General features: G+C 34.8%; 5 protein-coding genes across 5 annotated transcripts; 4 read left to right on the top strand and 1 right to left on the bottom strand.

Moving 5' to 3' along the window:
• The first annotated feature begins 25,072 nt into the window (after positions 1-25,072).
• Positions 25,073-43,854, top strand: LOC143575287 (uncharacterized). Its single transcript, XM_077059698.1, has 3 exons — positions 25,073-25,308; positions 40,479-40,689; positions 41,172-43,854. The coding sequence occupies exons 1-3, from the start codon at positions 25,153-25,155 to the stop codon at positions 43,379-43,381; spliced, it is 2,577 nt and encodes an 858-aa protein (XP_076915813.1). The 5' UTR covers positions 25,073-25,152; the 3' UTR covers positions 43,382-43,854.
• LOC143575273 (uncharacterized) lies at positions 26,127-30,106 on the top strand. Its single transcript, XM_077059689.1, has 3 exons — positions 26,127-26,136; positions 26,386-26,586; positions 27,999-30,106. Exons 1-3 carry the CDS (start codon positions 26,127-26,129, stop codon positions 30,104-30,106), a joined length of 2,319 nt encoding a protein of 772 aa, XP_076915804.1.
• On the top strand, positions 43,568-45,808 carry LOC143575286 (uncharacterized). The gene is made up of 3 exons (XM_077059697.1): positions 43,568-43,821; positions 43,874-45,732; positions 45,804-45,808. The coding sequence occupies exons 1-3, from the start codon at positions 43,568-43,570 to the stop codon at positions 45,806-45,808; spliced, it is 2,118 nt and encodes a 705-aa protein (XP_076915812.1).
• An 8,726-nt stretch (positions 45,809-54,534) lies between these two features.
• On the bottom strand, positions 54,535-62,022 carry LOC143575275 (putative serine/threonine-protein kinase At1g54610). Its single transcript, XM_077059692.1, has 7 exons — positions 61,661-62,022; positions 59,826-60,110; positions 57,433-57,750; positions 56,442-56,669; positions 56,254-56,354; positions 56,052-56,175; positions 54,535-55,023 (listed from the first exon to the last, which is right to left on the bottom strand). Exons 1-7 carry the CDS (start codon positions 61,931-61,933, stop codon positions 54,682-54,684), a joined length of 1,671 nt encoding a protein of 556 aa, XP_076915807.1. The 5' UTR covers positions 61,934-62,022; the 3' UTR covers positions 54,535-54,681.
• Positions 62,023-69,851: 7,829 nt separating this feature from the next.
• On the top strand, positions 69,852-71,203 carry LOC143575285 (uncharacterized). The gene is made up of 2 exons (XM_077059696.1): positions 69,852-70,932; positions 71,000-71,203. Exons 1-2 carry the CDS (start codon positions 70,042-70,044, stop codon positions 71,201-71,203), a joined length of 1,095 nt encoding a protein of 364 aa, XP_076915811.1. The 5' UTR covers positions 69,852-70,041.
• The last annotated feature ends 886 nt before the right edge of the window (positions 71,204-72,089 follow it).

Here is a 72,089-nt window from a genome sequence, read left to right as displayed (position 1 = left end):
ACTTGCACCCTCCCATGAAAATTGAATTGGTTTCATGTTTGTTGTTTTTTTTTCATTATTGTTGTAACATAACAGAATTTGCATACATTGTGCCATTTTAATCTATTATATTACATAAAAGGTTAAACTATGTGAATTGGTTGACTATCAATGTGATCGATGTATATATCTTTTAGTATCACAGTGGCTTGAAGAATTGATGAGACATTGGTTTTTTGTGAACACACACTTGTCGGTTGCCACCATAGCTTTAGAAGCTAAAGACGAGATCAAAAGGTGCTCCGATGTTATAACATATATATTACCACAATTTATACATTCAGTGTTACAGAGGTAGAGTACCAAAAAGACCCAAATACCCTTAAGTACCACCCGCGGGTCATAGAGGAACCCCTCATATAACACTCGCGGGACATACGGATCACCCGCATAACACGGTAGAGGAAGAACGTCCTCGCACCGTACGCGGAAGCATCCAGGCACCCTCAGAAGTCATCCGCAAGATAGGACATTTGTCCGCAAAAATGACCGGAAGACAATGCCAACTGGACAGCTGTCATGAACTAACTACCCTCTAGAAGAGTATCCACGATTGTTACTTGAAGAATACGTGACTCGCCAGCCAATGAGCAAAGGACACCTGGCCAGGTTGTTATAACCGTGCACATGGCCAGGGTATGGTCCATCCTATCATAAGGCGACGCGTGTCCAGGTTGTTATACTCATGCACATGGGACGTATAGCTCAACCTATCACAAAGGAACACGCGTCCAGGCAGTTATCAAGATCTTCTAGAATAGGACAGCTGGCCCAATCACTTTCCTGCATCATTCGGCTATAAATATCTTGTCAACATGCATGAGGTATTCATTCACATTCACTCAGACTCACTTATACTCCGACTACACTTAGTCTATATACTTCAGTACTTTCTTCTTTACGAACGATACTGATTCTCACGCCGGAGTGTGGTTACAGGAAGACCCCCCCTCTTGTCCTTCCTGTAACGAGACTCACGGTGTCTGTTTTGCAGGTTCCGGTCATTGAACTTCGGGAAGTTGTGCTCATACTGTGTTAGTAGTTATCGTATTTTACCATGTGGACTCATTGGATCCAGAAACCATACCCGGAGATCGGATCCGTGTTTCTTCAAATATCATCTAGATACACAAAATGAAATGTTAACGCCACTTTGGACACTATATTCTATCCATCTCCGCTTGTCACCTGAAATAGTTGACTTTCAATGGGACCCAATTGTTCCAAGGAAACAACTAACCTCATTACCTCCCCAAGCTCCCTGTACTCCTGAACCGAGCTCGGGTGTTTCCTCCACTTCCAAGACCACGCCACCACCGAACCAGTGCTCTCTCGTAGCATTCCATCACCTTTGCTTATATATGTTTAACCAAAGGAAAAAAAAGGAGTTTTCTTTTGCATAATGGACCTTTTCTAGTCCAATTGTCATGCCAAAAGTGCACCTCACTAACCATTCCGATGGAGGTAACAATTTTTTATGTAGTTCCATTTCATAATTAGCTAACTCCTTATATAAGAGCATTCTTATATCTTCCTCTGTCAATAAACCTATAATTACAATAAAAATCATAACATTTTTTTTCTTTATTACAATTTGATAGTACATTTATCATTATCTTTTATCTCTCATTCATTCACAACCATTTTAGAAAATTATTAAAAGATTTATAGGGTGTTGCTACATGAACTTTTCAAATTTCTCTCTTCTTCAATTATAACACTCTAAACCACTCCATATATCATGAAAACCTCACTCACATATACATGAGCAAGCTCCATAAGATCTAGTTCACTTAACTTCATATTATTATTTAATAGTATATTATAAAATGCATATCCTTCCAAACCCATGGAAGTCTGGAATTCCACTTTAACCTGGATTGTTTTGACTTATGACACGAGCCGTGGATAACGGTTTAAGTTTAATTTGTAACTCGTCCAAACACAGACAAGGATATATTTAATGATAGTTGACATTTTGATTTGTGTTTGAACAACAAATTTCTTTTAATCGTGTCACTTATATGAACTGAACACAAGACTTCTGAACCCTGTTATTTTGAAAGGTTTTGCTTTTTCAATAGACCATTCGCTTCTTAGGTACTTTGGCATGGGTTAATTTACAGATCATTCGTGTAAATTATCCCTATTTTTGGTGTCAAAACTCAAAATGATGCTTAAATCAATATTCTTTTCGATTATTTAGTGGGAAAAGGATTTTAAGTTGCAAGGAAGGAAACATTTGTTATTGGTCTATAGCAAAGTGTTGTACGGAGGTTTACTTTTGTGTCCCCACGAAGACTTTTATTATTCGTGGATTCTTCTAAGGAAAAATATAGTATTTCTTGGGCCGCAAGTTTAACTACTGATAGGACATTGGTTCGTATGTTCATCTAAATTTATCAATACTAAACTTTGGGGATATTAGATAGTCACGTCCTCAAAGGAAAGCTCGTATTACAGTTCGTTTGTTAATCCTGACAGACCGCTCTTTTTCCAACTAACCTCTTGTTGTATGTAAAACTTGAGGCGAATATCTCTTATTTTTCATGAATAATGAAGTCTTTTGTTATCTCACCTTAGCCCGTTGAGCTTAGATCAATGGCAAGAAAAATATAGCTATTGCATGTTTATATATTATAATTTAGACTATGTATAGTTGAAGTGTTATGGGTAAAGCGATCGCCCATAACTATCCCCTGCATAGTCCATCTCAAAGTTGTGAGTAAAGTTATGTGTTTCAGGGGAGACGTTTTGTGAGAGAGGAAAACAGAGAGAGGTAATGATTACATGAGAGTTATAAGATTTTTAACACTACATCACTTTTTGTAAAACTCTTCAACACTTACTGAACCACCACGTGTTGCAAAATGTCTAGATGTGAAAAAATCTGACTGCGCATAATCTTATAAGTGTATATAGATATCTATAATAAAAAAAATTATTCTTGATGTAAGAAAAATGAAGGAAAACAAAAGTAAAATAATAATGATACGACTCTTTATACCAACGTGTATATATTCTTTATTCTTCTCCTTAATTAAGTAGTCATCAAACCACAACCTCAAGTAATTGCTAAATGAAAAGCCTTTAAAACATTAAAATGTTGAAATGTCTTGACTTCATGTATTCCTAATGACAGAAACTCGTCGTTCAAAATAATCTTGGTTTAAATCACACCGGTTTTCTCTTAAGTTTAAACCATCTTTTTTCTTTAAAATGCAAGTAACCATCTTGAATATAAAAAATGAGACGTATGTTTTACTTGCACCTTGTAGTTTGACTCCGCTACTTCAACTTGCTAAGTCTTGACATGATTCCATCGTAATATTGTGCATCGAATATGATAAGTTATTAAAATAATTATTCTTCAGATTATACAAGACATGACAAATATATTTCGATTCAATATAATCTGAGATAGATAATTAGTTAATATGAACCCGTGTTGCCGGTTTAGGTAAAAAATATGTCTTTTTAACGCGTAATTGCATATATTACCGTTAGAAAACTCAGAAAAATATTTTATAATACTTTTAAGTAACTTAGTGGAAAAATATCGTCTAGGAATAAAGGCTCAAAAATCGTATTTTCGACAATTAGTATATTATTTTACGGTATTAAACATACCGATATGTAAAATAACTGGTTTCACCACAGCCATCACCACTTTGGTGGGTGGCCATGGAGGTTTTCCCTAAGGATTTCCTCCACGATAAGGCTTAACGTAGTGGGCGGCAAATCCAGGCAACAAGGGGCGATTTGGGGGGGGGGGGACACCGCCCCCGGGCGATTTTAGGGCGATAAGGGCGGGGGGCGATGGGTTTTTCTCGTCATGCATGTCTGTGCGTTTTGTGTGTTTATATTATTATATACATGTGTGTGATATATATATATATATATATATATGTATATATTATTATTATATTACTATTTGTAGTTACTACACCATTACACCCCAAAAACAAAAACTCACCATTTGCTGACTGGACGCCACATGACGCAAAACGTTCCAATTTGTAGCCCCTTCGCTACACATAGCCTAAGGTCATGAGTTCGAATCTTGAAATGAGAAATTTTGTTAGTGCCCCTTACAAAATTAGGAATGTTAGCTGTAAAAGGAAATTGGTTTCACCACTTTTCCTTCAAAAAATTATTTTATATGATAAGTAATTTTGTAAAAACATAACTTTTGTAATTTTTAGAATTTTGGATTCAGTTTTATCTATTTTTGTGGTTTTTTTTCTTATTTTTAATGATTGTATCTACTAATCTACTACTCATTATTTTATCTGTTGATGTAACTTGAGATTCAGATTTGAGGTGGGAAAAGACAGACAATGTACGTACAGTCTAGTTGCTATTCAAATATATTTGGTTACGTTTAGACTAAGGAGTGTGGGGGCTCCAGTGGAGGCTCCAGCAGAGCCAAGAACCAATAATATTATGACGTGTGGTGGAGAGAGAAACTGGATAAGGGGGTGTTGGCCCCTGTTGTGGAGGGAATCCAGCGTAATTTTTTTTATTTTTTTTATAAATATATTCAAACAACATATTATTAAAAAAACACATAAATTATTAATAAAAAACACATTAATATCTAAAATTCAAATTACAAAAAAAAACACACTAAAAATTAAACAAACAATAATACTTAATAATAGCACTAATCTAATACAAAATCATCGAGTCGCCTCTCCCACAAATGTTCAACCAACTCATGTCGAAGATTCCCTTGTGTCTCACGGCTCTTGATATTTGCTATGTTATGAAGTCTTTGTTGATCACTGATTGTGGACGGTTGTGGCGGAATGTCACCTTGGTAGTTTTGGCAGATAGCTTTGCCCTCGTCTCCTAACGTCATGTTGTGTAGGATCAGACACGTGTAGACGACGTTCATTATCCTCTCCCGAGTCCAATAACGTATCGGGTTCGCCAGCACATGATATTGTTTTTTTCAGAACTCCAAAAGCTCTTTCAATATCTTTTCTAACAGACTCTTGCTTCTTCGTAAAATACTTCCGTTTATCGGCGATTGGATCTGTAAAAGCTTTCACTAACAAAGCCCATTCGTTGTAAATACCATCGACCAGATAGTACCCGTACTTGAAGAGTTCTCCATTTGCGACAAAATCTTGAGGTGGTTCAACCCCGTCGATAAGGTCGTTGATCAAATGTGACTGATCGATAACATTAAGGTCGTTATTTGACCCAGCAACACCAAAAAAGCATGCCAAAACCAAAGATCCTGTGACACCGCCGCCTCAAGTATAATGGTCAGCCCTTCATGATCACCACGGTGGAACTGACCTCGCCAGGCCGTTGGACACATAGCCCATCCAACATGCGTACAATCGAGGCTACCTAGCATTCTAGGAAAACCATGTTTTTTTTGTGCACCTCATATATGCGTTGGATATCATATATTGTAGGTTTACGCAGATATCTCCGAGAGTAAATCGATATGACTCCTACGTATATAAATACGATATAAGTATATATATATATATATATATATATATATCTATAGTTATAGGCATTAAAATAATCTATAAACATATAATATATATTCAAAAATGTAATAAATATTTAATAAAAACTAAAATTAATGTTTTTTACATTGGCAGAAAAAATGAAGGGATTCACTTGCAACCCTTTTCGACATCTGTAAATACTCATCCAAAGCGTCCGACGAAATGCCGTACGCTAACTGACGGATAGCAGCCGTGCATTTTTGAAGAGAGGTAAAACCGGGGAGACCCCTAGCATCCTCCCTTTGTTGAAAAAAGGGATATCGTGCCTCTAAATCACTTGCTATACGCATGAACAATTGTCTGCTCATTCGAAAACGAGTTCGAAAATCCGACTCCTCGTATACTGGTTGAGGGCTAAAATAATGCCTAATCAAAGTATCGTTAGCACCCGATCGATCACGATCACGAGGTGGTGCTCTAACTCTCGGGACTCGAGGTTGCTGGGCTTGATTTTGCAAAAGATCCACCACGGTTGCGGTCAAAACTCCCCCTACTTGAAGAAGCAAATCATCCTCTTCGGAAGAGTCGGAATCAGACGAGAACCACGACATTTTTTTTTTGTTAATTTTGAGAGGATTTTAGGAGGAAAGGTGTATAATTGTTGTGTGTTTTGATTGTTTATTTGTATAGGTATATATAGAAGTAAATTTTTTTTTTTAATTTAATAATGAGCCAACGGCTCTTTTTGCTAAAAACGAGGCATTTTTTATGTTGTAAATTAAAAACACAATTAATATATAAAAACAACATTAATAAAAAAATACATTAATAACTAAAAATTAAAAAACCAACAAAAAAAAATAAAATAAAAATTAAGTACTAAAAAGAAACATTCTTCTTATTCTTCGGCTTGGTCTTCTTCGATCAACCTCTTTCGGATACGTTCCTTTTGCTTTTCCATTAGCATTTGATCGACCGGATGGAGGTGACTGAAGTCTCTAGTAAGAAAGTCCAAATCTCTCATTCAATTTTTTTCCTTTTTGTCATAAGAGACCACCTCCATGGTTTTGTTGAATTTATTGAGGGATTCAACAAGATTGACGATGTTTACGGCTTCCCCCTCAGCCGGTTTTTTCCCCTTGGCATCCCTTCCCAATGGCCGCCTCCTCGGTGGTGAAGACGTTTCCTCCTCCGCAATGTTTAGGTCGAATCTAACGCGGCAATCCGACCCGGTTGAAGTGCTATACGCTCCAGACGAACTAGTTTTAGTCCGTTTCGGCCCTACTTCTGCATCAAAGTCCGGCGCCACCAGCTCAACCCACTTGGAACACTTTTTCAACCTGTCCCACAACTTTAAATCGTCCCACGTCTTCACCACCCCATACCTCCGCAAACACTCCTGCTTCCACTCTTCGACCGTGAAATTGTAAACCGCCAAATCATCACTGTCACTTGGTCTCATACGACCGCTGTTCCTGTTGAAAAGATTAGTAAACAAGCCGACAAATTTTCTGATTTCGGACCACCGACCCGAAATCATATCGGCGTTCCGCTCTGTACTCACAACGAGTATGTGGAACGTCTCCCTAACCTTTGTCCAAAAAATCTTTCTCTGTTGGTAGTCGGCTGCAAAATGAATAAATAAATTAGATTTCCACTTAACTTTTTTTATTAAAAATCTAAAATAAAAACGTTAAAACAATTACCGCAATGCCGATCCTCAGAAATGGCTATCCAAGCCCGACACAAGGCTTCCTTCTCATCCGATGACCACGGAGTGGTTTTTTGTTTCGTCGTCGGAGCCGGAGTCGGTTCCGACCCGTCCTTTGCAATTGGTTTTTTCCGGTGGACGCGTCTTTTTGGTTCCGGAGCTTCACCTTGTGATTCTTGTGTCTCCGGAACAACAAAGTTAGGAGACGGTTGTGTGTTGGATGGTTGAAAGCCGGATGATTCTTGCGGCTCCGAATAAAACATCGGTTGGTGCGGTGAGAAACCCATAAACGTGTTCAATGAATCGTCGTCACGATAATCTGAATCAAGGTTTGGGAACCAATTTCCAGCCATTTTTTTTAAAAAAAGTTAAGAAGATGAATTGATTTTGGGTGATGGTGTGAAGTTTTGGTATAAAAATGGGTGAAATGGAGTATAGTTTATATAGAAAATATTTTTTTTTGTTTTATTCGGCTGGTCAAACACCCCAACGGGTGAAAAACCCTCAAAAATTGTGCCCTCCTCTCTCTCTTCTCCCGCTACCATGCTCACGGCTATCCAAAGCGCCTCTCTAGCGCCCCTGTTGGTGTGGTATTAGCGCCTGGGGGCGCAAGCGGAGGGGCTCTAACGCCCCCTTTGAAGCCCCCACACCCCTCAGTCTTAACTAATTTGGATAAGTTTTGGTTGTGATTGTGTCATACAATTTAATTCAATATCTTGTTTTCGTATAATAACATACTAGGGAATAGCCCGCGTGACACGCTGGTGGAATAACATGTCGCTAAACATAATCAACTTAAACATCAATTTAAATAAACATATATTTCTTTAACTATTAAAACTTGATAGATTTACATTGTCACTAAATACATCACCATACCAACCAAAAATTAATAGATTTACATTGTCTTAATATTAAAACTTTCAAATTACAAGAAGTTAATTTGAGCATAACAACCATTACACATCAACAAAATAACTCATAATGTTCTTTGCTATTAAACCATCATCAATATCTTGAAAACTTCAACCAAAAGAAAATCATTTTTCCTAATACACCTGAAAATTGTTACAACACAATAGCAAATTATATAAAATATAAACCACACAAAACAACATGTATAATAATTAGTAACATATAAACATTACTAAAGTTGTTATATGGAACCAATAAATCTAACAACAATATCTAAATAATTTATATTGAAAATGTATATTTAGAATGGTTGACTATATTTAAGGTTAATCAAAATCAGTTAACAAAGACAATAATAAGTTGTTTAATTTAAAAATGAAATAATAATAAGAATAATATATAAATATTAAACTCTCTCCTTAATTATCGTTTTTATATTCAAACATTATAATATATTTGAATTTCAAATTAGTGAAAAATAAAAGATTAGTGTAAAATAAAATATTAACATTTTTAGAAACTTATAGAATATATTATATTTGAAAAAATAAAAGATTGATCATAAAACAAAGTATATTTAGAATCTATGATTATATACTATTATATAATTTTATGTAATATTATATAATTTCAGATCACGAATAAACACCTTAACAATCTTTTCTCATATAACAATATCTAGATAATTAGAGACTGTTAATAATATAATCGTAAGAAATTCATAATTAGTTTAATTGAGATAAATAATAAAATATGTTGATTTTGAAAACGAAAAGGTGGCCCGATACGTTTACCAGTTATGGGCAAACCGATCAGTTTTAAACAATTAGAAATCCAATGCTAGCTTTCTAGATTTACTAATGTCAGACTTTAAAAACTTTGAAATCAAAAGGCTTATGCATCATTCCAAGCAGTACCATTTAAGCCACACAAAGTTGCCCATATTTCTAAAATAATAAATATAAGAAAAACATGTAATAAAAAACCATGTGTCTAATTAGTACCTGCAGTTGACGTTGAATCGTTGCACATATTTTAAGTTTGAAGTTGCCCACTGCCTAGTAATAGAAAAATGTAAATGAGTTCAACCAAATTCTCAAAATTAATGATATCATCATATAACATATCCAAATATGTGAGCAAAGATTTTGGTCGATGGAAAAACTTTGCTTTATGAGACTTACTAAACAAATATAAGAATAAACCAAATAAAGTGTAAATAATATACTACAGATATATATAGACTTACTTGAAGATTATTTATAAAGAATTCAATTGCAGCATTTGTTTCATAAAGTCCATTCTGCACGAAAAAACCAAAAACAACATAAAGATAATAAATTTTTGAAATGCAATTAAGTTCCAAACAAAAAATATAAATCAAGATGGATCTGTTTTTATTATTATAATCGAATGATACAACACAACATGACTAATAGATATAGAGGGTTATGCGCACCAGAACCTTTGCTATGAACTAATGGAGATATTTGTGGCATCCCATCCAAATGGGTCATCTTCACCAACTCCGCATGCCTACTACATAAAAAAAAGAAAGTCATTTGGTTATTTACATTACATACATTGCAGAGGGTAGGTTATGGGGTCGATGATGGAAATGGTGTGAAGAATTGCCTACTCATCATGTATGTTATATATTGATTGAACAATAGTTTATTTTTGTTAAAGTTCGTAACATAGAAATTGTTATAAATGAAAGAGTAAAGTGCCAAAATCGTCCCTATGGTTTGATCATTTTTGCGACTTTAGTCCAAATAGTTTCTTTTTTGCAACTAAAACCTTGAGGTTTTCTAACTGCTGCCAATAACGTCCAAATCACTAACTCAGTTAACTTTTATTGTTAACACAGGGGTAATATGGACATTTCCTATATTTATTAATTTCTTATATAATAATAATAATAAGTAGTTATCCCCAATCCCAATCCCAATCCCAATCCCCACCCCCACCCATGGCCGCCTTCTTCCCCACGCCCTTGTCGGCCACACCCCGTACACCGACTCCACTTCTCTGGCAACCAAACCCCACCACCTGCAAGGCTTTGACCACCACCGGGGAAGCCTCAACACCCAACAACAACAATTTTCCAGTTGACATCCCCCTTCCATGCCCTAATTCCTGAAATCTCAAGGTTTACAATGAAAAACGGACGGAGTAGAGAGATCCAGAGTGGAGAGAAATTAGCGGATGAAGGCTAAACCCCATCACTGTCGTTGCTTGAAACCTCCACAGTCGACGCATATGAAACCACCAATACCTCAGTCGATTACTATGTGTGTTTAGGTGTGAAATTGTGTGAGTGAGAAATTCGCGGCTAAAGGTTTACGATGAAGAAGATGCGACAGTGGTATGCTGTTAATTTTGTGGTTTATTTTGTATGTTTAGCTTGGTGCAAGAAAGAGAAACATTGATGAGTTGCCGGATACGATGGTGGTTGTGGGCGATGGTGTGGAGGAAGCATTGTCTGGAGATGATGAGGGGTCGTATCGGTTCGGGATCTTGAATTAGTGGCGAAAGAAGAGATTGAGTTCTTTATCGTCGCAGCTGTCACCGGAGTTCATGAGGTTTAAAGTAAGAAATGGAAAGCCAGAAATGAATTTTTTTTTTGGAAAGGTTTTGGTGGTTTTGGACAATTTTTTGTTTTTGGTCTTTCTTTTTTATTATTATAAATTTGCTATTTATTAAAGAATTTAATAAAGAAAACAATAAAATGTCTAAAATACCCTTTCAGTTAATAGAAAAATTAACGGAGTTAGTGATTTGGACGTTATTGGCAGCAATCAGAAAACCTCAAGGTTGCAGTTGCAAAAAAGAAACTATTTGGACGAAAGTCGCAAAAATGACCAAACATCGGGGACGATTTTGGCACTTTACTCTAAATGAACTTTAATATTAGACGTAATAACATGCATAACTCAAGGCAATATATTTATAGATAATAACTGAATATAGATTAGAAATAACTTAGGTATGATTGTAAATTTGAAATGATATCAATTAGCATATAGTTGGGAACTGAATATTTGACTAAACAATAAATTTGAATATAATTAAAGCGGTTTATTGTAAATCTTTTTTTTCCTAAAATAAAGGATTGATTATATTTTAAATGTATATTTAGAATGTATTATTATATAATAAATTTAATATTTTAATATTTAAGGTTAATCAAAATCGTTTAATATTTAATAATAATACGTTGCTTAATTTAGGAATGAAATAATAATAACAATAATAAAAAACATAATAGTTTCATTAACTATCGTTATTATAGTCAAACCTTTAAATATATTTGAATTTCAAATTTTTGTAAAAATGTCAATAATAATAATAATAATAATAATAATAATAATAATTATTATTAAATTATAAAATTCTGGAATAATAACAGATTAATTTAATGTAGATTAATATTTTTAGAAACTTCTAGAATAGATTATATTTGGAAAATCAATAATATACGTTTTTGTTTAATTTTAAAAATAACTATTATGATTTAGTAAATTTACTAAATTTATAATTCAGTAAATATTAAAAAAATTTAGAAACTTTATGATTATATACGGTTATATAATTTTATTTAATATTATATAAAAATATAAATTATTTTCTTAACTATAGTTAATTTAGTCAAACCTTTAAATATAGTCAGTAATAATTTGAATTTGAATTTTAAATTATAGTCAAAATGTCAACTAATAATGGAATCAGTTATGTACATTAATATCTTTATTAAATTCTAGAATAAATTATATGTGGAAGGTGAATATTATAGTTTAATATGTATTTTAATTTTAAAAATCATTATTATATTTAGTTTAGTAAATTTAGTATATTTATAATTAGTAAATGTTAATAAAAAGTTAGTAATTTTATAATTAATATTTTAGGAATATTAAATTAAAGATTAAAGATCATAACCCAATAAAACATTAAAGAGTACTGAATCAAAATTGGCCGGAAAAATATTAAAATTGGACGGAAATTTTGTTTCTTAATATTTAGTAAAGAAAAAAATAAAAAATTGGATAGAGAAAAAACATAAAGTAGACAGAATTTTAGAACTGGACAAACAAAACAATAAAAAACTGGCTGGAAAATTTTAGAATTGGACTAACAAAACAATAAAAAATTGGCCGCAAAACAAATAAGAATTTGGACGGAAATTCAATTCTAAAAATTCACTAAAAAAATAACAAATTCACCGGAAAATCTTATTAAACATAAAAATATGCTTATAACAAAGTGGCCGGAATATATTCATCGGATATCATAACAAAACAAAGTGGCCGGAATATATTCATCGGATCTTACAATACTATTAAACCAATATGCGCAAAAATGGATTGTTAATTACCTTTAATATATTCATCGGATAATAGATCTGTTATAAGAATCATCAATTGAGGAAAAAAACCTTATAACATCTCCTCTAACAAACGGTGAATTGAACGGAATCCAAATGGTTGGAGACCTGTCCACCTATGAAAGTGAAGAATAACATGGTAGATTAAAAAATTGATGGTGAATAATGTAGAAGTCGGAATATGACCGCCGGAATTAAAGTTGAATACGAGCGGCGGAATTAGGGTTAGTATGTTCGTGAAGAGGTTAGAGAGAAAAATGACTAGTTGCATTGGTTGTGGGTTATGAAAAATGGAGCGGGTTATGTATTTTAGGTTTGTGGTTAATATGACACGTGACATCTTTAGAGACGCTTAGAATGGAAATATGGTGAGTTGGAGCCCTAGGTGAACAAGCTAGTAGAATGCCGTGTGAATGAATATATTGCTTTAATAGTATTTAAAGATACTACTAACATAATAAATTGTAGATAAATTATTTTAGATACGGTATGCTATTTGTTTTTATATATGTGTTTGAGGTTTTAAGTTAGCTGGTTATAGAAATTATCGGATTTTGTTTTTAATATTGTATAGGTCGAACTCAACATGGCGTTGAGTCGAATCTGTCAGGGTTAACTTATGTTTGTTACTCTAATTATTATATAATATAAATAACAAGTTTGGCGACGCTTTGTTATGATTGGTCCATTTGGTGGCTTGTGATTAGTTCAAGAGATTTATATATTTTTGTTTTAAATTTGATAATTAAAAGATTATTCGCAGCGACTGTTGCCGCACCGCTTAGAAATGACAAATGACAAAGCTCGAGTTTTACCAACTACCGGGTTTTGCTGATCTTTTTAATTAAGTTCGGGTACCGTAACGAACATAACCGAAAATAATCAAATTTGACTTAACTCAACATCGAAACGCCCGGAACCGACAACGATCAGGTCTTACCAAATGAATAAACGTCGTTTTAAATATTTTTAATTTTTTACATGTTAATTTGATGAATTTATTTTTTAGTTTTAATACTTAGGCTTTTACCAACGTTGTTTATACGATGCCATAACCAAAACTGACAAAAATCGCGTAGACTCAACGCCACAATGCCTGGGACCGACAACGATGGAGTTTTACCAACCAAATAAACGCCGTTTTAAATATTTCAAATTTTTATATATTAAGTCTTTTTAAATGTTAAATTGATGTATTTATTTTTTTGGGTTTAGTTATCATACGTTACGAGCGTAACCGACACCGACCGAATACACGTCAAATTGCCACTGCCACACTCAGGTTTTACCGACCTTTTTTTTAAATGGTAAACTGGCTATTTTCTAAACTCCTAAACACCTATATATACATAACACCGAACCTGGGCATCCACCAAAAGAGGGAATCCCTCCTACCACTAGGCCAAAGCTTAAGTGGCAGGTTTTACCGACATAATAAATATTGTTTTAAATATGTTAATTTATTTTAATACTACGTTACACAAGTGTGGCTACTTTTTTTACGGTTTTTAATTTTGATGATTTTAATTTGACGAATTTGTTTTCAGGTTTAGTTACGGTATCGTAACAGATGTGGCTAATGCCGACTGAATTCGCGTTGACTCGCTGTTGCACCACCCGGGTGTAATGACCAAATTCTCCGTGCAACGCATGTAGGAAAATTAGTGTCGTTGCCGTTACGCCATTTGTAACATGTTAACTTTTGTTGTTATAACTTATACGAGCGGCACTACTGTTTCTTGAGCTGACAAGTTGATTTTTTTAATTTAGTGTCAGTATCTTTACGGACATAACTCATACCAACCGAACACATCAGACTTTTTTCGTACCGTGGCGAATACATAAACAGATTTAAAACAGTTGCGCCGGCTAAAAACTAGTTATTTAACAACTCAAAAGTCAGGTTACGTGATTTTTTACGCATGTCATAATCGAGTTATTATTTGAGTATGGTAAATAATCATAATCGAGTTATTGTGCGTCTCCTAATCGACCCAATACGCCCCCGTATAGCCTTATACGGGACATATATAGATTTTTAATTTAGAAAAAAGACAGGTGTCCCTGAAAAACCCCTTCTAAAACCGATCCATTGGAGCTTGTTTCTATTAACTTGTTTTAATATTTATATCACCTGCTAAAATATTATTATCAGTAAGTAGCTTATTCTATGTTTATAACTTCATATACATATTAGTAGTAACAAATATAAGTAACTAAGAGTCGATTGTAACATTATTACAAAGTGCCTATATTAATTGATAAATAATAAAAATAAAAAAAAGGTAAATTTATCCTTTTTTTTAAAGAATCCATGAATTAAGATCATATAAAAATCCAGTAGTGGAGACAAAAGTAAACCTCCGTACGTGAAACTTTATATATATACAAATCACCAATCCTTCCTTCATTGCTAATCACTTTCCTTACTCTCCTTTTCCTATTCATTAAATCATTATATATATATATATATATTTTGGTGCTAAAACGGAATATTGATATAACCCGAGTTCTGAGGAGGAAGGTCGTGGATCAAGTTTACAAGTAACATGTATGTAAAAAAAATCATCATATATGGGATAACTTTATAGAATAGTAACCAAGTTTTAAGTTTGTTCTAATTAAGTCACCGATAGTTTATTTGGTCTCAATTAAGCCACTCAACTTTTTAATTTATTATTCGATTGAATACATGAGTTTAATTCATAGTTTTTTATACATGTTGAATAAGTTTTAACAAAGGGTTTGATTTTGTTGGATTAAAATAATTCGGAAACATAAAATGATCAAGGAAGGCTGATGTACGCTCGATTAGATGACAAAAATCGCAACCAATCGAGTGAATATGCGAGTTCATACGGTCGAAAGAATGGTCGGAGACAGGGCTACGGAGATAGTCGAGTTCGAGAGACCCGATAGAGCATATCTATGGAACAAGATAAGCTCTAGGAGATCAAGATCGAGATGAGGACCAAGATGGCTGTGAAAGCTGAGGATGGTTGAGATAGTGGATCAAATCAGACAATTTAAAAGATACAAGTTTAAAGACAAACTAGTAGAAGAGCCCGCGCGTTGCGGCGGGTACGTAACGGAGATTCGGTTCGTTAAGGGACCGGCATTTGCTATAGGAAAATTGATATTTGTTTACTTTATGATACGAAATGTAAGAAAATTATATAACATTAGCAAAAATTCACAAACTAAACACAATTAGGAATGTAGGTATATTTTTTATAAGTAAACACAAGTAATTTACATAAGTTCGTTGCATGAATCAACCTGACTATGACCCACATAAAAAGTTGCCAATTTTGACTCGTTGTCGAATATTGGCTCGGTTAGTCCTCCCTCCAACTACAACATTCCTTCCATCTTGTAAGCCTATATCTGTGAAAACAAAATGCAAAGTTTAACTTAAAGAGAAATAAAAAATAACATATGTTTTCTTTGACTTTCTAATTCATAGTGTGTGCGTAAGAGATACCTGATGCACCAAATCCAGCATACACAATGAGTACCACATAATCAGTCTCGGGTCAAAGCTATGCATGAAACGGGTCTAACTATCTAAATAAATTTAAGAGAGAAACAGATCGTTTATAAAACTATACATCCTCAAGAACAATCAGACCCTACCAAATTTGACCCAACATCCCGACCTGTTTGACCCGACATGGCATGTTTTCATACAAGTCATTACGGGAGGTCATGTTGATGTTGTGGAGCTATAGGGGATGGAGCTAGAGGTAATGACGGTGGGTGTGAGTGGTGTAAAAACTTTGTTGACATTAATATCTAATTACCAACCTGCAGGGTTGTACAATAGAAGAAGAGTTATGTAAATTGTGGATCAAAAGATGATGGTATTCCTAATGTATTTAATCATACCATGTGGAAATGCAGTTATCATAATATCCTCTCCATCAAAACAGACTAATAGTCCGAACTACAGACTCGTCTACTTCTATTCACGAACAGCATCAAATATAAAGAATGACAAAAGCAAATCTCATGTCAAGCATACTAAAAAAACATAAAAAGTTTCGATCCTGTTAAAAATAAATACAAATTTCTAGCATCCCGCAAGCCCACATGTTAATGAATCAAATATATAGAACATCATCAAATATGTAAATCCTGCAAAGATGTATAGCTATATCCACAAAATCAAACCCCTAAAATCCAAGACCCATAAACGTTTCTATGAGTTTTCATGTGCTTTAATATCAACAAAAGTAAGTTTATAAATATAAGCAAATTAGAGAAATTGTTCAAGGCGGGAGAATGAAGACCAAAATCTATACCTAGACACTATGTAGTTTTCCTTCATTTACGTGTTTAATATAATGCTTCTTACATATATTACTAAAATAAAAAACTTAAAGTTTGGGAAAAAAAACTAACATGGTGATATAGATCCAAATGGCCACGACAAAAGCGGAACATAAAAAAGAGCTCTCCCACCTCAATTATGAGCTTGGATATGCCAAGACGCCTGAACCTTTTTTTACCACCATTAGCTATAATTATCGGTAATAGTATTATCATTCATTAATTATCACAGAGCACCATAGAACTAAATGGAAAAGAACTTTAAGCACCAAAAGAAGTAATATATTATCCTTAAATGTTTATCTAATCTATTATTTTCAATAAAAAGACCATGTATATCAAGCTTTCAAGTTTGATCTCATAGTGGCAGCTAAAACTAACAACTGGACATCTGTCAAAAGCTATACGTATGTGAAAACATCAAAGGAAGTATTACGCCCAAATCAAAAAAATTCCATTTAAAACCAAGGGTTTGACATGTTAGTCCCAAGATGAGCAAAATTATTCAAAATAAGCATGATTAAAGTTATTCCTCCTAATAATTCAACTACAACATACATATGCAAGGAGCTAAACAAAGAAAAATTCACAAAACCCAAAAGTGAAAAGATACCGACATATTAGAATATGCAGTAACGGGCAGGTCGGGTTAGGCATGGTAATGTGTCAAGGTGGGTCATTTTTAAATGCACACTTAAAATAAACTAACAAAAGTTGGATGTTGCCTTTAGTGTAGATACAACCATCGTTATTTATTACCAAGAAAAACACCAAAAGAGCTTTAACATAGTTGTGGAGCTTGTGGACACATCACCATTATCTCAAGTATTTAAGTTGAGTTGAGTACAACTTAATTTGTTGTTTATCATCTTAAGCTGTTATGTTGAAGTAAGGGTTGAAAACTAAAAGTAACTTGATTTGGATATAACTCTTGGCATTATCTTAAAGAAATAAAACTTACAAAAATTAACAATAGATTAAATGAAAGCATCTACAAATTTTCCTATACTTGCTAAAAAAACTCCATATATAAATGACATAAAAATCAATACCCAGACATCAAATTACCTTGATGAAGAGATTAATTCTAGTAATTTTTTTAACCCTTATATTCAATGCATAAGAGACAAATGCATATATTGCAGTACCTTCCCTTCGAAGAGGAGACACTTTCTTTTCTTAAGCATACAGCCCCATAGTCAAGTAACGAATAGCAAAAAATGAAATAGATTAAAAGCATTCAAAGTGTACATTAGTGCATGATCATTTTAATAAAAAAAATTATTATAAAACTTTCTTAAACACACTTGGCACACTAATTATTTACATAAATAAATAAGTATAAATTTAGAACAAAAATAGGTTCTTAGCATCCTAACCCATTTAGGCGCGTACTGAAAGAATACATGTTCCCACCCATTTTACTAACTCTAACCAATGCTCGTTAAATACAAAAAACAAAGTATTACCTCATGACATGGAAAATCTGAATCAAGCATTAATCTCGCAACTTGACTCTTTTAGACCATTTTCTGAAATCCACTGGATCAACACATCTAAAAGCCATCGGAAGTGTGCGTTCTATAGCATGTGTGGAGCACTTCGGGTCAACAACTCCCTCTACTCTTCTATTTCCCACCATCATTTTCATCCACTCAACAAGATCGATGTCACACCCCGATCAAAGGTGGAACATGCCGGGGTGCAACGTGATTGGTCAAATACACAAGACACTATTTAAAGTGACAATAATTCAACTCATTTTATTTCAACAAATCAGTAATCAACACATCTCGTTCACACGATCAAATTGAATACAAGTAACAATTATATTATTCGTTTTACTAATACCCTAATAGTCTTGGTAACGTTTTCATCAAGTCCTCGAGTCAACAAAAGTCAAACCTGTAACATTTCATAAAATAAAGTTTGTCAACACAAAGGTTGGTGGGCAATTCATAAGTTTGAGCATATAAGTATATAGTAATAAAGAGCCACAAAAACTTGTATACAAAACAATAAATAAAAGCTATAAATTTGGATAAAATAGTTATCGCTAACAAGTTAGCGACACCCAACTATAAGGGGTTGCCAAATAGTATAGGATTTTATAGACAATTGCTAAACACATTAGCACCACCTAGCTACAAGGGGTTGCCAAGTAGTCTAGGATTTAATAGTTATCGTTAATTGCATTACGTTAACGACACCTTGCCATGAGGGGTTGCCAAATGGTCTAGGATTTATAGTTCCACCATCCAAAAGCGATAAACACATAGGCAAATAAGCATGTAAGCATAGAACACCAAATCAAGCAATTATTTAGGTAAAGTATACAATCACGTTTGTGGGTTTAATATTCATGTAAATAAAGCATTTTAGTTTGATAGGTATGAAATGTCACCCCAAAACGAAAGATGGAAAAAAGGTGTATGAAAGTACTCACCTCGATTGATGAATTGAGAACTAATTAATGATGGACATATAGAAAGCTTGTGAACAAAACGAACGAATCCGACTTGAAACGATAAACACCTTAGCTAAGAATAAATAATGTAATATATTAATGAACTTGAAACCATAATGAAACTATATTGGAAGCATTGAATGAGAAGGTTCGGTTGTTAATCGGGTTACCGGTTAGTTTGTTAATGATTAGAGACTCGTACTTAATTGACAATTAAAATAAAATAATATTATTTTATTGGGCTTTTAAGTAACTAAACCAATATTAAATAGAAACAAGGCATGTTTAATTTAAGAGTTCGGTTTTATGAAAATGAATTTATAATGAAGCTTATAATAACATTATTTATGATGACGATAATAATGATAATGATAATTTTAAAAAGAAATGTTTCATATATATATATATAGATATGTAAGATAATGACGATAAAATAATAACCATAATTATAATTAATAATACTAATAATAATAGTTAAAGAATAAAGATCTGAGTGTTAATTAAAATGTTGTTGATAAAATAATAATAATAAATAATATTGATAGTAAATAATGATACCATACTCGATGTCGGTTCGATTTCTAAATGAGTTCCCAAAATAAATATAACAATATTGTTACTAATAATTAATGATAAACAAGACATGATTTTAATAAATAATAATAATATGATCATTAATAATAACAACTTCAATATTTATAATAATAATAATAATATTAATAATAATAATAATAGTAAATAAATGTAATACTAAGTTAAACATAATAATACAAATAATAATTTCTACGTAGTGATATTAGTATTAATAGTAACAATAAATTTGTTAAGTATAAAAATAATACCAAAACCGGGCTAGGACGAGACCCGAACCCGAGACCTCTAGTTTAATAATTAACGTACAAACCAAAACGAACCATGATAAAATTTGTTAACTTAAACCCATAAGAAATTTATATCCATCATCCGGTTGTTTGTCTTTTACCCAAACCAAAAACAACTCCATATCCAACCCACTCGTTTCAAAGAATATAACCAATAATTAAAACTGATTACACTATCAATTTAAAACTTGTAATCGATATATAAAAACTAATAAATCCAAAGTCTAAATTATTTACCTTTTACATGTTCACGATTCGTCGGAGGAAGGCTATCGGAGACGTAGTGGGTCACCGGAGCCAATTCCGGCCGTCGGAGACGCGCCGGAAAACAAAACAGAGAGAGAGAGAGACAACGAGAAGAGAGAGGCCGTGTGAGAGAGAGTGTGGCACGGCGGGATAGAGGGAGCAGAGAGAGATGGTGAGGCACAGCGAGGGAGAGGGAGCCGAAGAGAGAGGGAGCACGGCGGAGATGGTGGTGTAGGGTGGCCGGAGGTAGACTGTCGCTGGAAGTGGTTCGCCGGAAAACCAAAAGAGGGGAGAGAACGGGGGGTTCGGTGGTGGCTTAGTTGGATATCGCGGAGGAGGTGTTTGGGGTCCAAGGTGGTGGTGCGTCGAGACTCGCCGGAGATGCGCCGGCCGCCGGAATTCGGCGCTGGAAAAACGGCAGGGAAAGAGGGAGGCGGGTGAGTGATGTTAGGTTAGGGTTAGTTTGGCTTATATATGTATGTATATTTTCACAAAAGACCCCTCAAGTTTGGTATTTTGTTTAGAATGATTTAGAACTTATATAACTTTAAAGAAATCCACTTTAATCCCTAACGTTTACTTAACAGAGCTTATAAATTATAGATAACTGTATTTGACAAACCCCACACACGCTAGATTTGTAACATCAATAATTCGATTATAAAACGAGACTCAAATTCGACGGATGTCACAGTATCCCCGACTTTTTAGAAATTTCGTCCCGAAATTAAAAGAAACTTAAATAAAAGTAATTATTAACGAATGTTGTCTTTAGTAAGATAATTGCATGAACAAATTTTAAGCAAACGAATAACGTCAGATCATTGCATGATTTGAAAAACGTTACAAATGAGAAACATAATAAAGGCACTTATATAAGTTGGTATCAGAGCCACTCTTGTGCCATTCGGGATGTTGGGACAAATTTGATCGAGGACGATGAGTCCAAAGGGGGTTGTCTGTAACACCCTTAGCAAACACAACATTGTCCCACTCTTAGGCTATCCCACATCGGCCGTGGACAAGAGAGATCACTGGTTCGTAAGTAATGTCCTGCCTCTCCAATCACCAACGCTTTTTGGGCAACCAAAAACAAATCCGTGAGCTCTTCGTGGGCAGAGCGGACAATATTGGTGGTGCGAGGGGCCGGATGTTACAATCGACCTTCCAGAATTTTTAAAAGAACTAAAAATTGTACCACTCTTTTACATGGAAATAGCAATTTTGACCCATTTACCAACACATGAGTCACTTTATGATTTGTTTTATCTATAGCGGGTTAAACCAACATATAACATAATGCTTATAAAAAGTATATTCTTATAGAAATAATATACCTTTGGTAATAAAATGATGCTAGTTATTGTACCTAATTAGCAGATTGACTGAAATCCACCGGATCCCTTCCAGATACTGCTTCTAGAAAGAGCATACCGAAACTATAAATATCACGTTTTTCGTGTCACATGCTAGTATTTGCATATTTTGAGTCATATAACTATTACAACATAAAGAAATTTATACAGTATTTAACCAACTATCTTTTTAACTCATTACAAAGAATGGTAAATATGTTTTAACAAGAAGTTGAAACCTTACCCAGATGTCCTGGTAACTCTTATATTTGTGTGACTTTCTCATAATCTAAAATCTTGGTCATACCAAAGATATACAGCTTGTTACTGAAATCGTGTGCGAATAAAATATTTCTAGAGTTTATGTCTCTATGCACAACCTTTGGTTCTATAGCTTCATTCAAGTAAGCAAGCCTGCATTCAGATTCTCAAAATAAAAGTCATATATTCAATTATGGACAAAAGGTTCATGTTGCACACATTTTAGTTTGTTAAGTTGATTGAATTAAATAAAAAATATTCAATAAAAAAGAATCGGTTATGCTTTTTGCCATTAAATCATTTTTCTAACTTAAATACTCCAAGCAGCAATCGACTGATCAAAAGCACAAAAAACCCTAAAATACTTACAGGAACGATGAATTTGTACTGAAGAGGGGGCAAAAGCTTGTAAGAATCAAACAAAACGGTTCCCTCCCTGTGCAACTGCATATTCATACAATAATCTAAATGATAATCTACGCTAACTCAATCTTCAATCTATAGAATCACAAATTTTGAAGATTTAACCGATAGAAATATGAAGCTGTAATAATAAAATTAGGTCAAATTGAAACTTAATCGTATATTACATGCATCAAAATAATAAAGGATATGTTTTCGTGATGCGAAGGGTGAACAGGGGTGGAGAGCATGGAGATTGGCAGTTGAAACCTAAAAGGTTAATGTGTAGAACACGATGTCTGTGATTTAATCGAACATAGGAGATGGGAGGTCGTCAATTGAAAGGATGAAATTGATGGAGCAATTAACGTGATTGTTGATGTCGATAACGGATGATGGCTTGAATGCGGCAGAGGTAGTCATATACGCCGGAAAGTTGTCGGAGAAGTAACGAGACAATAAATTTTACGGCGTCTCATGAGAAAGAAATACGGAAGATGAAGGGTTGCCCATATGTATTATAATGTAATATAGATATCCACCTATTTTGAGTAGGAAATTAGGAAGTGGTTGTTGGACATGATTTCGAGTTATGTAAATTTGGTTAGTGAATAAAATCAATTATTGATAAATTAAATGAGCTGTATTTAAGTTCGAGTCCATATCTAAGAGCATTCACTACAGATTCTCAATATTTGTGTGAGTGAGTTCTTCAAATTATATGGAATGACTATGAGTGGAGAAAGACGTTCATACTCATATTTTTTTAATATAAATTTTAAAAGTGATTGTGAACAAAGTAGATAGAAGATAATGATAAATGTATAAAAAATAACTTATATATTTGAAAATGAGATATAAAAAATAGTGACTTTTATTGCAATTATAGCGGTGAAAATGAGGAGACTACTTTGAATGCTCTAATTGTATCGAGTCTCTAAAAGATTCTATTAAGAGACTACTTTTGAACCGAGTCTCTTAATGACACATGAAGCCTTTTAATGGTTAAAGTTTAGAAGACATCTTGAATGTTTCAGAGATTATCCCTTAATCACCTATGACTCTTTCTGAGTTAACACAAGATTACTAAACAATCCTTTAGTTTGTTATATCAACTATCACTCTCTAAAAAATTATCTGTAGCTTAGTGATATAAAGATGCAGTAGTAAGTTTGTTTCTTCAAAGCAAGTGTTCTACTCACATCAATACATCATGAATATTAATGCAACATTGGTTCTACTTTTTATGATTGACAAGTATGAAAAATTACTTCAACAGTTTTTTATAATTTAGTATTGATGTAAAAAAATAAAGGATGGATAGGATGCAGTAGTTTTTTCAAAAGTTTTAATTAAAAGTTTTGAAGATAAAGGAGTAGATTGAATTATGTTTGATGGTGGTCGAGTGGTAAGAGAGAAACATGGTGTTTTAAGAGACCATGTTTGATTTCTGCCTCTATTATTTAATTTCGGCGGTATCTGGTGATGATAAGAGACTAGGCGAATAGCTGAGTGCAGGGGCGTAGACACCTTTTAGGGAACGGATTCGACAGAACATTTACAAATGTTTTTTAGTGTTATATATACGTGCATTTTGCGATCGCGTCCAGAGAAATTTCAACATCGAACCCGTAGAAAAACCAAACTCATATGATATACAATCGACCGTTTGTCCCTCAAAACTTTCCGAACCCGTAGCAAAAAATTTCTGGCTACGCCACTGGCTGAGCGGTTGCACTATCGTACCTTCGGGCGAGCGTTCATGAATGTTGACATTAGGTGAGGATTTTCCATGGTTCTAAGGCGAGGGTACCCGGTAGCCCATTTACATGATTCATTGGCAGTTAAAAGGAAAGAATTGAATTATGTTTGTAGAAAACTGGTTTTTATCTCCCGTATTACAGGAGTTGTTTTACATTATTCGTTTACAGTATTTATGTAATTTTTTGGATTTTAATTTTATTTATTGTAAGGAAGTTAATATAATAATATATTTAGGATTTCATGATAAAAGGGTTTCACAAATAAATGAGATTTTATAACCAGGTTTGAAAGCTATCTTGGTTTGGTGAGATCCGATATCCGCTTATTTTTATTATGAAATTGTTTCTTAATTATAAATAACATTTGTTTTTTTTTTTAAATCATATATTAATTTTAATATATCTCTATTTTATAAGATTTTCACATCAAATATTTGGTGATATTAATTTTTAATTTAATAAGATTTTATAACATGTTTAAGTGCCACATGAGTTTGGTGAGAACACTTTATTTACAAACAAAACAATCTGTTGACTTGAGAAGAAACGCGAATCAACCAGAAAATTTTTAAAAGTTTAGTTTATTTATATTTAACTTAGATATTGATATAAAATGTAACATTCGAATGCAACTTACAAGAAAACTTGGGGAATAAGAAAAAATAAATAAAGGCGTGGAATAAGAATTGACGAAGACGAGAAGTCTATTATTATTAACGTACCTTTTCCACACTTGTCTTTTCCCATTACTATTAATAAATACTAATAATAATAATAATGTTATTATTATTATTATTATTTATATATATAAGTCTATTATAAGTAACTAGTTCATTATCACTCAAGAGTATTAGTAACCGTTTCTTTAACACGTACAAACTCTGCATAATAGATTTTGTGTGTTTGTTCATCTGCAACAATGGCGGCCAAGGATCACGTGGAGGAGATACGGCGGACGAAGTTTTCAATCGGCGGAGAAGCGAATCCGTTGACGGAGGATCTTCATCAAGCCGTGAAGAATCTGTCAGCTGAGCTTTACGCTAAAGATGTTCACTTCCTTATGGAGCTTATTCAGGTCATTTATTTATTTTATTATTATTATTATTATTATTAACCTAATGTTGTTTATACATTTTGTTTCTGCTACGAGTTTAGTGTTTCAGGAGTAATTTTGTTGCCTGTTACTCAAATACTCTTCATAATGCTTAATCGGATAGTTAATAAACGTCAGCTCGTTGAACTTACACATAGCTCGAGCTCGGCTGTTTCGAGCTCTATTTTCAAAGCTCGAGCTCAGCTTAACTTACAAAGAGATCGAGCTTGAATCGTTTTGAGCTCGCCAGCTTGGCTTTTTTCCTATTTATTAATTATTTCTTTTTAAAATTATAATTATTTATTAATATTTTTTTATTATAGTTTTATGTATAAAATAATATTATATTATTTAGTTCTTTTTTTTAATTGTTTCATGACATTATATATATTACTTAAAGATTATGAAGTATTTATTTAAAACATTTGTATAGATTACATGCTTGTTTAGACTCGCGAGCCAGCTTGAGCTCGGGCTCGTTTATTAAACGAGCTTATTTTTAGACTCGAGCTTGAGCCCAGGCTCGATTAAGCTCGGCTTGATTGAGCTTTTTAACGAGCCGATCTTCAGGTAGCTTGCGAGCAGCTCGGCTTGTTCACGCTTTTATGTGGTGTGAAATTAGTACATAGAAGTCAAAATGAGAGAACCTAAAAATACACAAGGCTTGTGAAGGCTTGTTCACGAGCCTAAACAAGCTTTCGGTAAAAGGCACAAGCTCGATATTAATTGAGCTTTATTTGAGGCCCGGGATCGATTTGTTTCGAGTTTTGTATAGATCCGAGATCGAGTAGCTCGTGAACATGTCGGCTCGTTTGCACCCCAGCCCAAATACAATCGGTGCAAGCATTACTGTATTAGATTTTTATAACATCGTTTCCATGTATTTTTTGATATTTTTTACGGAACCTGCACTGACATCAGAGTGGTCTTCAGTTTATACTTTCACTCATTTTCAGTGTTGATATATTTTTTACGGTACCTAGTTCCATTGTGAAACTTTTTGTCCTGTAAATTTGATGATGATTAACTTTTGATTGAATGATTTTGCAGAATGCTGAGGCAATGAGTATCCGGAAGGAGTGGATCCGTCACTGGAGTTTGTTATAACGTCAAAAGATATAACAAAAACCGGAGCTCAAGCGACTTTGTTAGTTTTTAACAACGAGAAAGGGTTTTCACGTAAAAACGTTGAATCAATTTGTAGCGTGGGACGGTCTACGAAGAAAGGGCTTCGTAAGCGTGGTTATATTGGCGAGAAAGGTATCTTTATATTTCATTGTTTACGCAATAATATTTTTGTCAATCTTATTGTAGTGTTGAACAAGTTTAGTTTCTCTTTTGACTATAATATGATTCTGTTTTAGTTAGAATTTCATATTATCTGTTTATGCATTTAGGCCTTATATTCTGTTGGGCTGGGTTGTGTTTGTTTTGGGTTAGTCGGGTGAAGTGGCGGATTCAAAAACTTATTGTATGGGGCAAAATTTGGGTCGCTCGAAATGGGCCTGGTAAAATGCAATATTTAGATAAAACAACATAGGTGTATTTTTTTATAGATTTTATAATAATAATATGAACAAAAACAAAAAATAAAAATAGAAAAACAATCTAACGAAAACAAACAATTTAATTTGAATAAAGTTGTTAAAGTGAGTTTCAAAGGAACTAATATAATTTTAAATTAAAAACTGAAGTTTTTGACACCCAGTGATTAATTAATTCATTTGTAACATAACCTTTAGTGTGGACCTATCTGCTTTTGAAACTGCATAAGTATAGCAATATACTGTCTAAAATCTTGCTTTTGTAGTTTGGCCACACATCCTTCTTAAGCACTAAATCCGCCACTGAACTTGGGTGTTCAAAGCCCACTTGATAACCAAACTGATTATTGGTTCGCATTAATCGTGTTTGTGTTAGTTTTGTTGGGTTTTTGGGGTATGGCTAACCTGAATTAGTCAAATTGAAGTTTTTTTTTATCAGTATCTGTTAATTAAGGTGCTGTAGATCAGAAGTATTCTGTTGTTATTAAACAGTCAAATAATAAACAGTGTTCAAAGTGTCTTGAGTTTGTTTAAGAAACAGTTTGAAAAGCGAAAGGCACTCGAGTTTAAAGCAAAAGTCCAAAACAGGTTTTAATTAATGAGTTTATAAATTATAATATACTGTAGTTGATGTCAAAAGTAAAGAATTCAAGACATTGTACATTATTTGATGATGTACAAACCTACCTTGACCAAACCGATAACTGAACATTTGAACTGGCACTACTGATGTTTTAACACTTAACACAAATTTTAATCTGAAACCTGTTTAACCGAGAAAAGTTCAGTCTAAGGTTAGAAATGAATTGATGGTTTGTTTTTTGGTTTTAGCAATCTTAAAGTCAGTATGAAAGTAAGTTTCTTTAAAATGATAGTATATTTGCTATCAATGGATTAATGATTATTCATATAGAAAATAATCGTTAAAATGGTGAGGATTTTGGATTAAGCAGCTTCTTGTAAAATTATTTATGATATGATCTTAACCTTACATAATTTTGTACCATGTGTTTATAGATATACAATCACTTCTCCAATAGAGGAACATAATTTTGTACCATACATATTTTTATAGATATGCATTTTATTTAGTATTTCTTCTAATAACGTTATCTACTTTTTCATCAGGTATTGGGTTCAAGAGTATTTTTCTGATAACATCTCAGCCTTACATCTTCAGTAACGGCTATAAGATACGCTTTAGTGAGAAACCATGCCAACACTGTAATCTTGGTTACATTGTTCCTGAATGGGTCGAGGAGGATCCAACATTGTCTGCCATTCAAAGTGTATATGGTTCGTCTACTGCTCTACCCACCACCACTCTGGTCTTACCCTTGAAGGCAGAGAAGGTCAAACCGGTGAAGGATCAGCTTTCAAGCATCCACCCTGAAGTCCTTCTTTTTCTTACAAAGATCAAGCGACTTTCAATCAGGGAAGACAATGAGGATCCTAAACGAAACACCGTGAGTGCAATATCAATCTCAAGTGAGAAAAACTTTGTTACTTTGAAGAGCATGGATGCTGAGTCATACACACTTCATCTCACTGCGGATTTATCTGGCACTCAAGATGACACAGAATGTGGCTACTACATGTGGAAGCAAAGGTTTCCGGTTAAGCAAGAAAACAAAGTCGATGTTCGATCTGAAGTTGAGGAGTGGGTTATAACCTTAGCTTTTCCAAATGGGAAAAGGCTAAACAGAGGTGCAAGCATGCCCGGTATCTATTCCTTTTTACCAACCGAGACGGTAACAAATTTCCCATTCATAATCCAAGCAGATTTTCTCTTGGCATCGTCAAGAGAAAATATCCTCTGGGACAACAAATGGAATCAGGGGATTCTTGATTGTGTGCCTGTTGCTTTCTTAAACGCGTTTACATCATTGCTTAAGTCCTCTACATCTGCTCCGGTTTCAAGTCTTCCTAATCAGTTTAGATTCTTACCTGTCAAGGAATCTTCACATTCCAAACTGAATGTTGTTCGTGATGCAATTAAAGCAAAGCTTGTGAACGAGACTATTGTTCCGTGTGAGTCATACACGGGGCAGAAGTTGTTTCGTAAACCTAACGAAGTTGGTAGGCTGAAGCCTGCATTTTGGAGCATATTAAACAGTGCAAGGAATCAAGGCGTTAGCTTTTCAAACATATCGTCCCATGGAGCTTATATTCTTACTTGTTCTTTTGATCAAGAAGAGTATGATTCTATTTTGGATTTCTTGGAAATCAAAGCTGTAGATAATGAATGGTATGCCAAATGCATTGCTGGCTCTAATATTGTAAGGGGCATCTCAGAGGAACTCTACATGCAGCTTTTGGTATTCATAGCAGAGAATTGGTCTTCCTCATTTTACTGTACCAGCATGAAGAATATACCAATCTTAAAGTATGTCGGGATGGATGGCCAGGTGAACTTGTTCACTATTAATTTCTCTGCAAACAAACTGCTTGCTGCTGATTCTTATCCCGTCACCCGGTTGATCAACTGGAACACAGAATTCCACTGTTGTAATGGTCAGTTCTTTTTACCTTCAGCCACCCAAGAAGCTATTGGATCGTGTTTGATGAAGCACACTTTAAAAAAGTGGTTTAAGGACGAGGCGAAGGTTAAATTTGTCAGTGTTAATGAATATGCTGATAATCTTATTCCTTCACTCAAAACCGACTGTAAGCTCACTGTTGCTTATGCCCATTTTCTTTACCACTCCTTAAAAAAGAGTTACTTGGAGGTTAGTCAAGTTAGAATACTGTGCAGTAAGATGCCAATCGTTGACAGGTATGGGCAAGTAACCGTAAGAAGAGAAGGTGTTCTTGTACCTTCTTATGGAAGTCGATGGGTAGAGCTGATTGGTACGAATCCCTGGACTCAACATAATTATGTTGAACTAGGAGAAGATTACACCCGGCCTTTGAGCTATTTTGGTAATTATGCTTCTGGTCATGATCTTGTTACGTTTATGGGATCTTATGTTGGAGCTTCTGATGTTCCTTACCTCTCTCCTCCGAATGCTGCTATTCCTACTCTGTCTTCACCTTTGACCAAACCAAATGCACTGTTACTACTACAATGGCTTTATAATTTGAGGTTAAGAGGAGTTAGTCTACCGAATATGTTTTTGTCATCCATCAAAAATGGCCCTTGGCTAAAAATCTCATTAAGTGGTTCTCCGGGCTACAGGGCACCTTCAGAGTCGTTCATGCTTGACTCATCAAGCGGGAGTATAAAGATGAGTTGAAGAAAGTTGGTGTGCGGTGTGATAATAAAGAAGCGTGTGAATTCATTGGTGAGCGTCTCATGTCACTTGCAGCTTCTGGAAAGCTTACTCGTGACAATGTTCTTTCAATCTTGAAATTTATTCAGTATCTGGGAGCACATTATATCTCAAGTACTGCACTAGTTAACCGAATCAAACAAGGAAGATGGGTTAGAACGTGTAAAGGTGATATGATCCCAGACAACTCTGTTTTGTACAGTTCTGAATGGGAGGCTGCTTCACAGTTAAGTGACATTCCATTCGTTGACGGAGATTATTATGGTGAAGAAGCACTTTCTTTCAAGAAAGGGTTAAAATTGCTGGGCGTTGTGGTTACTTTTGATGAGAGTTACCAGCTTGTTTTGGACAACCTCAAGTCTTCTTACTCATTGACTTCATTGTCGTCTGAAGCTATGTTACTGATGTTAAAATGCATGCAGAAGTTAAACTCAACAAATAAGTTCGTGCAAGCAGTGAAAAACACAAAGTGTAAAGACAAACGTGGGCTACAGATGTCCATCTGAATGTTTTTTTGTAACTTCAGAAACTGGGTGGGGCGGTCTTCTCCAGGTCTTTGGGTCGTTCCCGATTGTTGATATAAACTTCTATGGAAGCACCATCCTTACAATGCAGAGAGAGTTAAAAACAATTGGTGTCATGGTTGATTTAGAAGATGCAGCCAAAGAATTTACCCGCGTGTTTAAGCAACAAGCTTCGTCATCTTCCATCAGAAAAGAAAATGTTCTTACGTTTCTGGAGTGTTTCAGAAAGTTGAAGATGTCGAAGGTCAAGCTTCCAGAAGATTTCAAAAAGTGCATACGCCAAGAAAAGTGGCTAAAAACTAAACTTGGTGATTACAGGTCACCAAATCAGTGCATTCTTTTCAGTGCAGAATGGGAACCAATTTCACAAATATCTATCCTTCCCTTCATTGATGACAGTAACTTCTATGGCAGTAGGATTCATGATTATCAAGTGGAGCTGAAACTGTTGGGTGTAACCACCACGTTCAAAGATGGTGCTGAGTTTGTTGCTGCTGGACTCTTCTTCCCCGAGAGTTCAAGTAGCATTACTCCTGCAAGCGTTTATGCTTTGCTTGATTCTCTGAAGAGACTAAGAGAAACTGCATCGGAGATTCCCGCTAAGTTTGTTGAGAAACTGTCCCAGAAAAGTTGGTTAAAAACCCATTTTGGGTACAAACGTCCGAATGAGTGTTTGCTCTTCTACAAAGACTGGGATAGTTTCTTGGAACGTGATGATGGTCCGTTCATTGATGAAAAGTTTTATGGAGCTCATATTGTATCCTTTAAACAGGATCTCAGTTTTTTAAAAGTGGTAACTGTTATTAACGACGGATGTAAGCTGGTTGCTAGTTACCTTTACTCTCAAACCAGTTTTGAAAAAATAAATCGATTCTACATTTACTTGTCTGAGTTTAAATGGGTGCCTGAAGAAGATGACAAGAAGATATGGATACCAAGAGGAACCGATAACGGAGAGTGGGTAACACCCCAAGATTGTGTTCTTCATGACAGAAACAATCTATTTGGTGATCAGCTTTATGTTTTGGATAAGTTCAAGTATGAGACGAAAATTCTTGGATTTTTTGCTGATGTTTTTGGTGTGAAAGTTCATCCGTCTGTTGAAGACTACTGCAGTCTATGGAAGAAATGGGAAGACTCAGATCGGTTAATTACTCACACCGAGTGCTGTGCTTTTTGGGAGTTGGTGGTTAGAAACTGGAACTCAAAAACAGAGGAAACTTTTAATAAAAGCTTAAACAAACTTCCTGTATCATCATCTTCTAATTCTGATGGTATTATTCTATCAGATAAACATGACGTTTTCATCGGTGATGATCTTTTCTTAACGGATCTCTTTCAAAGCTGTTCTCGTCCCATATTTGTTTGGTATCCTCAACCAAGTTCCAAAACTCTAACCCGAACTAAGCTTGTGGAAGTCTACAACAAGCTCGGTGTTCGTACCATATCAGAATCTGCTCAAAAGAACTTATCTGAAGTTGACCAAGTGAAGTCGGTACCCGTTAATTCGAAAGAAAAGATTATGAAAAGGGGTTTGTTGAAACTGATTCTGGGGTTTCTATCTGACCCAAGTCTTAATCTTGACGCTGAAAAAAGACATGAAGCTGTTAACCGTATGCTGAAACTTGAAGCTTTTGAGACGGTTGATCCAATGACCGTGAAGTATACCCTCAGCTATCACTTCAGCAAAATGAGACGCGTGTTCTAGCACATTCTTCAAGCCACCGCCTTCTTCTCTCTTCTGCATATACAGTTTGGAATTCTGTTTATCCCAACGGATCATTCTTTTAGCTTCGACGTTCATAACATCTCCAGAAGACAAAGATAAACAGAATGAGGAGGTTGTGCCACAGCTTTCAGAATTGATAAGGTTGGGTTATTTGGTCGAGTTTGATGACGAAGCGGCTGAGTTCCTCATGAAGATTAAGAATCTTCAATTATTTGTGGAGGACCATGGCTACCTTCTTCCATATTTTCATACTGTTAAGAGGTATGCCATTTTTATTCTTCCTTTTTATTTCGTTAATTGTTAAAATAAAGATTCGGTTCTGCAATCATGCTTGCATATAGGTCGATTTGGATAAACTCATATTATGTAACAAGACACATTTATAAAACCTGCTAAATATGTAAAATGTATTGAAATTGATATCTAACGGCACATTTGTTTTGGGTAGAAGAGATTGTATATAGGTCGATTTGGGTCAACTCATTATATAACAGGTATAAACAAGACACATTTATAAAACATGCTAAATATTTAAAAGACTCATTTGACCCATTGTTTGATTGGATCCTGCTAATGAGTGCTAATTATGTCATATTCTTTGTGCTTGGTTTTGAAATGCAGGAGAAAGTATAATGTGATCTGAAGATTATGGTGGCGTGGTGACTTGAAGCTGCTTTTATGTAATCTACTTTCTTTTAATAATATGCGCGGTATTGCTCTTCTATGTGGCCATGCTTTGTTTCGTTCCACGTCTTTTGTTTCAGTTAATGTAATGGAAACGATGCGAATCCTTTTGAATTCTGTGGTATTAAGTATGGTTTTAGTGTTTTTTATTTTAACCGATTGAAATTTGTGTCGAGCAAAGATTTTTAGTACCAAAGTTACGCACATCAATGGTTTATATTTAGTTTGGTTACAAGTAAAAACTGAAGAGTAGAAAATTTGATATGCGAATTGCATTTACGACAAACGGTTTGGTTTTTCAAGTTACAGGTGCATTTCGGTTATCTGCTGGCCCAGTTTTGGGTGTGGATAAGTTGTAACATCATATTAACTTATGTCAAAAACGACACAGTTCGACTCTAAATAAACAGCACGTATTTGGCTTAGAGCTTAAAAACTGTTTCGAACTTTTGTTGTAACTTCGAGTGTTCTTCAGTTTTCACATAATTTCTCTTATCAATTTCTGTTGGGTTATTAGGTGGTGACACCTGACTAACCCAAAATCATTTTCTAGAAAAATCCCCACTTAGCTAAAAAGAATTACAACTTGAATTGTGCTTTATCATTAATATAATCAAATTGTAATTTTATTCTTCGTAACATTTCGTCATAACATGTATTTATTTAAAATAAAATGGTTAGTGCGAATGAATAACAAAAAAAGGTTGTAATTTTTTTTGTAACATTTCAGCATGATTGTTGTTGAAAACAAAAATGTTCCCACCAAACAACATTAGTACTGTTACTGATTTTATTTGAATCAGCACCCACGTTCGTTTTTATAACTTTTGCAGTTATGTTTAATTAATTTCTTTTCTAGACATCATAGATTTTGTTGAAACAAAGTTGTTTTTAAATACTTTTTTTTATATCGCAAGCGCTGGTATCGTACAAGTATCGATGGCAAACTAAACTGATTCTAGCTTAACAACATAGATACATATAGATATTAAACCCAATTCAAATATTAACCACCCTTAATATAAAAAACTTGTAAAACAATAATAAAGCAATACTAAAAAAAATAAACAAAAAGCTATAAAGAGTAATGTACAACTTTTGTTTTGAATCGGTTTTGTAAAAAACAATAATTTAAATTAAATAAGAACGGTTTTCAAAAGCACTTTTTTGAAGTATTTGGAAAAAAATGGAACGGAAAACAAATATGTAAACTTTGTTTTTTTCTTTTTAATTCATTATTTATTATCTTACTTGCATTAAATAGAAAATAATAGAGATTATCTTAACCCAAGGAATGAGAATTGTTGATTTAAACAAAAACACGCATTTTAGAAAATACCTTTCAAACTCCCTATTTTGAGTAAATACTTTTCACCCAAACCCTATTTTGATAAAAAAAAACTCCGTTTATTTTTATTATTAAACTTCAACTAAGAAATACAAGTTTTTTTATTTACTTAATTTTATAAAAAGATTAAGTTATCAACTTATATATAAAAATCTCATTAAAGTATGCCTAATTTAAAAATATCAAAACCTATGTTACATGTAATAATTCTTATTATTAAATTTCAAGTAACAAACACATCTTATATATTAAAAGATTTTCCTAATCTCTGAGTGTTCTTTAACTAAATGTATACGTTATGTTAAAAACAATTTATCTATTTAGAGTATTTGTATTTTTCTTGATTATATTAGTTCACAAATATTTTAAAACATCAATTAATGGGACTTAAAATCACGATATCATTCTTCATAACACCTAATAAACGTAATGAAGAAATAAATATATTATACAACCAACACGACTAGAAAAGACAATAATGTTGACCAAAGACCCAAAAGCAATACTATAGATAATTAGAAGCAAAGAAACCGGCTTTGCAAATTGCAATAAATATAAAATTGTCACAATTTTAGTGTGGACGTGAGAGTATAATCGGATTAGCAAGCTATTAAATCAAAACAAAATTTGTTTCATGTTGAATAACACAAGAAGCAGAGGGATGGTGACTTTGCTAGATTAAGTACTTGAGCAAGCAATTTTTAATTTAGATCAATTGATTACGTGTGGTGACAAGCATAAGTTTTAAATAAAACATAAATGAAACATATTTTTAGAAAATGTGTGGACACATTCACACTTCATATTGTATCAGCATACCACCAATCAACCCATAATCTCATAACCTCCTAACATTTTGCTTGGAAATAGAAGAGAACCATTTATTTAATTTTAATTTTGATTTTTGTCTAGTTTTTTTTTAAAGAAATAAATAGTTATTTTCTGTTTGGCATAGACGATTCACATGAAGTATAACTAAAAACATGGGATTTTTGAAACTCCGCATTCATTTAAATAATAAAGATAAAGATAACATACCAAAGTGAACAAAAACAAACAAACAAACAAACACTAGCAGAGGAGCCCGTGCTTTGCGGCGGGTCGTGTGAGTGTATTAACGATGACGTTTATGTTAGCAGGTGTATCCACAGGATCAGTCGGATTAGTAAACCATATTCAAGAAATGGATAAGTTATACCATTTATTTATTTAATATACATATAAATGTTTATGAACCTTTAACTAAGATAGTACCATAAACTTATTTGTAGTAAAACTAATTGAAAGTACTTTTATTCGGATAATTTTGTAACGTAAAGAAAAACTAAACAAGTTTAATGTTGTGGAGTAACTCAATACATTAAAAGGTTTAACACGTTTATTAGACGAGCTCCAACAAAAGGTCGAGATCTCTTAAGACCGACTGAATTCAAGCTTTACCAAGTCGGCCCTGAGTAACTCGCAAGCAATCCGGCTTGTTTAGTTTTGTATCACAATGGTGGTACCATGAATAATGGTAGGTGGTGATGGCAAAGGAGGACTAAATACACTAAAATCAATGAATCTAAACTTAAACTCGATTCAAAATCCATATAGATAAAAGTTCCTTTTGAAACCAGTGTAAAAAGCAACTACCAAACACAGAAACTGTATTTTGAACCAATGATAGGCATATTAAGTTAGTAGATCATTACAAGCTTAGTGTGGGTCCCAAATAGAAGTGCAAGACAAAATGTAATCAATAAAATGCCTCAAACATACACATTGGAGGTTCCTGAAACTCTCAACAAACTTTCCCCATATAATATCTATACATGTTTTCTCCATCAAAAACTGTTTGACAGCTGATAACCAAAAGCGTACAACCAATAAATGAATCGAAACAGATAAATTTTGCAAACAATTATCATCACCAATATCATCATATTACGTGATGCTGTATACATGTAACTTGTTTGAAGATTTATTCTATTATGTAGATAAATTGTGTCACAGTTGACTTCTTCAAGTGAGAAGTTGTTGGTTTGGTAATATTGGTCACAATTACTGTATGGTCACTTTTGAGATTAGCCATCATGAGCTTCAGTATACGCATTGTTGAAAGTGTTAGGGCCTAGATAATAGGTTGGTCGATGTAGCCTTATGTAGTGACCATTTCCTGACAATTCACATGCAACAGCCTGTTAGGATTAGTTTCATCCTTTCGAGTTTGTGTCAGGTTACCTCGTTTAACACCCCAACCATATTAACTTATGAAATAAAAACTCGACAGGTCAAGCTGGTCATGTTCGGGTCATTTTGTTAACTTGTTGGGTCTTTTGGGCTAGGATGTTTAGGCCAGCTGGGATTGGGTCCAAAGGGGTCACAACAATCTAACTAAACAAAGAGTCAGGGTTAGAGGTGCATAGGCTCCGATTTTCTAACCGGTTACTAACCGATTTTCAAGACACTGGCTACTACACGATTCAACCCAGCGATTACAAACTTTTTTGTATTATTGAGCTCGGAAACCGGTTAGAAACCTGTTAACCAAAACTTGTTTTTAGGTTATTTTTAATTTTAATTATTTTTTTAAACCATTTTTTTCCGGTTAACAGGTTCTGTTATACCCGGAAGCGGTTAATTAATTTACAGCTGATTAGTTCGTTTATTCTTTATTCTGCTAAAAGCCTAGAAGCATTATTAAACTATCAAAAGCTGAAACAAATTATCGTCACTGAGCATATTTTTTTACCAAATTTGATAAAAACAAATCTCTATATGCTTCATAACTTATAAAATCTTTCCAACAGCTATAGAACTCATCAAAATTAAAAGGTAAAAGAGTTCCACAAGTTCCTTATTATTATTATTATTACCCATTTTAAAGATTACATAATATAAGTTAGGACTGTTCACGTTTCAATTTGAAACCGTGAAACATCCCAAACCTACCATCGGTTTGGTCTTACAATCGGTTTCAAAAATTTCAAAGCGTAACGAACGGTTTGGTTTAAAGTTTCAAACTCTTAAAACTGGACAAAACCGGACCGGACCGTAAGATTTTAATATACTTCAATTTTTTTGAAATATTTTGTATTACAAGTATCTGTTTATTAATATGTATATAAGTTTTGGGAAATTATGAAACTGGTTAAGGTTAATTTCCATTTGAAGTGTAATTAATTTGCAGCCCATTTAGGCTTTCTACAGATTTTACCTCCTTAAATGACACCAACGGTTCAGTTTTGTTTTTCAATATAAAAGAACGTTACTAATGGTTTGGCCTAAAGACCGTCAAAACCGGACCGTGAACACCCCTGATATGAGTCACTTTGGTTTAACTAAATTATATGACTTTGTTTATCAAATCATCAACAATTGAGCATTAAAGAATATAAAAGACTTCCAATAAAAATATATAAGCAAGGCATGTTCAGGTTATAATGTGTACCTGGAAACCATAAATATCAGCTTCCATTTCAGCTATTAATGAACATGCCATCTTTACCTTCATTTTTTGTTGCAGCATCCTACATAACAGGGACATACACACCTCAATAAGTCAAATAAACATATAGGATAACAAAATTTGATACCCCTTCTGTTGCATATGAGGGGAGAGCTTCACTGCTTATATCATCTATCAGGTAGCACCATCTGCCTCAATCTCCTCGTCGTCCTCCTAAAGCTGTTAGTTATTATGGGTTACAAAAAGATCAGACGCGAAGAGTAATACTGGAAAAACTAAAAACTATAATCTAAAAATACAAGAACGATGACATACTGGAAAGGGAAAAAACAGCTGGTAACTTCAAGAGCACCTCCAAAATCTAAGCCAAGAAGTTGTCCAGTCATGTGAGAAGATAAAAACTCAGTGCAGTGTTTGATGATCTTCATATCACCTGTTCATAATGTCAACTTACAGTTTAAAATACATAAAAACAATAACAATTGGCCGAATGTCATTAATCCTTCTATGGTACTATTTCTTAATCTTGTTCCATTATGACTTTTACAAAACAAATAGCAACAATCAACAAAATAAACAAATTAACTTCATACAGATTAAACACATACAAGATAATCTTCAATATATCAATTTACAATTTAATATATATCAAACTTGATAACAATTAGTCGAATGTCATGTACGCTTATATAGTTCTATTTGTTAATCTTGTTTCATTATGACTTGTACAAAACAAACAACAACCAACAAAATATACAAATCAACTTTATAAAGTTTAAACACATACAAAACCTAAAAATTATGATTAAACAAAATCACAAACTTGAATGAGATTCTGTAGCTGAGCACCATCTAAATGTAACTCTCCTCATAAAATTCCACATCAGAAAACATTATCCCATCCTGCTAATATGTAATAAATAAAGCACTCAATTCCACATAAAAGAATAATGAAGGAACCAAGAGAGACTTAGCTAGTGAATAATGATCACCAACTAACTATCTTCAATCATTCCTTACATATAAAGTCCAATATTAAACTTTAGTAATTAAGGAGGTTAGCTACTGTTATGATGAAAAAAAATCAAAATAAAAAACGTAAGATATTACATTAGAAACCTGGAAAATTCAATTCAATTGGTTGATCCAGATTTATGGAACATAACAATGAACCTGCAACTTTGATTTTTGAGTAGATATAGATGCTGAATTTGGAACATGTACTAAATCAAAAGATGAAATGAAAATAAAGAAATCCACTGAACATCATTCATCAATTGAAACTTAGAACCTGATGCTACCGAGATGCAATCAAAAAGAGGTGCCCTTGTTGAATTCAGGGCTTAAATTAGGTTTTATTTGAAACTGAATTGGGTATTCAATCGATTTTAAAATGCATTCAGTTGGTGATGGTGAACGATTCGCCCAATTGATGATGTATTTATTTTTTATTGCAATTAAGGTTCGCCGGAGAGTGCATTAATGCCGCCAGAAGGTGAATGTAACGTCGATGAGGACGTACCACATTTAATTTTAGCGGCGTCTCATCATAATTGTTTAACAGTGTCTTGAAATGCTCAAATTACAAATCGTTGGAGGCAGTAGAACACTGATATTAGCCAGAGACTTAAAATGCATTTAATATACCGGTGTCTCACCGGGAAAGTATCAATTACCATTTTGTCCTCGTTATATGTTTTATAGATAATATATAGATATAGATAATTACACTATGAGCCTACCTCATGAAGCATATATAATGGACCTGTAGTTAGAATAGTAACCGTTTTAATTTACCGAAGCATTGGAAAAGGCTTGACGAAGACGAGGAGTCCATACCGACGTAGCTTCCCCACTCTTCATGTTCTCTCTTATTTATTTACACACATTATTATCATTATAAATTATTTCATTTGTTTATAAATCGATTAAGTTGATCACTCTGGAGTATAACTTACTAACAGTTTCTCATACATACATACAAACTGCAACACACACAAACTGTTCTGCATACCTGCTGTGTTCGTTCATCTGCAACAATGGCAGCCAAGGCTCATGTGGCGGAGATACGGCGGAAGAAGTTTTCGATAGGCGGAGAAGCGAATCCGTTGACGGAAGATCTTCATCAGGCGGTGAAGAATCTGTCAGCTGAGCTTTACGCTAAAGATGTTCACTTCCTCATGGAGCTAATACAGGTTGTTATTTATCAATCGTTATATATTAATAATTGCTATGCTATTGCTAGTAGTTAGTTTGCTTAATCAGTCGTTATTATTATTTGTTTTACGAACCTAATAGTGATCTGCAATACTTAAATACATGGTGAACATATAATGCTTGTGAGAACTTGTACGAATGAAGTAAATTTGTACCGAGTTTCAATGTTACCAGTATTCGTTTTTCACGTTTCCAGTATCGGTACCATACTCTATCGGTATATCTATTGTAATCTTTACTTTCACTCAGTTTTGATTTATGTATTTTTTTTTGGTATGGTACCGGTCCCATCGTAAATTTGTAGTTTTCAAAATGAAAACCTTGTTACATAATTCATTGTGAAACTTTCAGCTTAATTAACTTCTGATTGAATGATTTTGCAGAATGCTGAGGACAATGAGTATCCAGAAGGAGTGGATCCATCGCTGGAGTTTGTTATTACATCAAAAGATATAACAAAAACCGGAGCTCAAGCGACTTTGTTAGTTTTTAACAACGAGAAAGGGTTTTCACGTAAAAACGTTGAATTAATTTGTAGCGTGGGACGCTCTACGAAGAAAGGGCTTCGTAAACGTGGTTATATTGGCGGGAAAGGTACATCTCTTATTTGTAATTGTGTTCACCTAACTTATTTTTGATGTGTGATATATTTTTGTCAATTTTGTTAGATTGTCTTGATGTTAGATTCTCTTTTGGACTGTAATATAATTTTGTTTTCAATCAATGAGTTTATTACTTATATATATACTATATATCAGGATTTGAGTGTAAAACTGAAGATTTTAAGACAATGTAAATATCTTGAAGGTCAAAGAATGTCAAACCCCTGATTGGGTCACTCGAACCTACCTTGATTAATCTAATAAACGAACCGCGTGCTCATTCAGTACTAGTAATGTTTAAGACATGTTTTAACCTGAAACCTGTTTACTCAAAAAAATCTGGCCTAAGGTTACTAAATTTGAATGTGCTCTTATTGTTGCTAGTTAAGTACTCTTTTTAAATGAGACTTTACTTTCATATATGTTATGCATCTCATTTACCTCTGTTGATACATTGTCTATTTTTTTCATCAGGAATTGGGTTCAAGAGTGTTTTTCTGATAACATCTCAGCCTTACATCTTCAGCAACGGCTACAAGATACGATTCAATGAAAAACCATGCCAACATTGTAATGTTGGTTACATCGTTCCTGAATGGGTCGAGGACGATCCAACTTTGTCTGCTATACAAAGCGTGTACGGTTCGTCTACTGCTCTACCGACTACCACCCTGGTCTTGCCACTAAAGCAAGAGAAAGTCAAACCGGTTAAGGATCAGCTTTCAAGCATCCACCCTGAAGTCCTTCTGTTTCTTTCGAAGATTAAGCGGCTTTCAGTCAGAGAAGACAACAAGAATCCTAGGTTAAATTCTGTTAGAGAAATATCAATCTCCAGCGAGAAAAATTTTGTTACTTTGAAGAGCATGGATGCCGAGTCCTACACACTTCATCTTACTGCTGATGTTTCTGACAATCAAGATGACACCGAATGCGGCTACTACATGTGGAAACAAAGGTTTCCAGTGAAACAAGAAAACAAAGTGGGTGTTCGATCTGGAGTGAACGAGTGGGTTATAACATTAGCTTTTCCAAATGGGAAAAGACTCAACCGAGGTGCAAGCATGCCCGGTATCTATTCCTTTTTACCAACCGAGACAGTGACGAACTTCCCATTCATAATCCAAGCAGATTTTCTTTTGGCGTCATCAAGGGAAAATATCCTCTGGGACAACAAATGGAATCAGGGGATTCTTGATTGTGTGCCTGTTGCTTTCTTAAACGCGTTTACATCATTGCTTAAGTCCTCTACAGCTGCCCCGGTTTCAAGTCTTCCTAATCAGTTTAGATTCTTACCCGTCAGAGAATCTTCTCATTCTAAACTGAATCTTGTTCGCGACACAATCAAGAAGAAGCTTTTAAATGAGACTATTATTCCGTGTGAGTCATACACGGGGCAGAAGTTGTTTCGCAAACCCAATGAAGTTGGTAGGCTGCATCCTACATTTTGGAGCATATTGAACAGTGCAAGGAGTCAAGGAGTTAGTTTCTCCAACATTTCATCTCACGGAGTTTATCTTCTTACGTGTTCTTTTGATCAAAAGGAATATGATCCCGTTTTGAAGTTTTTGGACATCGAACGTGTAGATAGTGAATGGTATGCCAAATGCATTGCTGGTTCTAACCTTGTAAAGGGCGTTTCAGAGAAACTTTATATGCAGCTTTTGGTGTTCATAGCAGAGAATTGGGTGTTGTCGTTACATAATACCAACATCAAGAACATACCATTAATCAAGTATATCGGGATAGATGACAAAGTGAATTTGTTCAAAATAAATGGTTGTGCAAACAAGCTGCTTGCTGCTGATGATTCTCGTTACATCTCGTGGTTGATTAATTGGAACTCTGAATTCAACTGTTCTAATGGTCAGTTCTTTCTTCCTGCTGTCATGCAAGAAACGTTAGGATCATGCTCGATGGAGCAAACTGTAAAAAAGTGGCTAAAGGAGGAGGTGAAGGTTAGGTTTGTTAGTGTTAATGATTATGCTGATGGTATTATTGTCTCACTCAGAAGCGATCGGAAGCCTGCTTTTACTTATGCACATTTTCTCTACCACTCGTTAAAAAAGAGTTACTTGTTAGCGAGTCAAGTTAAAAAACTGTGTAGTAAGATGCCAATTGTTGACAAGTATGGGAGAGTAACAGTAAGAAGAGAAGGTGTTCTTGTACCTTCCAAAGGAAGTCGGTGGGTAGAGCTGATTTGTACGAATCCTTGGACTCAGCATAATTATGTTGAGCTCGGAGAAGATTACACCCGTTCTATGAACTGTTTTGGTAATCATGTCTCTGGTGAAAGTCTTGTTTCGTTTATGGAAACTTATGTTGGAGCTTCTGATGTTCCTTATCTTTCTCCTCCTAATGCGGCTATTCCCACTCTTTCTTCACCGTTGACTAAAAAAAATGCGTTGTTACTACTACAATGGCTTTATAAATTGAGGTTAAGGGAAGATGGTCTACCGAACCTGTTCTTGTCATCCATCGAAAACGGCCCCTGGTTGAAAATCTCTTTAAGCGGTAGTCCTGGTTATAGGGCACCTTCAGAGTCGTTTACGCTTGACTCATCAAGCGGGAGTATTTTACAACACGGATCGGTGCTTGTTGATATCCCGTTGGTAGATGTAAAGTTTTATGGCGATGAGATAAAAAAAATACAACGACTAGTTAATGATGGTTGGTGTGCGTTGTGATAACAAAGAAGCGTGTGAATTCGTTGGTGACCGTCTCATGTCACTTGCGGCTTCTGGTGAGCTTACCAGAGACAATGCGTTTCGATATTGAAATTTATTCAGCATTTGGGAGCTCATTACATATCTAGTAAGGAACTTGTTGACCGAATCAAAGAAGGAAGATGGGTTAGAACGTCTCACGGGGACATGACACCAGACAACTCTGTTTTGTACAGTTCTAAATGGAAGGCTGCTTCACATCTAAGTAACATTCCATTCATTGATGGGGATTATTATGGAGGCGAGATACTTTCGTTCAAGAAAGAGATAGAACTGTTGGGCATGATGGTTAATTATGATGAGAGTCGTTACCAGCTCGTGTCTGACAACTTAAAGTCCTCATCTTCGTTGACTTCTTTGTCATCTGAAGCCATGTTACTGTTGTTAAGATGCATACAGAAGTTAGAATCATCAGATAAGCTGGTTCAAGCAGTTGACAAACTTGGGCTACAGATGTCCATCTGAATGCTTTTTGGTGACTTCACAATCCGAGTGGAGCGGTCTTCTTAAGGTTTTTGGGTCGTTCCCGGTTATTGATGAGAAGTTCTATGGAAGCTCTATCTTATCAATGGAGAAAGAGTTGAAGAAAACTGGTGTCATGGCTGATTTAGAAGACGCTGCTAAAGAATTTACTCGTGTATTTAAGCAACAAGCTTCGGCATCTTCCATCAGAAAAGAAAATGTTCTTACGTTTCTGGAATGTTTCAGAAAGTTAAAGAAATCGAAGGTCAAGCTTCCAAAAGATTTCAAAAAGTTCATACGCCAAGAGAAATGGCTAAAAACTAAACTTGGTGATTACAGGTCGCCAAATCGGTGCATTCTCTTTGATGCAGGATGGGAACCAATTTCACAAATATCCATCCTTCCAGTTATTGATGAACAGTTTTATGGCATCGGGATCCGTGATTATCATGTGGAATTGAAACAGTTAGGTGTGATTACCGAGTTTAAAGACGGTGCCAAGTTTGTGGCAGCTACACTTTTCTTACCCGAGAGTTTAAGTAACATCACTCCTGCAAGCGTTTATGCTTTGCTTGATTCTGTGAAGAGACTTAGGGAATCTGCATCAGAGATTCCCGCTAAATTTCTTGAGAAACTTTCCCGGAACAATTGGTTAAAAACCCATTGTGGATACAAACGTCCGAACGAGTGTTTGCTCTTCGATAAAGACTGGGATGGTTTCTTGAAACGTGATGATGGTCCGTTCATTGATGAAAAGTTTTATGGATCTCGTATTGAATCCTACAAGGATGAGCTCAGTTTTTTAGAAGTGGTAACTGTTATTAACGAGGGGTGTAAGCTGGTTGCTAGTTACCTTCACTCTCAATCCAATTATGAAAAGATCAACCGATTCTACAATTATTTGTCTGAATACAAATGGGAGTCGGTTGATGAAGACAACAAAAAGATATGGATACCGAGAGGAACTGATAACGGTGAGTGGGTAACACCTCAAGAGTGTGTTCTTCATGATAGAAACAATCTATTTGGTGGTCAGCTTTATGTTCTGGATAAATTCAAGTACGAGACGAAAATTCTCGGATATTTTTCGGACATTTTCAGTGTGAAGGTTCATCCGTCTGTTGAAGACTACTGCGGTTTGTGGAAGAAATGGGAAAATTCAAAAAGTCAGATAACACATACTGAATGCTGTGCATTCTGGGAGTTTGTGGTTAGAAACTGGAACTCGAAAACAGAAGAAACTTTTAATAAATGCTTAACAAAACTTCCTGTGTCATCATCTTCTAATTCTGGTGGTATTATCCTGTCAGATAAACGTGACGTTTACATTGGTGATGATCTTTTCTTAACCGATCTTTTTCAAAGTTGTTCCCGTCCCATATTTGTTTGGTATCCTCAACCAAGTTCCAAAACTTTAACCCGAACCAAGCTTGTGGAAGACTACAACAAGCTCGGTGTCCGTACTATATCAGAATCTGCTAAAAAGAACTTATCTGAAGTTGATCAAGTGAAGTTGGTACCCGTTAATTCGAAAGAAAAGATTATGAGAAGGGGTTTGTTGAAACTAATTCTGGGATTTCTAGCTGGTCCAAGTTTTAATATTGACACCGAAAAAAGACATGAAGCTGTTAACCGTATGCTGAAACTTGAAGCTTTTGAGACGGTTGATCCAATGACCGTGAAGTATGGTTTATCTTTATCTTCTAGAGATGTTATGAACGTCGAAGCAAAAAGAATGATCAGTTGGGATAAACAGAATTCCAAACTGTATATACAGAAGAGAGAAGAAGGCGGTGGCTTGAAGATTGTGCTAGAGCACGCATCTCATTTTGCTGAAGTGATAGCTGAGGGTATGTTGTGGGAGAATGAAGAAGTTGTGCCGCAGCTTTCTGAACTGATAAGGCCGGGTTATTTGGTGGAGTTTGACGACGAAGCAGTTGAGTTCCTCATGAAGATGAAGAATCTTCAAGTGTTTGAGGATAATGACTACCTTTCTTCCATATTTTCTTCCTGTTAAGAGGTATGCCATTTTTATATTCTTCCTTTTTATTGCTATTATTGTTTTGGGTAGAAGAGATTGTATATAGGTCGATTTGGGTCAACTCATATTATACAACGTGTTTAAACGAGACACATTTATAAATCCTGCTAAATATTTTAAACAGGTCCCAATTGATATCTTTCTAATCAGCCAATTTGACCCATTGTCTGATTATGTCATATGTCTTTGTGCTTGGTTTTTGAAATGCAGGAGAAAGTATAGTGTGATCTGAAAATTATGCTGGTGTGGTTACTTGAGCTGTTTTTATGTAATCTACTTTCTTTAATAATATGCGGTATTGCCTTCCTATGCGGCCATGTTTTGCTTCGTTCCACGTTTTTTATTTCAGTTAAATGTAATGGAAACGATGCTTCTATCTTTTGAATTCTATGGTATTATATGGTTTGTGTTTTTTAATTTTTACCATGGAAATTTTTGTCAAGCAAAGCTTTAGTACCAAAGTTATGCACATCAATGGTTTATATTCAGTTTGGTTACAAGTAAAAACTGAAGAGTACAAAATTTTGATAGGCGAATGGTTTTTACTACAAACGGTTATCCTAGTTCTGGGTGTGGGTAAGTTGTGACATAATGTTAACTTATGTAAAAAAACGGCACAGTTCGGCTCTAAAGAAACGACACGTATTTGGCTTGGGGCTAGCTAACTAACTGACATGGTTGGCTAAAATGTTGACATTCATTGATTAAAAACTATTTCGAAGCTTTATTTAATTTCGAGTGTTCTACTTTTCACATAGTTTCTCTATTGAATTTAGTTGGGTTATTAGGCGGTGACACCCGACTAATCTGAAACCCATCAACCTGAAGTTATATATGTTAAACATTTAAGGCCTGTTCTAGCTTTAGGTTTAAATATGATCATTGATATGTTTTGGTCATTTACACCCAAAGCCTGATATACAATATATTACAATATATAAAGACTGTTTGGGGCTTTTAGTTTAAAGTTTGTTTTATCTTGACATTGAGTTTTCTCCAGGTCAATAGAAGATTAGTGTTTGATAAATGTAACAGCCATGACCAAGCCACATGGTCTATCACTGTATTGGTTTTATTGTTCTTGTGTCTTGAATGAAATTAAGATCTTGGGTCAACTACATTTTCGGGTGTCGAAATGTTTGATAAACTACATTTTTGGGTGTCGAATGTTTGATACATGTAGTAGCCATGACCATGCCACATGGTCTATTGGTCTTTATTGTTCTCGAGTCTTGAACGAAATTATAATCTTGGATCAACTACAATTTCGGGTGTCGAAACTAGTCCACCTAATAGGTATCCACTCTCATTCTCTCACAGTTCAAAACTACCTTTAATACTCTCTCCTTGCTTAACTCATGAAGTTAACCCATTTTTGCCCTTAAATCGACGCCCAACCGTATAACGTTATTATTAATGTGCCTTATTATTAATAAAATTGGCAATGAATCAAGTTCTCTTAAAATATCCTATATTATCGAATATTGCATCAACCTCGTCGAGGAGTAAAAACTTAATAACGACAAAGAATGCATAAATACGACTTTTATTATGCTGAATTTACATTTATTTTGTTTAAGTTTTCTTTTTTAAATAAGACTATCTTGTTAGCCGGTTTCAAACCAACCTTAACAGGTTCCAATATGTTACACTTTACCGGTTCACAACGGTTTTAAACCCAAACTGGTTTCACCCAAACCAGTTGTGACCTTTGGCGATTGAAACCGGTTTGTTGAAAAAAATAAAAAATGTGCATCTCTGCAAGATCCTGTAGAAAAAAAAAAACAATTGGAAAAGGACATCTTTAACGGTGACTTGGGTTGGCGTCCACTTGCAAAGACAAAATCTTTTCAAACACCAAAAGGTTTCGGGTTCGTGTCCCGGGAAGTAAAAGAAATTCGCCTTTCAAAAAAAACAAAAGAAAAAGAAAATATCATTCCAAAAAGCTTCATCAATCAACTTCCTGCGTATGCTAGTCATCTCCTGCAGTTAGAACACATAAACATAATTTGTCAAACATTTAAACTGTATTTTATAAATACTTTTGAAAGATTTTAAAAACTTTAAAAACATCCATTTGAGAAAATAATGCATCAAATATAACATACCTCATAATTCTTCACAACCATAACCTAGTTACTGCATGACGGTTAGTCATCTCCTATCCTGCAATTAAAACATACAAAAATAAATAAATAAAAAAGCCAAACATTTAAACTGTATTTTAATAAAGATTTACAGACCCTCTATTAAATACTCCCTCCGTCCCATTATAAGTGTCTACATTTCCTTTTTTATTTGTCCTATTACAAGTGTTCACTTTCAAAATTTATAGGCAATTTCCAAGTTTACCCTTAAACACACACATCTAACATTAATAAACAATATTGATGGACCCACTTTTCGAAGATATTATTGTCATTTGATAAAAAAAAAGTAATCATTCAATCCATCTTAAATAATACTTCTTTTTGGAGTTATAAAGGAAATGGACAAATGTAACCGCCGTCTTCTTGACATATAAATCGAGTAAAGGACTAAGACTCGCAGCATATTCAAAAGCGTTGACAAATCTAACGCCCGCTTCTTCTGTAAGCCACTTCTTTAAAGTATATTTCCTTGAACATATTTTTATGGCTTCTTGTGTAGCTTTGGGCAGAAAGAACTGAATTTTCGAACATTGGAATTCGGTATTCCAGTTAAGCAACCACGAGATTCTATCAGAATCAGAATCCGTAGCAAGAAGCTTTCTTGAACATTCATTTATCTTGAATAAGCTCACGTTGCCATAAAGCGTGACATACTTTACGATTGGAATATTCTTGATATTCGTATTGTGAAACGAGTTCTTCCAATTATCTGCTATGAATAACAGAAGTTGTATATAATCATCCTCGGTGACACCCATTACAAGATTCGTACCCGCAATGCATTTTGCATACCAATTACCGTCTAAAGGTTTGATTTCCAAAAAATCAAGAATATAATTGTACTCGGCTTGATCAAAATAGGAATTAACAAGATAAGCACCATGAGATGAAATGTTATGCAAACTCACACCTTGCGTCCTCGCCTTGTCCAATATCGTCCAAAACTCTGGCTTTACTCGACCGACTTCACAGGGTTTACGAAACAACTTCTGTGTGGTGTACGACTCGCATGGGATGATGGTCTCATTCATTAATTTTGCCTTAATTGCATCCCGGATTTGGTTCAGTTTCGCATGAGGTGAATGCTTGACAGGTAAGAAACGAAACATGTTAGGAAGACTCGATACAGGAGCGTTTTCAGTGGACTTCACTAGTGAAACAAATGCATTTACGAACGCAACGGGCACGCAATCAAGAATCCCTTGATTCCATTTGCTGTCCCAGAGGATATTTTCCCTTGATGAGGCCAAGAGAAAATCTGCTTGGATTATAAACGGGAAATTTGTGACGGTTTCAGTTGGTAAAAATGCATAGATACCGGGATAGTTTGCGCTTTGGAGTCTTGTATCTATTGGGAAAGCCAATGTGATAGTCCACTCTTCGACTTCCCTTCGAACATCAACTTTATATTCCTTCTTAACCGGAAATCTTTGTTTCCACATGTAATAATCGCATTCACCTTTGAATTTATGGTTAGTTTCATCAGCGGTAAGATGAACTGAGTACGAATCTGCATCCTTGCTTTTTGAAGTAACAAAATCTTTCTCACAAGATATGGATATTGCACTCACACTGTTTTCCCGGACCGAAAGGCGCTTTATTTTAGAAAGAAACAAAAGCACTTCAGGCCGGATGCTTGAAAGCTGATCTTTGACTGGTTTAACCTTATCCGGCTTTAGTGGTAACACAAGAATTGTGGTTGGAAGTGCGGTAGCCGAACCATATATGCTTTTAATTGCAGATAGAGTCGGGTCCTTATTGACCCATTCAGGAACAATATAACCAAGGTTGCATTGCGGCAAGGTTTTTCGTTAAATTTTATCTGGTAACCGTTACTGAATATGTAAGGCTGAGATGTTATCAGAAAAACACTCTTGAATCCTATGCCTGAAAAATCAAGTACAAGATTCATCAGAAGCATTACCAAATGAGATGCATAATTAGAATAGATATAGAATATGGTAATTTGACTACTAAAGTTGATATAAAAGAAAAAAACTGAAGTTTGGCTTATTCAGGTTACCCAAACCGCTCTGGTAACCCATCGAGTCACCCATTGGCGAAGTTTCATTGAGGCCCGGGTGGTCCCGGCTCCCCTGTTTTTGTGCGCAGTAGTGTAAATTTACCCGTTTTCGGCTGGAAATTTTTATACATAGTGTAAGTTTAGCCTTTTTCAGTAAAAAATTTGAGCCCCCCCCTCGTTTATGAAATTTTGTATACATATTAAGCTCGGCCCCCGGTGCCTCAGTCCAAGCTTCGCCACTGGAGTCACCGACCTGACTATTCCTAACCCGATTAACCCAAAACCCAACCAAATCACGTATTCCTACATAAACATACACAAAGAGAGTATATTTATTTGCAACCGAACTTGACTAAAAATATGCATAGTCATGTCAAACTACGTTAAGTAAACACAATCTAGGCGTTTCGGCACAATTTAACACCACATGTAATCGTGTCATGTCTAACATGTTATTTACTTATTTTAACTCTATGTGCCCATGGAGAAATAATGAATAAACAATGAAAAATAAATAATTAGACACAAACCTTTCTCGCCAATATAACCACGCTTACGAAGCCCTTTCTTGGTAGATCGTCCCACGCTACAAACAGAATCAATGTTTTTACGTGAAAACCCTTTTTCATTGTTGAAAACCAACAAAGTTGCTGGAGCTCCGGTCTTCGTTATGTCCTTTGACGTAATCAAAAACTCCAGTGTTGGATCCACTCCTTCTGGATACTCGTTATCCTCCGCATTCTGTAAACAATAATTCAACCAAAAAACACCTTAAAGTTGATATCCATCAGTCATCATCCCCCAAATTAGGTTTATTATTTCAACATCATATAATCATTTTACAATTAAATTAACAAGTAACATTAGGCTAATTGTTCGTGAACTATTTGGCGTTTATGTTCGTTTTTCTAATAAATGAACAAGGAATTTCGTTCAACTAACCTAAATGAATGAACATGAACAGAGCCATGTTTGTTCAGTTGTGATCGTGAACATTTGATAATGCATGTATTCATTTTATATTTGTTCATTAAAGGTTTTAGGGTGCAGTTACTGAACGCTAATATCTTAACGTACGGTAGGTACGCGAGACACTCAAAGGCAAAAACCTAAAACACTCAAAAAATGCTCATTAAACTTAAACGCTCAAAAACGGTCTTCGTGAAAAAAAGTGAAAAATTGATTGATTAACCATCCAAAACTGTTTTTTCCGAAGGACCAATTGACGATTCCGAGATTTTTGGATGTGATTTCATGGATCGATTCGTGAAAAAATAGATTCGCGTACGTAATGTACGTTAAGCATTATTGTATTGGATCTTTTCCCAAAGGTTTTAATACTCTTACTTTAATCTTATCATCATACAGATTTAAGCAAAATTGTTATCTACAAAACAAATATATATACGAGTACATGTGCTTAACATATATGTAAATATGAATGCCACCAACACAACTACTATTCTTGGTTAGCCAAATTTGTGTTCGTATACATTTCACCAACATATTCATTTTCTTAATAAATGAACACGAACAAAAAGTTTTCTCTAGTTAGTTTTCCGTAAACCATTTGCTTGTACGATAAAAGCAAATAATAACATGACAGTTAATAAATAAACAACTACCTGAATTAGTTCCATGAGGAAATGAACATCTTTTGCGTAAAGCTCAGCGGACAGATTATTCACAGCCTAATGAAGATCCTCCGTCAACGGATTCGCTTCTCCGCCTATCGAAAACTTCTTCCGCCGTATCTCCTCCACGTGAGCCTTGGCCGCGGACGCCATTATAGATGAAGAAACACAAAATCTATACGTATAAAAACTGTTAGTATGTTACACCACAGTACAGGTCATGAACATAATTAATAATCAATGGCATTATGATTTATGATAAATAATAATATGTTACAGATGACATACATGGTGAGGAAGAAGACCAAAACTCTGTGTTAAGTGACTAAGAATCTTCATTCAATAATATATATTTAGTTATATATAGTTAGAAGATATTGTGTTTATAATAGGTTTGAAATTTGTATATTGTGAATCTTATCCTAAAATGTTTGAGCTCCTCGTTTAGTTATTTATTATACGGGTTAAGTTAAACGTACACCCCCCTCCCCCCGCGTGTACTTGTTATACCCTCTCCTCTAGACTTTCATTTCCTTCAATGATTTTATATGACATATTACTACCCTCTAATATTTTTAGTTATTTATCAAATGAAATACTATAAAATTTATTTTTTGTTGTTTTTTATTTTCTCTTTTTTGTGTTTATTGTTCTTTGTAATAATAATAATAATTATTATCATTATAAAATGTATTTAAAGAATAATGATATAACGTCTTTATAAAAACGATAAAACGTTTTGTATATATTTATATTATCATATGTCTCACACCCGACAAAATTATCATTTAAATATTTTTTGATATGTTTGAAATCATGAAATTAATGTCACATGAGAAAAGAACCAACTTATTTTTCAAGTCGTATATTGTTTAATCTGTTTTAATGATGAAAAAAATGTGTTTCTTTCTTAAAGTAAGTTATCTTTAAAAATTATATAAAAGAAAAACAGACCCTAAAAGTATTAAAACACTTGTAGAAAAAAAAAATGTTTTTATTCTTTTTAATTTTAAAAAATGTTTTTTACATAAACAACTTTTTTGTTATTTAAAAAACAAAAAAAATGTTTTATAATATAAAAAAGAAAGATTAAAGGAAAAGAAACACTCTTTAAATAATAATAAAAAAACTTTTTTTAATTAATAATGATAAAAGATGACAAAATGACAAAGAATAAACATAAAGATTTAAATTGTCTTAATGTAAAATTTGAGGGAGTGTGTATGTTTAAAATGAAGGGAGGAGGGGTACGTTTAGTAACACACTCTTATTATACTCACCGATTAATGAAAGAATTGATTTGAGTCTATTATTATTGTATCAAATAGATTATGATTTACCATTTTTTTCTCTCATTATTAATCAATTAATATAAATATTTTGGGATGAGATTTAAAGTATCCAAACCTTTACTATAAACTATATACAATATCTTTTTATTTTAATATATTGTACGTCTACTAAAATTAAATCTCTCTTCTTCTTTTTTTTCCGGGTATTATTGCATTTTTTATGTTTGTTAGATATATCAAATGCGCATTAAACATTCAAAAGCTTCGATGGCCGGTAATAAAATTTTTGAAAATGATATGATGGATTAAAAATCATGAACAAAATGATTTTATCGGGTTCTAAGAAAGGGAGAAAGTTCGTTCGTTGATGTCTTGATTTAGATGATATTGTTCTTTTGTAGTCGAACAAGTGACTAAGCAAGTGATGCCGGTTTTACTCGAAGCCGTTTCAAATGAAATTGTGTTACAGAATCCAATCTTTTAAAGAAAAGTTTGAATTTATTTTGATATTTTGATCTTGTGAATTTACTTTTGTATTTAAGTATGTTCTTGTATTAAAAGAATATACATACAAAAGTTATCTAGCCCAATTCATTACATCTAAATAGGGATGTTCTTCGGGTTCATTTTTCGGGTTTCGGGTTTTTCGGGTTGGGTTCTTCGGGTTTCAAAGTTTTAAACTTAACCCGAAACCCAACCCGAATCTCTCACGAGTTTTTTCGGGTTCAGGTAATTCGGGTTCGGGTTGGGATAATCGGGTTTCGAATATCCTAGAAAACAAAACAAAAAACAAAATTTAAAAACTACAATGCTAAAATTAAAATAACATATTATTCTTTACTCGTAAGCAAATAATCAAATAATAAATCAACATAACTTGATAAACAATCCAAAAGAAGAGTAAAACTAACTCGAACCATAATCGCTTTCAATCGGGCGTGATTTAGCTGTTCGATTACGGTTGCTATTAGTAATAAACGGAAAACATAAATTAACAATAAACAATCGATCTATAATAGTTGTACTGACAACAATCGATTATGACTAGATTTTGATAACTTTAGTGGCTAAAACCAAGCGTATTATACCTAAATATATATTAATTTCAAAACTAAAAGTTTATTCGGGTTATTAGGGTTGACCCAAAACTTATAAATCAAACCCGAGAACCAACCCAAATTACTTCGGTTCGGGTTCGGGTTAGTCTTTTCTCGGGTTCGGGTTAGTTCGGGTTCGGGTACATGTTTTCTCGGGTTGGGTTTCGGGTAAAAGTGACAACCCTACATCTAAAGTTAGGTGTTGCTTCACTTGTTTCCCTGTTGACAACTAGAATTTAAGAGCGCACGTGTTGTGGCGAAGCCATTATAAACAAATACAAATTTCACGCATTAAACTCGAAAAAGTTTAACGTCTTCGAAAGTTTCTATTAAGATTATATTATGTATGTTTGTTTTCCAATGTGTTATACCTTCCTATATGGCAATAATACTTTCCCAAAACTGTACAAGAGAAGTGAAATTGCATTTTGCAAATTATGAACAAGAGTCCATTAGCTTTTCCCCTTTTGTGTTGGAAAATACAACATTTAAAATGACCCAACCAAAAACAGTAATTTAAAACCAAAATTACACATCTCCTAATAGCTTACTTATAACTTATCTACCTTCTGCTTTCATATACCTCTGAAACAGCTTCTTTGCTTTTGAACCCAAAGTCCATTGATAGACTCACCGACGTCGGAAGGAAGGATCGAATGAACTTGCGTGACGGTTCTCGTTTGCTCTTTTTTCTCCTTGAAGATCCGCCCATGGTCCCCGGTTCTTTGACTGATCTTGAAGACTTTGACTCGAAAATAGATGACCCGAATGAGTTGTCATCGTTTGCTGTGAAAGATGTGAGCCTACCGTTATGTGTTGGGTACCCGAGAGCTGCGTCTTGATGGGGTGGTGGAAATTTCTCACTCTTGCTTTTGGCGGTTGCTTCGGTTACTGCCCTTCTTCTCTGGAGATCAAAATCAAGAAATTGCGTCATAATATTATTACGAAACAGAATAAACCAAAGGGAAAATCAAAATAGCTAGAAAGAGAAACGGGTCAAAGTCAAACGAGTCGAAAGTTGTCAAAAGTCTACTTGACATGCATACAACCTCCTAAATCGTTTTTATTCAAAAATTTAAACTTACATTATTATTGTGATGGCAATATTTTTAATGCAACTAGTTACACTATTAAAAAATATATATTGCAATTTTAGTCCTCTAAGATAAAAGAAAATTACATGTTTAGACCAACTGTTTGTCAAAACGTAACAGCAATGGTCCCTAATGAGTAGATTGGATGGGCATTAACTTTTTCCGTTAAGCGCAAGAATTACCAAGATACCCTTTACATATGGTATCTTGGTCATTCATGCCCATCCAATCCAGGGACCATTGTTGTTACGTTTTGACAAACAATCGGTCTAAATCCATAATATTTAAACTTGAGGACTAAAGTTGCAATGACCAAACCACAGGACCATCCGTTTAATTAATTATTTTTTATATTGGTTTCCAAAGCAGTGGCGAAGCTTGGACATACACGTCGAGGGGGCCGGACTCAATATGTATAAAAAAATTCATAGACTAGAGGGGGGCGGGCTCAAATTTCAGTCAGAAACAGGTGAATCTATACCATGTATTAAAATTTTCGGCTGACAAGGGATAAATTTACACTGCCGAGCGAAAAAAAGGAGGTCGGGCTCAAAATTCGATCGAAAACGGGTAAATTTACAGCACTAAAGTATATGACATTATCATGCAAATATTTTTTCAACTTGCATTTTAACCTAGATTTTAATTCCCAGCACTAAATTTTAATACTATCAAATGTCAATGTCCTAAATTCAAATGAGATGTTTTTTACATTAAACTTAACTTTGGATTTCTAATTATATCATTATATGTCCACTTGGTTTTCAGCTGTCAACTAAAATCATAAAAAATTACAAGCATTTGTGATTAATACTAGAAAATAAAGAGTTTCACTTACATCTAAGTTTGATTGGATCTCTGCATTGGCTTCTGGAGCTGGAACCGCACGGCTAACCCGTTCACGGGGTCTTGTTCTTCTATTTCCATCAATAGCTTGAGATTTACCACTTAAACCTCTTTGCCTGTGAATAAATAAATAAAAAACTGTAACTGGAAAACATTTTGTAAAGTTAACAAATATACAACATAATAATAACCACCTTCTAGCTTCTTCCTCCCTCAATTTGACATCTATTTCTTTGCTGGGAGGGTATTTTGGTAATTCTGATGGTTCACACGCGTAAGGTTCGGTGGTAAAAAACTGCACAAAAAGAAAAGTAAGATTTCAATGGATTCCATACGTAAATCGAACCATTTGTAAGTAATGCGAACGTGGGATGTTACTCACATTGCTGTTAAGGGCTGATGTGGCAGAGCCGCGGTCTTTAGGATCAATTGCAAGGAGAGTTTCTAGTAAAGGTAAGGAAGAAGGTGGAAAATCTTTAAATGTTTCCGCTAAACAACGTTTGTACGGATGCTGTGGCTTGAAAAGAGTAGCGTTTGGTAAGCGGTGTCTTTTCCAATATTCCTCTGATGGAGAACCACATAATTTAAATATCTTGTGCAGTTGTTCAACCTAAAGTTAAAAATATTTCATTTTAGCACGGGTCACCCTAAAACGGTTCATTTCAGCGCAGGTGGTCTGGCTTGGACCCACAAACACCTTTTTAACCGTTTTTCTTTATCATTTTGTACACTACTAATCTATACTTGATAAAACAATTTAGAAGGTTGTATCATGCATGCATTAACAATATGCTATGGGTGGCTTTCAACTCGAGATCAGCTCGCTAAAAGCTTAAACGAGCTCAAGCCTAGAGATAAGCTTGTTTAATAAACAAGCACGAGCCGGAGCTTCGGTTATCAAGCTAGAGTTGGCTCGCGAGACAAAACGGGCTTATACTTAATTTAACATATTTGTATATATTTATATAATAACATTTATTAAAATACAAATATAAATATGATAAAATGAATAACTAATAAGTAAACTATTATTTATAAACGAGTCACACCGAGCCGGCCTCGAGCTTTATACACCCCAATTTGACATGTACATCTTTGAGCTATTTCTTTATTTGACCCGTTTAAGATAAAGCACAGCCCAAATCGACGCATTTATAAATGGGTCAAAATTGCCACCTATATGTCCTTTTCACATGTATCACTTTATGGCAATGTTATTCAACATATGCTTGTTTTAATATCAATATAAATCGAAAACTAGCAAGTATGGAAGAGATAAGAAAGGTACAAAAATTGAACCTTTCTCAAGATTCTTTTAATCTAATTAATAATGTAATAAAATTTCAAACTATAAGATTTTTTTGTATTTTTACCTCTGTTCGTCCGGGCAATATTGGCTTCCCAGCAAGAAGCTCAGCCAAAATGCAGCCAGCACTCCACAGGTCAACACCGACACCATAATAAGTGGCACCGAGAAGTAGCTCAGGGGGTCGGTACCAGAGGGTAACAACACGACTAGTCATCGGTTGCTTTTGTTGTGGATTAAAAAAAGAAGCCAACCCAAAATCAGCTATCTTTAGGATTCCATCATTGTCGATCAGTAAATTTGAGCCCTTAATGTCACGGTGCAACACACCGTTCTCGTGACAATGCTCAAGCCCGGAAAGTAGTTGTTTTATGTAGCACTTAACCTGCACTCGTGATTATTATTATTTCAGACATGGAAAAAACTAGGAATATTTACAACATATATAAAACAAATGTTTAATGATATTATATATCATGGAAGTTAAAAGTAGATTATTTGTGTAGTGAAAATGTAATGTAGTGGAAAACTAGAGGAGGTAAATTGTCAATTAGTGGAACTTAGAGGGTCATAATTGTAAAGGTCAACTAACTTATCAAAGTTAGTTGACATTCTTATCAAAGTTAAGTATAGGGGTGTTCTTCGGGTTCGTTTTTCGGATTTCGGGTTTTTCGGGTTTCAAAGTTTTAAATCTTGACCCGAAACCCAACCCGAATCTCTCATGGGTTTTTCGGGTTCGGGTAATTCGGGTTCGGGTTTTTTCGGGTTGGGTTAATCGGGTTTCGAGTATCCTAGAAAACAAACCAAAAAACAAAAAAATGCTAAAATTAAAACAACATATTATTCTTTGCTCGTAAGCAAATAATCAAATAATAAACCAGCATAACTTGATAAAACAATTCAAAAGAAGAGTATAGCTAACTTGAACCATAAGTCTTCTATCAGGCGTGATTTGGTTGTTCGATAACGGTTGCTATTAGTAATAAACTAAAAACATAAATTAGCAATAAACAATAGATCTATAATAGTTGTAATGACAACATCGATTATGACCAAATTCTGATAACGTTAGTGGCTAAGACTAAGCCTATTATACCTAAAAATATATTTAATTTCAAAACTAAAAATTTATTCGGGTTATTCGGGTTGACCCGAAACTTATAAATCAAACCCGAGAACCAACCCGAATTACTTCGGTTCGGGTTCGGGTTAGTCTTTTCTCTAGTTCGGGTTCTTCGGGTCGGGTTAGTTCGGGTTCGGATACGTGTTTTCTCGAGTCGGGTTTCGGGTAAAAGTGACAACCCTGTACTTAACCATCTGGATCATTAATGAGTATGAAAAGGTTGAAATTTTACTTGCTAATAAGGAAACCGAACGAACACGAACGGAGAATGTTTGTGTTCGTTCGTTTAACTTTAACTGAACAAACGATCGAACACGAACAATTAAGCGAACATGGTTTACTAGTCCGTGTTCGTTCGTTAAGAAAATTAACGTGTTCGTATATGTTCGTTCGTTAACAATATGACGACCAAATGGTTAACGAAGGTAAACGAAAGAACATAACTTAACATGGACGAACGTACATAACTAAGCTAAAATTAGTTAAATTAACGTGAAGAACAGTGTGTGGGCGGTTGGGCCTAAAAACATATTAAAACTATACTAAGTTGTAACGGGCCAATATTAAATGAATATATTAGTGAAACGTAAACGAACAAACTTAAGCTGACGAACATATATGAATGTAAACGAATCTTAAAAACGAACGTTCAGAACATAGATATATGTTCGTTTAACTAAATTAACGAACCAGGCGGTTAAGTTAAACTATATCAACTAGCTTTGATAAGTTAGTTGACCATTACAATTAAGACCCTTTAGTTCTACTAATTGACAATTATCCCCCTTTATTTATTCACTAGACAACAAAAAGTTTAGCCTTTATCATCACTTCATTACATGATGAAAACTTCAATCCTTATACAAGTATATTCTTGATTTCATTACAAATTCATAGTTTTTCACAATTGTCTAAAACCAAGCGAATTTCTTAATCGCGTGGTACCAATATTTTTAATCATTACTTTTCATAGTCAACATCGACGAATTTAAGACATAAACGACACAAAACAGAAGATTCGACGGTATTCTTAGCCATTACAACCATTAAAAAAAACAATAAAAACATATTTATGGATACTATCTAATGGACAAAACCAGAAAACAACAATGTGAGAAAACACAATAAACAAAACCATGAGACAGGTACAACCATACATGCCAGCAATAATAAGACAAATGCAACAACTGTATCACAATAATCAAATAATCAATGACATCAACATTAATAGCAAACAATATTATTAAACTAAATTTAAGTCCATATCTATCTTAATCAAATAATTGAATGTATCATAATACATAATTATAAAACTAGGTTTGAGTTTTGAAAAGCACCTGTGGCTCGGTAAATTTGACACCTTGAACGGCTGCAAGACCAGAAAGATCATGTTCCATATACTCGAACACGAGGTAAAGACTACAAGACATTCTTGATGTAACCAATCCTTCAAGCTTGATAATATTGGGATGGTTTAGCTTCTTTAGTATAAGAATCTCTCTAGCCATGAACTTAACACTTTCGGGCTCTAAATTATCAAACCGAACTTTCTTTAAAGCAACTATTTTTCCTGTAATCAAATCCCTAGCTTTATATACATTGCTATATGTCCCTTGCCCAATCTATAAACACCAAATTAAACAATCATAATGTTACACACTAGCGCAAACGAATCCCGCGTGGAAAATACAGAACACGATAATATAACGTGGTTTACGTCCATGGCTGCAACTCGGGTTTCTCTTTATTAGTTAAAGTGCAAGATTACAATTACATAGCCGAGGCTAATTAGGTTCAGTGTTGTAGAAATCCCGACTAGGTGCGATTAATCATTTATTAGTCCAGATTATCCTGGTTAGTCCTGATAAATTCCGATTAATCCGCGGATAATCGTTAGTCCCCACTCCACCGCCCGACTAGCGACCAGCGATTTTTACAACACTGATTCGGTCTAATAATTTAATGAACAGGAAACAAAATATGGGCCTGAAACCGATCCCCATGAATAAAAAAAAACTTGATTCAAAACTGAAAAAACCGAACCGAAACAAAAACTGACGGTTTGGTTTCATGTTTTTTGTAAAAACCAAAGTTTTATGTTTTTGTAAAAACCGAACTCACGGATCAGTATTGGTTTTGCATGTAATAAAAACTGAATAAACCGAACTAAATCCAATTTACAGCTTTTCATTTTCTTTTTTTAATTTTAAGCCATTTATAAGAATGAATTTAATAAATATGTAAAGCAGATATTTTTGACCCAAATGTATAATAAATTAATAATCAATTATTTATTAATTAACATAATAATTTAGACCCAAACTCATTACTTTAGGCCAAATACTTTTTCGGCCCAAAATTTTTAAGCTCAATTAGTAAAACTGAAAAAACGGAAACTGAACACAAAAAAAACCGAAACAGAAACATAACGGATTTCAAAAATTCGAATCCCGGGGTTTCGGTTTTTTTCACCCACACCGAACCGTGCACACCCGTAAAACTTCAAGTATTAAATACTAAATACAATCTTAAAACTAACCTTGTCAATTTTCATTTTAAGTAATTTATACGAATTTAATAAAACAAACATGCATATTAAAATAATATTTTAGCCCAAATATATAATAATTAATTATTTATTAATTAGCAAAGTAGCTTAGGCCCATATTAATTATTTTGGGCCAATTATTTTTCCGACCCAAAATTTTTAAGGTCAAACTAAAAAATAGAAACCAAAACCGAAATCGAAAAAAATTGAACCAAAACCAAACATTTTTCAAAATTTCAAAAACTGATGAAACCGAACTGAATTTATAGATTTTACCTTTTTTATTTGAAGTAAGTTATATAATTTAATAAATATGTAACATAAATATTTTTTTACCCAAATATAGAATAATCAATTATTTATTAATTAATTAACAAAATAATATCGTACTACTCAGTATATCCCACCAAGTATATCTCACCAATAGCAATGCTATGGTAGGGTCCGATAATTAACAAAATAATTTTGACCCAAATTCTTTTCCAACCCAACATTTTTAAGCTCAAATGAAAAAACCAACAAAACCGAAACCAAGAGGTTTTTAAAAAAATTCAAAAATTCAAAAACCGAAGTTTCAGTTTTTAGTTCAATTTCATCTCAAAACCGGACCAAACCAAACCGAACCTTGTCAATTTTCTCGAACGTACTAGCCCGCCTTGGCGTCCAATCTTTAATAGCATCACCGGCGACATCACACAGCCACGTGGGCCACCCTTGATTCGTCTTCAAACTATACGCCGGTTTAAGTCTCCGGAGATCATTCGCCGGAATTGACTGGCGGAGTTTGTCACACACCAAGTGTTCGACGTTATGCTTAGCTGAAGATTGTTCACCATTTGATGTGGGTTTTGGTGGGGTAGTTGTGGTTGTGGCTCTTTTACAGAGCACACATCCCATTATTTGTTATTATTATTATTATTAAGTTGTTCGGAGTAATAACATTAAGATGAAAGATGATGAGACTAGTGAGTGTGTGGTGGTTGTGGGTATTAATTGGTGGGAATTTATGGTGGTTTTGATTGTACTGAAATTACTGGGTTAAAAAGACTTGCAGAAAGAGTGGGGTTAGTTGAAGAAGAGAGAGTGTGTGTATATAGTTTGTGTATTAATGGTGTGGTGGGTAAAATGGTCATTTTCTGGATTTACTTGTTTCAATAGATTTTTATCTTTTTTTTTTATTATTAATAGCGTTTGGATTCACCATTAATACACGAGTGAGTTGTTTTGAGACGGGATATCAATCGTCAGTCGTCAACCGTCCATGTTGAATTTGACGTTCCAGGCATAATGATTTTGACGGTGTATGTCTGACTCACTCAAGAACACCATCAAGGAGAAAACTCACTACTGTGAAAAAACCCTCTTGAGTCAGGTTTCGAATCTAATACCCCAAGGATCATACGTATTAACCATCACCTTCATGTTATTGTGCCAGCAGACCAATTGCATATATTTTTATCTAAATCATGAATCCAAGACTATTTCTAAATGCTACGAGCAGGTGAGCCGGTAGCCCAACCGGTGAACATGTGATTCAATAGCTCGACTGGTTTACTATTCGATTCGATTATGAAAACATTAGCCCTTAGGCGCTCTTAATTCTAAAGTCATCTGTCATATAATATTTTTTTTATAAATCCTTAAAAAACTCAATTTCATGTCCAACCCAAATATCCTTACCTCGTCACGTACTCAATACCCACATTTATCTAAAACTTGTATTTTTTGCTTTGGGCCCGCCTCACATTAAAAAAAACAAAAACCAAAGCCCTTGTGAAAGAGCTTTTAGTTGTTAAAGACAAGATTATCCAATGGTTAAGGACTACTAAAAGCATAATTTAACGCATGCGTTGGAGATTGTCTAAGTTCTAAGATATATTAGGAGGGTTAGTTAGTTAGTTGGGTAGTAGGAATGGGGTGAACCCACCTTTTAGAGCTCTCTTGGGAGTTACTAACATGACGAGCAGAAAAAGTGGCACCAAAGAGATGTGGTTTTGAAGGTTAAAGTTGGGTGAGGTGGCGGAGAGTGGCGCCCGGCGTCCCTTCTAGGTCCTGTGAAGTTTGAGTAGACTTGTAAACTTAAGTTAGGTCGTTAATTATTTAAGTTTTTTGAAGAATTAAATGTATGTTCACATTATAATAGTTATTTATATAAAACATGATAAAATAATTACTTATATATGCATTGTGTTACATATAAAAGCATAGTTACAAATATGTATATAAATAGTTATAGAAGTTGATAAATAATAAATGAAATAATAAATCTATAAAAGAGAATGAGTTAAGTTCAAGCTTAAAAAGCATTTATGAGTCTTGTTTAAGCTTTAGAGACAGGATTTAAAAGTTTCTAAAAGACTTCCCGACAAATGTATATTTTGTATATGTTTTTTAACTTTTAAAAAGTTGTACACTTTTTTTATCTTATCAATTGAAACATTCATCAACCAAAAAAACATAACAAATCGCAAGTGGGGGAGCCAGCTACACCAAACCCAACAAAAAAAGATGGGGAGAAAACAAAAACTAAGACCATGATTAGTCATAAAGCCTCATCCTGGGTGTTATGTGTTATGTGGCGCCCAGTCAGAGTTATGGCTTTTTATAAAAAATAAATGTAGTCATAAAGCCTCTATAACTTTGTTTATTTGTTTTTTTTTAATTCTTAGACCATGTGTAGTCAAAAAGTTTTACATCCAGGGGTTATGCGCCATGTAGCGCCCAGTCAGAGTTATGGTTTTGTACAAAAACAGGCTGTAGTCATAACTCTCCACATTCAGGGGTTATGCGCCACGTGGCGCCCAGTCACTTTTACAATTTTTTTTTTAAATTTTTAATAAGAATAATCAAATAACAATAATATTTTATTAAATAAATATTACAAGAAAATAAAAAAAAACTATTCATCGTTGTTGTCGTCGTCGTCTTCGCCCTCTTCGTCGTCATCCTCGTCGTCGTTTTCATCGTCTTCGCCATCGTCGTCGTTGTCTTCATCATCGTCTTCATTGTTACCCTCGTTTTGATCATCGTTTTCACCAGGCAGGGGCCGATACATCCAAAGATGTTGGACCAAATCCTCCTTTAGTGCGTTATGTATCTCTCTTGACCGCACGGAATCCGAGTTTTCGAGTCGTTGCTCCATACTTGCCGGAGTCCGTGGTGGATCCGGGTCCGGTATGAAAGTTGGACATATTGTTCTTCCCTCGTCCTCGATGATCATGTTATGCATTATGATACACGCATACATATCACATCTCATTCTTTCTAAAGACCACAGACGACAAGGATTTTTAACATAATGCCATCGTTGTTGAAGAACACCAAAACACCTCTCGATATTCTTTCTCGCAGACTCTTGCACTTTCTTAAAATACTGTCTTTTTTCATCCATCGGATCTCTAAATGTTTTAACAATTATCGCGAACTCTGGATATATTCCATCACCCAGATAGTACCCATGATCGTAGAAGTTATCGTTAGCCCAAAATGAAGCAACGGGAACGGTCCCAGATATGTAACTCTCCATCACAAGAGACTGCTCTAAGACGGTTATGTCATTGTTGGAACTGGGAACACCAAAGAATGCCGACCAAATCCAAAGGTCGTATGAAGCGATCGCTTGAAGGCTGACCGTTGGTCCTTTTTGGTCACCTCGTGTGAATTGACCTCGCTATGCAGTTGGACAATTAGCCCATTCCCAATGCATGCAATCTACACTTCCTATCATGCCGGGGAAACCATGCACCCTTGTATGTGCCTCGTAAAGACGTTGTAGATCGTTAACGTTGGGCTCTCTCAGATAATGTGGTCCATATAGTTTAAATATTCCTATATTTTACAAAATTTTTATAAAATAAATGATCACAGTAAATAAGTGATAAACTATTTAAAAAAAAAACAAAACGTACCGTAACAAAAATACTCCAAGGTGTCCCGGGTTGTTTTTCGGCCATCTTTAAATAATCGTCGTTGATGTCGGTCGTGTTTTCGTAGGCGAGCACGCGCACGGCTGACGTAACCTTCTGAATAGCCGTGAATCCTAGCGTCCCTCGAGCGTCAGGCTTTTGCTTAAAGTAATCAACTCACGCTCCAAATCATTGGTGATGCGCATAAATAAATTTTTAGACATCCAAAAACGGCGCCTAAAGGTCTTCGGGTTCTTGTATCTCGGCGTGTCGCAGAAGTAATCCGCCATCAACCGGTTGTTGGCTTCGGCACGATCTCGTTCGATATATGCTCTTGTTGAAACGGGGGGTGGAGAGCTAATCGCACCCGTAACGGAACTCATATACTGTGTCGCGAGCATAATCGCACTCGTAACCGCCTGTTCCTCCTCCACGTCCTCGGCTTGTTGGTCGGGCCTGAAAAACTGTTTATATATAGATGGAGGATCCATATATAGTGAATTTGGTGTAAAGGAATTTTTATAGAGTTGAAAGAGAATTTTTATAAATTTGATGAGGTTTGATTGGGAATGAAATGGTTTAATATATAGGAAATAATTTTTTTTTTAATTACCCAACGGTCAAATGGTTTAAAAAAAACGGTCAAATTTTGATTTACGTGCCATTCCTCAGCGTTTTATATACAACGCACACAAAATGGAAATCAACATAACGCAGGGGGGGGCGGTGTACCCCCCCGCGTTTTGCTTCACAACGCTAGGGCCAAAACCACCACTACGGGTGGTCTTAAAGGTAAAAGTAACGGCTCTTTTTTGATTTTGATGCAATTATCGGGCGTTTTGTGTATAACTTGCAAAAAAAAACCCATAACTTGGAGGGGGGTGTTTCCCAGAGTTATGGGCTATAAAGTCGTCCCATAACTCTCCACTACGGATATTCTAACTACAACTTTTAAACAGTGTTTTAACTTCTATAATTATCAAAATAATTTGGAAAACCTACCTCCTCTTCTTGGCTCTCACTTCTATGCCAACCTTCCACACATATTATGAGACCACCATGGTTCGGATAATCAGTTTATGCATGTCTCGGGCAATCCGGTCGAGTTTCACCTAACACCATACCCATCCCAAACTCACGAAAAGTTTTAAAACAAATCTAATACTTAATCCCATACCCGCAAATAGTTTTAAAACAAATCTAGTACCCAAATACTCGTCCAAAATATTCCTTGTTTACCCGTTAGAGTTTTTTTTACCAACCTTAACTCTATGTCTTTGATGGAAGGAAATACACACCGGTTAAAGTGAAAGAGAACTCGAATTACACTTCGATTTTAACCTTGAACTTAAAGAGGGATAAAACAAGGTAACTATTGCCTTTATAAAGAATATGAAAGTCATGACCTGAATGGTCATTTTATTCTAGTACCATTGCACTAAAATCGAGAACATTAATGTCTTTTGGTCAGCTCTACAACAATTCAGATAGCACAAGAAAACAACTAGGTTCGTGTATTTATTTTAAGTTTTTAACAATTAACTAGTTTTAAAGACCCACAAGTTGTGACATGATCGTTAGACTATGCATAGTGGAGGGGTTACAAATCGGACGAATTGCTTGCGCTATGTGACGCCCAGTCAGCAAAGGGTGTGTTTTTGTTTTTTGGGTGTAATGGTGTTGTAGCCTACATACACACACACACACACATATATATATATATATATCTCAATCAATTATAATAATAATATACTCACAAGGGAAGTAGGCGAGAATGTCTTGCCCCTCCCCCCATATCGCCCCACAAATCGCCGGGGGTGCGCGGTGCTGTCGCGGAATTTCGCCCCAAGAAGGCGCCCACTACGGATAGCCTTAGACCAAACAAGAATTAGACGTAAAATTATTGAGATGAACACGTGCGTTGAGTTAGAAAAATTAGACTGAAACGTAACACATAGAAAATAACTAAGTTGAAACGATAAATAACGTAAAATGTAGAAAATAATAAAAAAATTAAAACGACAAAGTAGCATAAGACCAGAAGTTAAAACTTTGAAAAAAATAATTTAAAAAATATAATAGTTATAGACATTACATGTTCCAGAGAAATTAAAACAAATGTCTAAAAAAAGAATCATATATTTTAAAAACAATAATAAACCAATAAGGTATTTTAGTAAGCGACACTACTGTTACGTGAACCCACGCAAAATAGATTGAATCCTCTCCTCATATTTTTCTTTTTTTTACTTTTATCATTGTTTGGTGAATGGTGATCGGTGACCATGTCCCCTTTTTTTTGCATGGTACACGTTAATAACATGGTGCATACATAAGTTGTATATTATGTAAAAGAAATTGTACATTTCATGAATAATGATTTTAGTGAGTGATAGGAATTTAGGTTTTTAATATATATATATATAGTTTTTTTTCACACCAACAGCTAAAGTATGTATAAAATACGACGTTAATGCCTCCGGCTAGTGACTAGAAACAATTACAAAACAGAAAACATAAACTAACAAGTACACTTAAGTAGTTAAGTCAACAAAACAATAAGATGTTTCATAAAAAGTAAACTGCGGTTTTTATCCATGTGATTTGTTCAAATTTGCGGTTTAGTTCAATAGTTTCAAATCTGTGATTTTCGTCTCTATGGTTTCATTTCACTTGCAATTAAACCCAACCTCATTAACTCCGTTAAGTCTGATCGTTAAACCCATCAGTGTGCCCCTCACGTGAGGGGCAATTTTGTAATTTTTTTCCCCAAATACACCACAGCCCTTCACGCGAGGGGGCTTGCGAATTAGGGATGGGGTTTATTTGAGGAGAAAAAAAAACAAAACTGCCGCTCACGTGAGAGGGACGTTGATGGGTTTAACGACCATACTTAACATCGTTAGTGGTGTCGGGTTTAATTGCAAGTGAAATGAAATCACATTGATGAAAATCGCAGATTTAAAACTATTTGACTAAAACCGCATATTTGGACAAACCACATGAACGAAAACTACAGTTTACTCTTTCACAAATATTAACTAATCTTTTTAAAGGCACGGTAGAAGGAACCCACAAGTTTTTTTAACTTATTAATCAGAAGAAGTCAATGATCATCGGCTCAGTTGACAAATGCTAGCAAGTTACGTGTGATACGAGTGGCATGTAGCAAGAATTTTATGAGAATTTCCTAGAGGTCCCAGTTCGATTTCAACAAGTGCATGTATGCCACTAATAGAGAAGAACACCATTTTTTAAGAATTCGAACTACGGTAATGTGAATTGCATGCAGGTGGTACGTCTCCACCGGTTACACTAAATCCGTTCAAAAATAAATAAATAATCAAAAGAACTGAAACTACAATGTAATTACCCAAACTTTTAAGGTATCCTAATAAAAATCTTATTATTATTATTATTTTTAATGAAACAACATTTGTAAGCAATTTTCTAAAGAATTTTCATTTACAATATGAGAATTGTGACACTCGTGAAGTAATAAGAATATTGGAGGGAAACAAATTACGTTGAAACTATGTTGACTTACTAAAAGATGGGAAAGTGAAAAGTTGAAAGTGACAACATATAGAATGAGAATTTGGACTTTTATCAAGTCCAGTTTGTAAGGCACGCGAGCTACTAATATAGTGATAGGACCATTTTAAAAAAACTAATAATGTCACACACACATATGTAATGTATGTATGTATGTATGCAAATTTACTCTATGTATGTATAATTTAACAAAGAAAACATATGCATTATCTAAAAGGTGGTGGTGAAATGTATATTGGACATTCGGACACCCAACTCCTTGTATTATGCTGCCATTGTGTCAAGATGTTTATTATAGTATCACTAAACAGCCTCTATGCTTAATTATGAACGCAAATGGATAAAAGCCTAGCCCCGGAAGCCATATTTATCTGTCCCGACGTAACGTGCCGAGGTAAATTACTAGTTATATACATATACAAGAATCGTGTGGCGTTAGTGATTTAATATATTGGTTATGGGCCAACCGGTTAATTGTTGGGGCCAGAGTGATGGACCTAACCTAATGATACCAAACTACCACAGCCGGTTCGACTGGGACCGGTAGGAAAGCCGGTCTGGTTCACATATACAATCTGGTTTCTAACAACCTGGCCAGGTTTGGTGGTTTGCGGTCTGACTGGAACCTGTGAACCGCCGATTGAGCCGGTAAAACCTTGTTTTTTATTAAATAAAAAAGTGTTGTTCACATTGGGACTCGAACCTAGAGCCTTACGAGATAAAATACTTAACAAACATCCACCAACCAACCAACCTTAATTTATGGATATTTACTTGAAATATAAATTTATATAGTGAAAATAAACATTATAAATGGACAAGAAAGTTGCTTAATATTATTTTTTCTTTATATACAAATTATATATGTATATATAAATAGGGTGTATATATATAAATATATTTAAATTATTTATGAAGTCAACCGGGTCAAACATCGGTCCTCCCTTCCGAGTCAATCCGACCTTTAACCAGGTAAGGCGTCTGGACCGGGTCTGAAAACACTGCAACCGATGCCCGGTTACTTTTGAAATGTTTTCTAGTTTTTATGACTGGTTCTGTCAACAAAACAATAAAGCAGTCAATTTAATTTTTAAAACAGTAGTGACGAAAACAAATTTAGTGACAGAACAAAATTTCACTTAAGGGGAGTTTCAAAATAGTTTTTATTTACTAATAAAATTTGCATGCTAGCCCACTTTTATTTTAAACCTTTATTTGACATAAAATTTACTTTTTACGTACCTTTTAATATTAAATAAATATACACATTAATTCAGTTTGGTAAAATGTTTTTATACATAAAGTTTATAATCCACATGCTTAAATCATTATACATTTGAATGTGAGGCTAAATAAACAAGAATCTTTAAAAAGGATGGTAGATTAGATATGGAATAGTTGTGATGAAAGAAATATAAAGTTGCCTATAATGGAGATTAAGAAGCCTTTTTTCATAACCTTTCCAAGGTATCATACTTGTTATTTACCCATAATTCTCAATATTTCTTTCATTAGCCATTTCATCCATTCTTTCTTTCAAACACCATGGCAGACCAACAACGATCCGCCTTCCGCTTTCGTGTTCCTCGGTTGAGACCCTCCGTCCCACCTCCTCGCACCACTGCCACCACCACCACCACCAGAACCACTACAAGAAACGCACCAGTTCGACCATCACCTCAACCATCAACAACACAATCAACGCCACCCCCAACTCAACCTCGGGGTCCTTCCCCGGGTCCACCATCACCATCACCATCACAACCACATGTTGTACCATCACCTGCACCACCACCACCAACTCAACTTCGGGGTACATCCCCAGCTCTACCATCACCATCACAACCACCTGTTGTACCATCACCTACACCACCACCAACCCAACTTCGGGGTACATCCCCAGCTCCACCATCACCATCACCATCACCACCACAACCACCTGTTGTACCATTACCTATACCACCACCAACAACTCAACTTCAGGGTACATCCCCAGCTCCATCACCACCACCACAACTTCAGGGTACATCCCCAGCTCCATCATCACCACCACAACCACCAACTCAACTTCGGGGTACATCCCCAGCTTCATCACCACCACCACAACCACCAACTCAACTTCAGGGTACATCCCCAGCTCCACCATCACCACCACAACCAGCTGTTATACTGTCACCTACACCAACACCACAAGAACCGCTTGCATCACCACCACAACCACAAAAACCACGTACATCACAACCACGACCACAAGAACCACCTGCATTACCGCCAACACCGTCAGTTGGATCTCTGAGCACAGTCTCGACTTCCCCACCAGACCTATCAAGATCACCATCACCACCAACACCGTCAGCAAGATCTCTAGGCACAACACCAGCACCAGCACCAGCACCAGCACCAGCACCAACACCAACATCGCCAGGCAATGTTCAGGTACCACCACCAAAGCCACTAGTCGAACCATCACCATTATCACCACCACAACCAAAAGATGAACCAGCCTCAATGGCACCAACACCATCACCGTCACCATCACCACAACCACAACCCTCAATGTCACCAACACCATCACCGTCACCACCACCACCAGAACCACAACAATATGAAGTCAAAAGTTCAACATATACATCTTCAAGTAACCACCAATCATCATCGTCATCCACGGACCAATCAAGTGAGCAATCTAATTCAGAATCCCATATAGAAGAAACCCATCAAGAAAACCACGAACCTGTTACCACACCACAAACCAAACAAATGATTTCACACCAAAATGACAAATCTCCTAAAACCCATAACCCAAACATGCCACAACCTCCTAATTATGAAAAACCCACAAGCACAAACCCAAACCCGAACCCGCCAAATCAGTTTTCAGATGAAAAACCCGCGATTATTACACTTGCAGGTGATAACAAAGGAACATCCATGCATATAGGAACTAGTGCAACCAAACGAGAAAAGTCGATCCATATTAACCGCAGGTATAAACTCAACCCTGATGAAATCTCGGACGCTACAACAGACGACGAAGACGAAAAGGAGAACGATTCAAAAGCCAACGAAAACGAAGAACAATCTTCATATATCAACTGCAATATTCAAGGGATCAATAACTCATTGGTATTCAACTGCTTGATTACCGAAAAGAGTCCTGGAGTTCATTTTGGTTCTTGTAATAAAAAGCATGCAAAGAAACTAAAGAGGAAATATATAAAGTCAACTGACTTGAAGAAAGTCAAAGTCAACAGTACTCCATCACAGAAACATATAATTAGAAGGAGGTGTCTCAGAGGTCTTTTCGCAGAGTCAAGTGACTCTGACCCGAACAATTCCCATAGACGACATGGTTGTCGTTACACTTCTGGGGACAAAAGTAACAAAGATGACAAAATGGATGTTGCTTGAATGCTTGATTTAATCCCATTTGCAAAAAAAATAATGAAAAACTGTAAAGAAAAAAACAAAAATAAGGATGATATTCCATGTACTCTTGTGTTTTCTTGCATACAACCGTTCTTAGTCGAAACTACTTAAACATATCGCAAATGCCTGAAACGTAGATAACGAATAGCGATAATCCATAGTGA

This window comes from Bidens hawaiensis, unplaced genomic scaffold (genome assembly GCF_021521415.1).
Source record: "Bidens hawaiensis isolate Kalapana, Puna unplaced genomic scaffold, B.hawaiensis_p1.1 tig00027332_1, whole genome shotgun sequence".
Lineage (NCBI taxonomy): Eukaryota > Viridiplantae > Streptophyta > Magnoliopsida > Asterales > Asteraceae > Bidens > Bidens hawaiensis.
Note: the sequence above shows the minus strand (reverse complement) of the source record. Positions and strands in the feature narration are given on the sequence as shown.

Bases quoted from the DNA above. Each gene is read 5' to 3' on its own strand.
- LOC143575287 (XM_077059698.1), top strand. From the start codon at position 25,153: ATGGCGGCCAAGGATCACGTGGAGGAGATACGGCGGACGAAGTTTTCA. The intron at 25,309-40,478 runs GTCATTTATTTA...ATGATTTTGCAG, and splicing joins TCCTTATGGAGCTTATTCAG to AATGCTGAGGACAATGAGTA. The intron at 40,690-41,171 runs GTACATCTCTTA...TTTTTTCATCAG, and splicing joins TGGTTATATTGGCGGGAAAG to GAATTGGGTTCAAGAGTGTT.
- LOC143575273 (XM_077059689.1), top strand. The intron at 26,587-27,998 runs GTATCTTTATAT...CTTTTTCATCAG, and splicing joins TGGTTATATTGGCGAGAAAG to GTATTGGGTTCAAGAGTATT.
- LOC143575286 (XM_077059697.1), top strand. From the start codon at position 43,568: ATGACACCAGACAACTCTGTTTTGTACAGTTCTAAATGGAAGGCTGCT. The intron at 43,822-43,873 runs GTTAGAATCATC...CTTGGGCTACAG, and splicing joins TTGTTAAGATGCATACAGAA to ATGTCCATCTGAATGCTTTT.
- LOC143575275 (XM_077059692.1), bottom strand. From the start codon at position 61,933: ATGGGATGTGTGCTCTGTAAAAGAGCCACAACCACAACTACCCCACCA. The intron at 56,670-57,432 runs GTAAAAATACAA...TTTTAACTTTAG, and splicing joins TATTGCCCGGACGAACAGAG to GTTGAACAACTGCACAAGAT. The intron at 56,176-56,253 runs GTGGTTATTATT...ATTTATTCACAG, and splicing joins AGGGAGGAAGAAGCTAGAAG to GCAAAGAGGTTTAAGTGGTA.
- LOC143575285 (XM_077059696.1), top strand. From the start codon at position 70,042: ATGGCAGACCAACAACGATCCGCCTTCCGCTTTCGTGTTCCTCGGTTG. The intron at 70,933-70,999 runs GTACCACCACCA...AAGATGAACCAG, and splicing joins CATCGCCAGGCAATGTTCAG to CCTCAATGGCACCAACACCA.